This window comes from Rattus rattus, chromosome 15 (genome assembly GCF_011064425.1).
Source record: "Rattus rattus isolate New Zealand chromosome 15, Rrattus_CSIRO_v1, whole genome shotgun sequence".
In the NCBI taxonomy this organism is placed as follows: domain Eukaryota; kingdom Metazoa; phylum Chordata; class Mammalia; order Rodentia; family Muridae; genus Rattus; species Rattus rattus.
The window spans coordinates 52,266,940-52,339,028 of record NC_046168.1 but is presented as its reverse complement, the minus strand read 5'-3'; the positions used below and the strand labels follow the sequence as shown (position 1 = coordinate 52,339,028).

Here is a 72,089-nt window from a genome sequence, read left to right as displayed (position 1 = left end):
CCACTTGACCCCTGGTGCTAGTCATCCACGTGTGGTTCATCTTCCACAGGTCACAGACTCAGATGAGTAGACAGCGAGCTCGCCTTGACTCTAAGATTGCATCCACGATCAGTTGTATGAGTTCTGAAAGGTAAGTTTAGACTCTGCCTATATCTAGGGACCCACAGTCTAGTGTGTCAAACTTCCCAGGAGTGAGCTTATTTTGTATGCCTCTTATTTTCCTGATCGTGCCATTTTGTTCATCCGTTCGTTTGTTTGTTTGTTCTATCTTACGCATTTTATTATTACCCCATACAAGCATGTTAGCTTCCTAATGAGAGACAGAAAGGGGGTGGCACCAGATGGAGGGTAGGAGTGGAAAGGAATTGGGAGTACAAAAAGGGGAAACCATAATCAGATATATGATATATTATTGAGAAAATAATCTGTTTTCAGTAAAAGAGGAGGGGGAGAATATGAAGGCTGTATTCTTTTATGATAAACCGGCTCCCTGGAATTGTCATCCACATTCTTTCTTTGTAAAAATAAGTATCAAGCTACAGGATATGACAGAATTGACTTCTGGTGGTTAAAAGGAGGAAATTAATAGCTGAGACTAGCTTCAGGCAGTTGAATGATGGTGTTGGAATGGTGTATCAAAAGTAGTTCTATTTCATCTAATGTTAAGTGAGGTTTCTCAACCCAAGATCAGATTTCCTGTAAAGTTAGAAGACTCTCAGAGCCAATCTGGAGAGGTTTCTGGAGTTTTATCAAAAGCAGTGTGAGCTGGTGTGTTTGGTTATATGACTTTAAGACACCAACCTTGAAATAGAGGGGCTGGACTGGGAGGTCAGAAGAGAATGGGACACATGTCCTAAGGGAGGTTAGGAGTATGGAATTACTGGTGTGGTTCTTGTCCCTTTCCTTGGAGATGGCCGGTCTTTTTGTCCCCAGGGTAGATGGAGTTGGTAGGGGTGAGGGAGGTTGGTGGTGGAAATGGCATGAATTGGCGATTCCTACCTGAAGAGGAAATTTGGAAAAGGCCAGGGAGGCAAGCACAAGATCCATGATCCTCAAGTGAGTCTTAGGTGAGGGTCTACTGCCTGTGTTTGGAAAACAAGTCTTCTGGTCACAGGGATGGATGGACTCGTCAGTCAGAGTCTAGGCTCCCTGCCAGACAAGGGAGTTCACGGGGTAGATTGAATTAGTGCCATGAGTCTTTGGTCCCTACCTGAAGAGGGGGCGCAGAACAGGATTAGAAATGCAGGAATGGGGCATGTAGTTCTTAGGTAGGTCATAGTAGTAGGTCCTCAGGTAACACAGAAGAAAAACATTACTGTGATCCAGAACAATGGACAGAAGACAGAAAACAGGGAGAAAGCACTGCCACAAGAGACCTGGGGATGAAAGGAAGCAGAGCAGCTCTCAGAGGCAGGAGCAGGAGAGGAGAGTCAGGCAAGCACGGGGACAGCTGAATGGCACTAGGTCCCACTCAGTTCAAGCTACACGCAGCCCCTTCTAAATAGCAATCTGCCATTCTGTTCTAAAGGTCCCTTGGTCCCCTTCTGTATCAAACACATTCTGAAGTATATTAGAGAACCAGAGGCAATGGGTTGAACCAGCTAGGAAGATTTGGAGTGCGTATATGATAAAACAAACTGTTATCTGAGTGAACTTTAGGGTAAATCTATCTACTCTATCATGCCTAAACAAGTTTAGACATGCAAATAACTAAAATTGTATGCATCATTTGGAAGGACATATACAGTGAAGAAAGGCTTGCATAACCCAAGCTCAAGATTGAAACAAAAAGAGACCAACACCCACTAGTAGTACCCAGCCTCTGCTTTTTCATGATCCATAAAAAGACAGGCTCAGAAGTAACCCGGCACAGGCCCAGAGGTGACCTGGCACTGTAGGCAGAGCTTGCCCGGCACCTGTACTCTCTCATGGTTTACCCAATCCAAACCTGCCTTTCTACACCTTTCAAGAAAATCGTTTTCTACTTTGCTATTCTTCGGTTCTTTAACCAAGATTTAAAGAGCCTGGAATACATCATCTGGATAGAAACTACCAACAACATAGGGAACAAACCCCTTTGCCTTTCTTCTTCCTGTTCTGCAGTCTAACATTTGCTCTCTGAGGCCAAGACACTACTGAAGCAAGTGTTGGAAATAGACTTTGCAAACCATGCAGAGAAAGACAGAGGAGAACAAAGTAGGAAATCAAAGTTCCAAGTATGTCGATGCAAACTGCCTCTCTCTCTCTCTCTCTCTCTCTCTCTCTCTCTCTCTCTCTCTCTCTCTCTCTCTCTCTCTCTCTCTCTCTCTCTCTCCCCCTCTCTCTCCCCCCTCTCTCTCTCTCTCCTCTCCCTCCCTCTCCTCTCTCTCCCTCTGTCCTCTCCCTCTCTCTCTCTCTGTCTCTCTCTCTCCTCTCTCTCTGTCTTTCTCTCTCTTTCTGTGTGCGTGAGACAGAGAAAGACAGAGACAGAGGAGGGAGAGACACGCAATGTCTTGCAAAGTCATCGTCATAACAGTGGTTTGGCCTAAGCCTCTCTATGCCTTCATCTGACCAATGGAGGACACACAAGGCAGTACATTGGTCCTGTGTGTCTGGCAACTTTTCTAAAGTGGGAATTTAGCGTACAAAGAACATATTCATCAGGGGCACAGTGGTGGATGGAGAAGTCCTCCTGAAAATATGTCTAACTCCTTTCAGATGTCTCCCATCAACATGTTTTTGGCATATTTTCCTGTTTTCCACTTAGTGCCATTTATAGTCATATCTTCAAATACGAGGGTGAGTGGATATTCTAAAACTAAATATTTACTATACATATTCATGTGTGCCCATATTACTCAAATGTAAACACTTGTAAAAACGAAGAAGCCTATAAAATATAAACAAACCTATTTTAAAGGGAGACACTGTGATTACTCTTCATTTACCTTTTATTTCTGCCTCAACTATTACTGTCTACAGTGGAAAACAATAATAAATGATATATAAATATGCTCCATCCCTCTTTACAGTCAGACATTCTTCCTCATAAATTGTTAAAACTGTGCAAATCTCCAGTTGTTTGTTTGAAAGGAAAAGAAAAGAAAAATCAATCACAGTTCTCAGGGACAGCTATATTGGGTGTTGGGGGACAGGACTTTCAGAAGAAGACATAGATGTGTTCCAAAAAAAAAAAAATCTCGTATATTCTAACAAGTAATTCCTCACCATGTTTGCTCAGACCCTTCCTAAAGAACATAGGCCCTCTTGGTTTTAAAGAATGAAAACAAAACACCAAACCAGTGAGCAGAAACCATCAACAAATTACCAATGGCTGGAAGACAATGGACAAATAGACCAGTGAATAAATCAGTCCCCTTCATCTCCACTGAGGTTTCTAGAAGTTTCGTTCTTGTAGAGGATGCAGACTGTGTCAGGCTGAGTATCCTCGGTCACACCTCCAGAAATGCCCTCTGCTTAGCCACTGAGAAAGAAGTGGCTTCCCAAAGCTATTTCTTCTTTGAACTATTTGAACTTCTGAGGGACCTCCTCTCTGACAGGACATATTCCAAACTCATTATTTAAACATGACTCCCCTTTCTGAACAAATCAATTGTTCCAATTAAAAATTCAAAGAGACCATTTTACTTACCTAAGAGAGCCAGCTGTCCTAATGGATATAAAATATTCTCATTTAAAAAGCGCAAACAGATGACATGCCAGTTGCTGCTATTCATTTCAATTTAGAAGACCTTTCTCTTCTGTGCCCTGCTTCAACCATCAAACCAGGCAGTTTACAAGCAATTCATCACTACTATAAACTTCTTCCTTAGATGTTTCTGTTAATAATGAGGTTTGGTTCATTATATAATACCGTCCACAATTTTAAGACTCCTCCAAAAGCATTGTACGTCATTAGACATTTCACAAATGTCCATATTGAAAATAGAACACTATGTTACATTAGTATGTCCCGTTTTATTAAACTAAGGGGTTACACCCATAAAATTATCATGTTTCCCTTCATTATGTAAGACAGACAACTGTCTAAAATAGATATAGATATATATATATCCTAATAATGAATTTTCCATTCTTAATATTAGTTCTTTTGTAGCTATTCCTATAATCACCAACTCAAAAATTATAAGCATAAACTTTCCCATATGTTGATTCCTAGAAAAGTCACTCCAGACTTTATTCTCCTTCTGGGTAAGACAGTGTTCTTTCATTTACTGTGCATTTGCCAACCATGAGCATCGTCATCTTTAACCTTATTTTTAATGTTATCTTGACAATTAGTGAAGTATAAATTTTTCATTCCTTAAGTCACTATGCCTATGCTCTAGTTTATATTGTACTTACATGGGTTTACAAGTTCACATCCACATGTTTCAAACTGGCACCAGAACATTTTAACCTATGTCTACATAGATCTTGTGAGAAAGGTGTAGGCTGAAGTGGTGAGCAAGTCATGCAAAGACAGCAGGCCGTCTGCAGACATTGCCATTGTGATAGTAAAGTTGCTAATATACTAGAAGAAAATGCCATTCCCTGGACTGAAAAAGATGGAATGTATTACAGGATCTGCTCTCATCGAGAACAAGATGAAACATGATGAAAAGACTGGTCATTTTCTATTCTTTTTCAACATTCTTCATGGCTTTTGAGTGGTGCTCACCGGTTAAGAATATCATTGTTTCCTCAGAAATAGATGGAAGCAGTAATCTTAATTTAGTATTATTTGTCTTTTAATTTGGTTATTATTTTTTGGACAAATTTATCAATTAGCCCCCATACAGTTATACTCTTGTTCAGACTCAGAAAAATGTTCTCTACCACATGATGATAGACACCATTAACATTTTCACTAATGGAACATGTGATTCTATTCATACTTAGATCTTTATGTGGAATGTATTTTATTTTCTTTTTTACTGGATTTTTTTTTTACATTTCAAATGCTATTCCCTTCCCTAGTATCAAGTGATACACCCCTTGTCCCATCCCCCATCCCCCTTCGACTCCAAGTGTGTTCCCTCTCCCAACCCACCCACCCCTGCCTGCCTCCCTGCCCTGACATTGCCCTACACTGAGGGGGTCCAGGCTTGGCAGGACCAAGAAGGGCTTCATTGGTGCCCAACAAGGCCATTCTCTGCTACATATGCAGCTGGAGCCAGGGGTCCGTCCATGTGTACTCTTTAGGTGATGTTTATCCCTGGGAGCCCTGGTTGGTTGGTACTATTATTCTTATGGAGTTGCCAGTGCTTACAGCTCCTTCAATCCTTTAACTACTCCAGTTGGAACCCTATTCTCAGATCAATGGTTAGCTTCGAGCATCTGCCCCTCTGTTTGTCATGCTCTGGCTGAGCCTTTCAGGACACAGCTGTGTCACACTCCTGTCAGGATGCACTTCTTGGCTTCATCAATACTGTCTAGTTTTGGTACACCCATGTGGGGCAGGCTCTGAATGGACATTCCTTCTGTCTCTGCTCCAAATGTTGTCTCTGTATCTCCTCCTATGAATATTTCTGTTCCCCCTGATAAGAAGGACTGAAGTATCTGCACTTTGATCGTCCTTCTTCTTGAGCTTCATGTGGTCTACGGATCTTATCTTGGGAAATTCAAGCTTTTGAGCTAACATCCACTTATCAGTGAGTGCATACCATGTGTGGGGTTTTTTTGTTTTTTGTTTTTTGGGTTTTTTTTTGTGATTAGACTACCTCACTCCGTATGATATTTTCTAGGTCCATCCATTTGCCTATGAATTTCATAAAGTCATTGTTTTTGGTAGCTGAGTAATATTCCATTGTGTAGATGTATCACATTTTCTGTATCCATTTCTCTGTTGAGGGACATCTGGGTTCTTTCCAGCTTCTGGCTATTATAAATAATGCTGTTATGAACGTGGTGGAACATGAATCCTTGTTATAGGTTGGATATATGTCAAGGAGTGGTATAGCTGGGTCCTCAGGTAGTACTATGTGCAATTTTCTGAGGAACCTCCAGACTGATTTCCAGAGAGGTTGAACCAGTGTGCAATCCCACCAACAATGGAGCAGTGTTCCTCTTTCTCCACATCCAAGTCAGCATGTGTTGTCTCCTTTGTTTATGATCTTAGCCATTCTGATTGGTGTGAGGTGGAATCTCAGGGTCCTTTTGATTTGCATTTCCATGATGACTAAGGATGTTGAACATTTCTTTAGGTGCTTCTGAGCCATTTGAGATTCCTCATTGAGAATTCTTTGATTAGCTCTGTACCCCATTTTTAATAGGATTATTGGATTTTCTGGAGTCTAACTTCTTGAGTTCTTTATATATATTGAATATATATTCATCCAATATATATTGGATATCCCTCTATCAGTTGTAGGTTTGGTAAAGATTTGTTTTCCCAATCTTTTGCTTTCCATTTTGTCCTAATGACAGTGTCCTTTTCCTTACAGAAGCTTTGCAATTTTATGAGGTTCCATTTGTCAATTCTTGATCTTAGAGCATAAGCCATTGGTTTTCTGTTCAGGAAAATTTCCCCAGTGCCCGGCTCTTCCCCATCTTTTCTTCTATTAGTTTGAGTGTATCTGATTTGATGTGGAGGTCCTTGATACACTTGGACTTAAGCTTTACATGGAGTGATAAGAAAGGATCAATTTGCATTCTTCTACATGCTGACTTCCAGTTGAACCACCACCATTTGTTGAAAATGATATCAATTTTCCATTGCATGGTTTTAGCTCCTTTGTCAAAGACCAAGTGACAATAGGTGTGTGGGTTCATTTTTGGGTCTTCAATTCTATTCCACTGGTCTATCTGCCTGTCTCTGTACCAATACCATAGTTTATATCACTATTGCTCTGCAATAGAGCTTGAGGTCAAGGATGTTGATGCCTCCCAGAAGTTCTTTTATTTTTGAAGATAGTTGTCACTATCCTGGATTTGTTGTTATTCCAAATGAATTTGCAAACTGCTCTTTCTAACTCTATGGAAAATTGAATTGGATTTTTGATGGGGACTGCATTGAATCTGTAGATTTCTTTTGGCAAAATGGTCATTTAATCCTGCTAATCCATAAGCATGGAGGATCTTTCCATCTTCTGAGATCCTCAACTTCTTTCTTCAGAGACTTGAAGTTCTTGTCATACAGATCTTTCACTTGCTTGGTTAGGGTCATACTGAGGTATTTTATGTTGTTTGTGACTATTGTGAAGGGTGTTGTTTCCTTAATTTCTTTCTCAGCCTGTTTATCCTTTGAGTACAGAAAGGCTACTCATTTGTTTGAGTTAATTTTATACCCAGCAACTTGCTGAAGTTGTCAGGCTTAGTAGTTCTCTGGTGGAACTTTTGGAGTCACTTAAATATACTGATATCATCTGCAAATAGTGATATTTTGACTTCTTCCTTTCTGATTTGTATCCCTTGACCTCCTTTTGTTTTCTGATTGCTCTGGCCAGGACTTTGAGTATGCTGTTGAGTGACTAGGGAGAGAGTGGAATGCCTTGTCTAGTCCTTGATTTTAGTGGGATTGCTTCAAGTTTCATTCTATTTAATTTGATGTTGGCTACTGGTTTGCTGTATATTGCTTTTACTATGTTGAGGTATGGGCCTTGAATTTCTGATCTTTCCAAGGCTTTTAACATGAAGGGGTGTGAATTTTGTCACATGCTTTCTCAGCATCTAATGAGAGGATCATGTGGGGTTTTTTTTCTATGAGTTTTTTTTATATAGTGGATTACGTTGATGGATTTCCATATATGGAACCATCATTGCAACCCTGGGATGAAGCCTACTTGATCATGATGGATGATCATTTTGATGTGTTCTTGGATTCGGTTTGCGAGAATTTTATTGAGTATGTTTCGGTCAATATTCAAATTGGTTTGAAGTTCTCTTTCTTTGTTTGGTCTTTGTGTAGTTTAAGTATAAGTGTAATTGTGGCTTCATAGAAGGAATTGGATAGTGTTCCTTCTGTTTCTACTTTATGGAATAGTTTGGACAGTATGAGTATTAGGTGTTCTATGAAGGTCTGATAGAATTCTCCACTAAACCCATCTGGTCCTGGGCTTTTATTGGTTGGGAGACTTTTACTAACTGCTTCTATTTCTGTAGGAGTTTTGGGACTATTAAGATGGTTTATCTGATCCTGATTTAACTTTGGTACCTGGTATCTGTATAGAAAATTGTCCATTTCCTCCAGATTTTTTCAGTTTTATTGAATGTAGGTTTTTGTAATAGGTCTGATGATTTTTTTTAATTTCCTCAGATTCTGTTGTTATGTCTCCCTTTTCATTTCTGATTTTGTTAATTTGGATACATTCTCTGTGCCCTCTGGTTAGTCTAGCTAAGGGTTTATCTATCTTGTTGATTTTCTCCTGATTTTGCTGATTCTTTGTATAGTTCTTTTTGTTTCTACTTGGGTGATTTCAGTCCTGAATTTGATTATTTCCTGCCATCTACTCCTCTTGGGTGTATTTGCTTCTTTTTGTTCTAGAGTTTGTAGGCTTGCTATCAAGTTACTAGTATTTTCTCTCCAGTTTCCTTTTGGAGGCACTCAGAGCTATGAGTTTTTCTCTTAGTACTGCTTTCATTGTGTCCCATAAGTTTGGGTATGTTGTGCCTTCATTTTCATTAAATTCTAAAAAGTCCTTAATTTCTTTAATTATTTCTTCCTTGAATTATTTCTTCCAAATTATCATTGAGTAGAGCATTGTTCAGCTTCCAGGTGTATGTGGGCTTTCTGTCATTTTTGTTGTTATTGAAGACCAGTCTTAGTCCATGGTGATCTGATAGGATGCATGGAATTATTTCAATCTTCTCATATCTGTTGAGGCCTGTTTTGTGACTAATTATGTGGTCAATTCTGGAGAAGGTACCATGATGTGCTGAGAAGGTATATTCTTTTGTTTTAAGATGAAATGTTCTATAAATATATGTGAAATCCAATAGGTTCATAATTGTTGAGAGTGGGGTGTTAAAATCTCCCACTATTATTGTGTGAGGTGCAATGTGTGTTTTAGTTTTAGTAAGGTTTCTTTTATGAATGTAGGTACCCTTGCATTTGGAGCATAGATATTCAGGATTGAAAGTTCATCTTAGTGGGTATTTCCTTTGAAGAATATGAAGTTTCCTTCCTTATCTTTTTTGGTAACTTTTGGTTGAAAGTCGATTTTACTCAATATTACAATGGCTACTCCAGCTTGATTCTTGGGACCATGTGCTTGGAAAATTGTTTTCTAGCATTTTACTCTCTGGGGTAATGTCTGTCTTTGTCACTGAGGTGTTGTTTCCTGTATGCAGCAAAATGCTGGGTCTCTTTATGTATCCAGTCTGTGAGTCTATGTCTTTTTATTGAGGAACTGAGTCCACTGATGTTAAGAGATATTAAGGAATAGTGATTGTTGTTTCCTGTTATTTTTGTTGTTAGAGGTGGAATTATGTTTGTGTGGCTCCCTTCTTTTGGGTTTGTTGCAAGAAGATTACTTTCTTGCTTTTCCTAGGATGTAGTTTCCCTCCTTGTGTTGGAGTTTTCCATCTATTATCCTTTGTAGGGCTGGATTTGTGGAAAGATGTTGTGTAAATTTGGTTTTATCATGGAATTATCTTGGTTTCTCCATCTATGTTAATTGAGAATTTTGCTGAATACAGGAGCCTGGGCTTACATTTGTGTTGTCTTAGGGTATGTATGACATTTGCCCAGGATCTTCTGGTTTTCATAGTCTCTGGTGTGAAGTCTGGTTTAATTCTGATAGGTCTACCTTTATATGGTACTAACCTTTTTCCCTTACTACTTTCAGTATTCTTTCTTTGTTCTGTGCATTTGGTGTTTTGATTATTATGTGATGGAAGGAATTTCTTTTTTGGTCCAATCTATTTGGGGTTCTGTGGGCTTCTTGTATGCTTATAGGCATCTCTTTCTTTAGGTTAGGGAAGTTTTCTCCTATAATTTTGTTGAAGATATTTACTGGCCCTTTAAGTTGGGAATCTTCACTCTCATCTACACTTATTATCCTTAGCTTTGATCTTCTCATTGTGTCCTGGATTTCCTGAATGTTTTAGGTTAGGAGCTTTTTGTGTTTTACATTTTCTTTGATGGTTGTGTCAATGTTTTCTATGGTATCTTCTGCTCCTGTATTTTTCTCTTCCATCTCTTCTATTCTGTTGGTGATACTTGCGTGTATGACTCTGATCTATTTTCTAGGTTTTCTATCCCCAGGGTTGTCTCCCTTTGTGGTTTATTGTTTCTATTTCAATTTTTAAATCATGGATGGTTTTGTTCAATTCTTTTATCTGTTTTTGGGGGGTTGTGGTTTTTGTTTGTGTGTCCCTTTAAGGGTTTCTACTTGTTAACCTGTGTTGTCCTGTATTCTTTTAAAGGTGATATTTATGTCCTTCTTAAAGTCCTCTATCATCATGAGATGTGATTTTAAATCCATATCTTGCTTTTCCAGTGTGTTTGGATGTCCAGTGTTTACTTTGATGGGAGAACTGGGCTCTGACGATGCCAAGTAGTCTTGGTTTCTGTTGCTTAGATTCCTGCACTTGCCTCTTACCATCAGGTTGTCTCTGGTGTTAGCTGGTCTTGATGTCTCTGACAGTGGCTTGACCCTCCTATAACCCTGTGTGTCAACACTCCTGTAGACCTGTTTTCTCCCAGCAGGATCATAGTACAGAGAGCTGTAAAACTAATTCAGCCCCAGGTACAAGCAGAAACTGGAAGGGTTCTGTCACTGACTGCTCCTGGGTTTGTGAGTCCTGAGGCCTCCAGGCGGATCTTACAGAGCAGAAGAGTTGGTCTTACCTCTGCTCTCAGGTCTGTCAGTGCTTCTTGTGACTGGCAGTTGTGAGTGCAGGCAGAAACCAGAAGAGTCCTGCCCCTGACTGCTCCTAGGTTTCTGTGTCCAGAGGGCTGTAGGTGAGTTCCTCTTGGGCCAGGAATGTAAGTAGAAGTGGAGGTCTCCCCTGAGCTCCCAGGATTGTCCACATTTCTGAGAGTCCAGCTCCCTTACCCATGGGATTTGGGTAGATTGGTGTGGCTATATTTTATAATTTAAAATCATAATATGAAATTTTATGATCCCTTTGTTTTAGGGATTTTGACAGGGTTTAATTAACATATCATTCATAATTAGACAGGATATAGAATTCCTATCTTCACACTTTCTCACTTTTTTTTTTTTTTCAAAATCACAGGTTTTACAAACAGCTCGTGCTTGTTGTGCTTTTCCAGGTCATGACTGGGCAAATTTATTACCAGTGGCTTCAAACTCTTTCCTAGTTCTACTATCCTAGGTTATTTTCAGCAGTAGTGACAAAACACGGATCAAAACCAACATGGGTTGATTTACTTGGCTTACAGTGGCTAAGTCATTATCAAGAGAAGCAGGCAGGAACTCGAGGCAGGACCCTAGAGGCAGGAACCACAGAAGGAGGTTGCCTACTCAGCTTGTGTTTTTATGTAGGCTAGGACCGTGGTCCCAGGGTGATACCACCACAGTCATCAGGAAAATGCCCCTACAGACCAATCTGATGAAGGCAGCTCCTTGATTGAGATTCCCTCTTCCCAGGTTTGTGTCAAGTTGATGAAACTAAGTAGCACACCCACCTTTTGATCCTTTTAATGAAGCTGGTTGGTCTGTACCACCTGATTAAGGAATCTATTACTCTAGAATTTTCTCCTGCATATCCTAAGGCCTCCTGGGATGCCCGTTCTCAGTCAGCATAGCACACAAGAGCCACAGTATGAATCAGTGGAAATGGATCCAAGTTGCCAGACCAAGCTGGGAGTCTAAATACCCATTCTTAGTTGCAAATGCTTACAAGTGGCCCTATACTTTTATTATATTTGTATATATTTCTGAGCCAAGATCTTATGTAGCCAAACCTGGCCTTGAACTCAATCTGTGTCTAAAGTTGAACTTCAACTCTTAACCTCCCACCTCTGAGCAAGTAGGATCGACCAACAGACAGACAGGAGAAAGATGGTAAATTGATGTGATTTTTCACTTAAATATTTAAGATGGCCAACTTCTTAATTCCTCTCCACTGGTAGAGTCTCTCTCTCTCTCTCTCTCTCTCTCTCTCTCTCTCTCTCTCTCTCTCTCTGTGTGTGTGTGTGTGTGTAAATGTCTGTGTCTGTGTGTGTGTTTGTGTGTGAGTGTGTGTCTGTGTGTTTGTGTGTGTATGTGTGCTTTGTTTATGGATGTGTGTGTCTCTGTGAGTATATATGTGTATGTGTTGTACATGTATGTGTGCTTTATTGTGTGTGTATGTCTATATATGTCTGTGTATATGTGATACATGTGTGTGTGCTTTGTGTGTGGTTTGTTGTTTGTCTATGTGTGTATTTGTGTGTCTGTGTACATGTGTGTATATATGTGTCTATGTATTGGTATGTGTTTGTGTGTGTTTTGTGTGTCTGTATGTGGTGTATGTGTCTGTCTGTGTGTGTGTGTGTGTGTGTGTGGTATGTGTGGCATGTGTGCTTTGTGTGTGTCTGCACTTTTTGTGTATGTATGTGTGTGTACATGTTTATGTATTATATTTATAAACTAAATCTAGGCTACAAATTATCATTCTCTTTTAATAGTTCATAAATATCAACTTTCTTGATATGTATTCTATTTTAAGAAGGTATCTATTGCTATATTTATATCTAATGATTTGAGTACTATGCCTGAGTTATACAGATAGAAAATTACAAGCCCAAAGCAATAGGACCTACTGACCATGATCTTCAAATCTGTAACGCCCAAAAAACTTTTCTCTCTAAATAATAATATGTTTTAAAATGATAATAAAATAAAATGTATTTTCTAGTTTTCCCTGAAATGTATAGTTATCATGTGATGCTTATATATATACGTCCTGTAGCTATTTCCTCCAATTGATGGGACAATAAAACTTGAGAAGCTCAGAAAGTAAAAAATGCACGAGGTCCCTACCCACAATTATATCAGCAATGGTTGGTTGTTAGGGAAAGGGAGGCTCAGATGACACTGCCAGCAATGCAGGTTTTACAGGTCACCACACATGCTGGTGTGAGCTGTAAGTTCTGTCAACGCCTGTGAGATCCGTGCTTCTTTGAGTAGTCTCTCAACTATGAAATCATTTCTTCAGTCTATATGAGATGAATAGACATGTGTTTCACGTGCTTCTGTTTCCTCGGGGACAGTCCGATGATTTTAAACTGGTGTTGTTGCGGGTTGGGGATTTAGCTCAGTGGTAGAGCGCTTGCCTAGGAAGCGCAAGGCCCTGGGTTCGGTCCCCAGCTCCGGAAAAAAAAAAAAACCTGGTGTTGTTAGCTAACTGGGACCCGTAGAACAAAGCTGCTCTAATGTCTGAACTTCCCCCATTGACGGAGAAGAGCACAAACATCATCTAAATAGCAAGGTAGGTAGGTGCATAATGAGTTCACAATGTGAATAAACTATTAAACAGATTTTTTGAATCATTCTTTTCCACTTCTTCATATCTAGTTTCTCCTGGGTTTTAATGAGCAGTTCAGGGACCATCTCATTGAAGGGTCTATCCAAGAAAGTGCAGTGACAAGCAACGTGGTTTTCTAGATGACTCTAACTCTATATCTGTATCCCTTTTATTCTGCATCCATGTCCATGACCCTGGAGGACAGGATTATCTTCTCTTTTTTTGCATCACATATTCTTTTCACAGTAGGTGCATGGGGGAGGGGCTTATCATAACTTCTCCCTTAAATTATTAATCTTAAAAATGTAACTGAAAAACTAAAGTTCATTTTGCTACTGAACACCAGTTTGCTGCCAACTCCATGCCCAGCCACATGCATGGGTTCTATGAGTAATGTGGGGGTGGAGGGGGATGATCGTGCCTCTTACAGCTTTTTTTCCAAAGTAGTTGGAGAAATCCAGGTTATATAAGTAAACCTAGAGAGCTGTATGTAACCAGATGAGTGATTTTTTTAATTGTACCATCACCATTTATGTGACAGAAAGAGATTTCTTCTTTAGTTATTAATTGTATCCAATGATTCCAAAATTTAGCCGGTGGACATGAATAGTTGGAATGACAACAGTCAGTGGAAACTCGTGCCTGGGAAGAAGTTCAAAGCACTGTTATTATGAAGAGTGGAACTGTCAAAATCGAGCTCAGACCATGGAAGAAAACCTCTCATCATGGAGACTATCTAGAGAGAGGATGGAGATAAATCAACGTGATTGAAGTTTCAAATTCTGAAACTGGAAGCTATTTGAGTAAGGTTCAACCCTGAGGTTACTATTCAACTTAATGGATTTCTATTTTTTTAGGAGCAATTTGTCTCAACCAGGAAGAATGCCAATCTGAAGTGCCTTTATGACTTGTCTTTTTCTAATCCTCCTTTTTGAAATTGGTAACATTTAGCTCTTGACCTTGACTGTTTTCCAAAATGTTTTTCCTCAGAACCAAAAGTTCAGAAACCTTTATTAGCTTTTGAGATACTGGCAAGATTTTATCTATTTGTTTGTTTATTACTTACTTACATATATTGAAAATGAGTGTGTGAATGCACAATCTATTGTTGTGGCATCTGCCCTCTGATGATGCTTCCCGTGGTTTTAAAGGTCTGAAATCGTATAAAGCCTATAATGTCCTCATGTGTGGCAGAATTGCTAAGCACTGAGCACTTATTTCCAAAATCAGTCACAGCTTAACTTTCATTCTGAAGCCAGTGGATATTTCTGTTCATAACAGCCAATGTTTCTACTTGTTAAGACAAAATCTGCATTTGGATTGCTTCCTTTACCTGAGATAAACAGTCTGAATCATCCACAAAATAAAGGACTTCCCTAACTGTTTCCATAGAGGTAACACTATTAAAGGTCACTTTAAAAATATTTTTTCAGAATTCCACCAGACTTCTCCAGCTGATGAACAACTTCAGCAAAGTGGCTGATATAAAATTAACTCAAATAAATCAGTAGCCTTCCTTCATACAAATGATAAACAGGCTGAGAAAGAAATTAGGGAAACAACTCCCTTTGTGATAGCCACAAATAATATAAAATATCTTGGTGTGACTCTAACCAAACAAGTGAAAGATCTGTATGATAGAACTTCAAGTCTCTCAAGAAAGAAATCGAGGAAGATCTCAGAAAGTGGAGAGACCTCCCATGCTCATGGATTGGGAGAATTAACATAGTAAAAATGGTCATCCTACCAAAGGCAATCTACAGATTCAATGCAATCCCCATTAAAATCATTTTTAAAGATTTATTTATTTATTAAGTACACTGTAGCTGTCTTCAGACACACCAGAAAAGGGCATCAGATCTCATTACAGATGGTTGTGAGCCACCATGTGGTTGCTGGGATTTGAACTCAGGACTTCTGGAAGAGCATTCAGTGCTCTTAACCACTGAGCCATCTTTCCAGCTCCCCATTAAAATCTTAACACAATTCTTCAAAGACATGGAAAGAGCAATTCTCAAATTCATCTGGAAAGGAACAAAAACCAAAATAGCGAAGACAATTCTTAGCAATAAAAGTACGGCTGGGGGAATCACCATCCCTGATCTCAAGCTATACTACAGAGCAATCATTATTGAAAACTACATGGTATTGGTACAGAGACAGACAGATTGACCAATGGAATATAATTGAAGACCCAGAAATAAAACCATACACTTATGCACACTTGATCTTTGACAAAGAAGCCAAAAATATACAATGGAAAAAAGAAAGCATCTCCAATAAATGGTGCTGGTCTAAATGGCTGTCTATATGTAGGGAAAAATGAAAATAGACCCATATTTGTCACCATGCACAAAGCTCAAGTCCAAATGGATCAAGGACCTCAACATAAAACCAGATGCAGAATTTAATAGAAGAGAAAGTGGGAAAGAGTCTTAAATTCATTGGCACAGGGGGAAATTTTCTAAACAGAACTCCAATGGCTTACTCTCTAAGATCAAGAATTGATAAATGGGACCTCATGAAACTGGAAATCTATAAGGCAAAGGACGTAGTCAATAAAACATATCAGCAACCTACAGATTGGGGAAAAATATCTTCATTAACCCCACATCCAATAGAGAGCTAATATCCAAAATATATAAAGAACTGAAGAAGCTAACCACCAGAAAACCAAACAACCCAATCAAACAATGGGGTATAGAACTAAACCAAGAACTCGCAACAGAGGAATCTTGAATGGCTGAAAAATACCTAAAGAAATGTTCAAAATCCTTAGTGATCAGAGAAATGCAAATCAAAACGACCCTGAAATTCCACCTTACACCAATCAGAGTGGCTAAGATCAAAACCTCATGTTGGCAAGGATGTGGAGAAAGAGGAACACTCTTCCATTGCCAGTGGGATTGCAAACAGGTACAACCACTCTGGAAATCAATTTGGAGGATTCTCAGAAAATTGGAACTAGATCTACCTAAAGAACCAGAAATACCACTCTTGGAAATACCCAAAAGATGACCCATCATGCTATAGAGGCACATGTTCCACTATGTTCATAGCGGCCTTTTTGTGATAGCCAGAAGCTGGAAACAACCCAGATGGCCCATGACAGAAGAATGGATACAGAAAATGTGATTCGTTTACACAATGAAATACTACTCAGCTATTAAAAATGAGAACTTCCTGAATTTTATAGGCAAATGGGTGAAACTAGAAAATATCATCCTAAGAGAGGTAACTTGGACCCAAAAGGACATGCATGGTATGTTCTCACTAATAAGTGGATATTAGCAAAAAAAAAAAAAAGAAAAAAATATAGAATACCCAAGATACAGTCCACAAAACTCAAAAAGGTCAACAAGCTGAAGGGCTCAAGTGAGGACGCCTCAGTACCCCTTGGGATGGAGAAGAAAGCAACGATAAGGGGGAGGGGGAGAGGGAGAAACCTGGAAGGCAAAGGGGACAGAGGTCAGGAGAGGGGAGCACGATCTGGTATTGTGGGGGGGGGAAAGGACTGAAGCCCTGAGGGCCAGCAGAAAGAATGGAAATAGTGACATTGGGAGGAAGGAGGTTGGGGGGACTGTCCAGAATGTACCAGAGAAGTGAGAGACTCTCAGGACTCAAAGCGGGGGACTCTAGATGAAAGGCCCTACAGTGGGAAAGGTATCTTATAGAGCCCACCTACTACAGAAAGACAGGGCAGCAAGTGAGTGACGGGTTGCCATCCCACAGTCAAAACTCTGACCCACAGATCTTCCTGTCTGAAAGAAATGCAGAGATGGAAATGGAGAGGAGCCTGAGGAAAAGAAGGTCCAACTACAGGCCCGAAGTGGGATCTAGCTCAAGGGGAGGCCCCAAGGCCTGCCACCATTACTGAGGTTATGGGGCGCTCACAAAAAGGGACCTAGCATGACTGTCCTCCAAGAGACCCAACAAGCAGCTGAAAGAGTCACCCATTGATATGTGCACCCAACCAAGGAACAGAAGCTGCTGACCGGTCTGGTTGAATTAGGGAAAAACTGGAGGAGGAGGAGGAGGAGGAGGAGGAAGGCGACCCTGTAGGAGACCAGCATCTCAATTAACCTGGACCCCCGAGATCTCTCAGTCACTGAATCACCCACCAGGCAGCATACACAGGCTGAGATGAGGCCTCCAACACATATACAGCAGAGGATTCCCAAGTCTGGGTTCAGTCAGAGAAAATGCACCTAATCCTCAAGAGATATGGAGGCCCCAGGAAGTTTAGAGGTCTGGTGGGGTGGGTGGGGTGGGTGGGGTGGGATTATCCTTGTGGAGACACGGGAGGGGAGGATATGGATCTGCCAGGGGAGGGGGTGCACAGGGAGGGAAATAAAACCTAAAGTCTAAAAATAAGTAAATAATAAAAAAACATATTTGTACTATATTAAAATATGGTCGGTTTTTAGTCATCATAGTGACTCCGAATCATAGGGAATGTAAGAAAACTGTGCATGCAACTAGCCCAGAGATACATATGCTCACACTAAAGAGGGCTTCTTCTACTTAAGACGTCTTGTGGGCTGGAGAGATGGCTCAGTGGTTTAAGAGCACCGACTGCTTTCCCCAAGGTCCTGAGTTCAACTCCCAGCAACCACATGGTGGCTCACAGCCATCTGTAATGAATCCGATGCCCTCTTCTGGTGTGTCTGAAGACAGCGTAACTCATATACATAAAATAAATGAATAAATAAATCATTCACTGAATTTTGAAAAGAAAAACAAAAAGACGTCTTGTTACCATGTTCTGGAAATTCCCCATTATGGTACTATGGAGGGACATTTTGTTGTTGTTTCCCCTTTTCTTAATAATGAGCAGGACTCTGATGCCTCCGTTATGATAATGTGCAGAGCATTTGCAGAGCCCTTCCTGGCATCTACACCCAACATTGAAACAAGAAACATTTGCATAGAGCTCACTGCTTCCAAACACTGTGGGAGAGAGAGCTCACCGCCCGGGCAGGTGGGCACTCCTGAGACTGCAGAGCGAAAGAGACCAACAATACTGCCCACCCCTGCCCACATCCCTGGCCCAAGAGGAAACTATATATGGCCTCTGGGAACCGGAAGATAGGGGCACTGGAGCTGCAGGTCCCCTGCGCCCCAGACACCGCTGGAACCTGAAGGGACCGGATCAACAGTTCTCTGCACCCAAATCCCGTGGGAGGGAGAGTTAAACCTTCAGAGAGGCAGACACGCCTGGGAAGCCAGAAGAGACTACACTCTGCCCACATTTCTGACTCCAGAGGAAAACACCTAATGACCATCTGGGGCCCTGGTGCACAGGGACTCCTGGAAAAGGCGGCGCAGGTCCTCCTGGTTGCTGCCCTCACGGAGAGCTCATAAGCAACACCCCACAAGCAAACTTGAGCCTTGGGACCACAGGTAAGACCAACTTTTCTGCTCCAAGTGACCTGCCTGGTGAACTCAGGACACAGGCCCACAGGAATAGCTGAAGACCTGTAGACAGGAAAAACTACACGCCTGAAAGCAGAACACTCTGTTCCCATAACTGGCTGAAAGAAAACAGGAAAACAGGTCTAAGGCAATCCTGACACACAGGCCTAGAGGACAGTCTAGCCACTGTCAGAAATAGCAGAACAAAGTAACACCAGAGATAATCTGATGGCGAGAGGCAAGCGCAGGAACCCAAGCAACAGAAACCAAGACTACATGGCATCATCGGAGCCCAATTCTCCCACCAAAGCAAACACTGAATATCCAAACACACCAGAAAAGCAAGATCTAGATTTAAAATCATATTTGATCATGATGCTGGAGGACTTCAAGAAAGACATGAAGAACTCCCTTAGAGAAATGCAGGAAACATAAATAAACAAGTAGAAGCCTATAGAGAGGAACCACAAAAATCCCTGAAAGAATTCCAGGAAAACACAATCGAACAGTTGAAAGAATTAAAAATGGAAATAGAAGCAATAAAGAAAGCACAAAGGTAGACAACCCTGGGTATAGAAAACCGAAGGAAGAGACAAGGAGCCATAAAGACAAGCATCACCAACAGAATACAAGAGATGGAAGAGAGAATCTCAGGAGCGGAAGATTCCATAGAAATCATCGACACAACTGTCAAAGATAATGTAAAACGGAAAAAGCTACTGGTCCAAAACATACAGGAAATCCAGGACTCAATGAGAAGATCAAACCTAAGGATAATAGGTATAGAAAAGAATGAAGACTCCCAGCTCAAAGGACCAGTAAATATCTTCAACAAAATCATAGAAGAAAACTTCCCTAACCTAAAGAAAGAGATGCCCTTAAGCATACAAGAAGTCTGCAGAACTCCAAATAGATTGGACCAGAAAAGAAACTCCTCCCATCACATAATAGTCAAAACACCAAATGCACAAAATAAAGAAAGAATATTAAAAGCAGTAAGGGAAAAAGGTCAAGTAACATATAAAGGTAGACCTATCAGAATCACACCAGACTCCTTGACAGAGACTATGAAAGCCAGAAGATCCTGGACAGATGTCATACAGACCCTAAGAAACATTTGCATAACTGTAATTCACTGAAGGACAAAAGCATCCACAGATTCATTGTTTGAACTTGGAAGGCTTGCTATGACGTCACTACCACCATTTGTGGGTACCTTCCTCACTCCTCTATCAGATATGGGTTACTATGCCATCCACAGTGATACCCTAGAACATTACACTCTTAATGTCTTATATAGGAAATAGTTTCCCTATAAAACCCTATTTTTATAAATAAAGATTTTCAAATCGGACAATTTCATGTGTCCTAATATAGTGTTCATACATTTTAAGTTAATAGTCTTTAAAAACATTTCTTGTTTTCCCTCCCTCTACTGCTCCCTACATCCCCTCCCATTCAGATCCACTTCCTTTCTGTCTCTCATTAGAAAAGAAAAGGCTTCTAAGAGAGAACAACAAAACATAACAAAATAAAATTTAGTAAGATAAAATAAAAACTATCACATCAAAGTTGGAACAAGACAAATCAACAGAAGAAGAAGAAGAAAAAAAAACAGGAGAAGGCACAAGATTCAGAACCCACTGTCCCCCATAAAAATACCAAACTGACAGCTATAGTGTATGCACAGAGGACCTGGTGCAGATCCATGTGCTTACTGATTAGCCTTTGTGAGTTCATATGAGCTTTGATCAGCTGGTTCAGAAGGCCATGTTCTCCTGGTGTCCTCCACACCCTCTGGCTCTTAAAACCTTTCCACCTGCTCTTCCATAGGGTTCCCTGAGAGAGGGATTTGATGAAGGCATCCCATTTTTAGTTGAGTCTCTCTCTCTCTCTCTCTCTCTCTCTCTCTCTCTCTCTCTCTCTCTCTCTCTCTCTCACACACACACACACACACACACACACACACACACACACACACACACACACACATAATGCCTGTGTGTGGCCTCTGTATTTGTTCCCGTCTGCTGCAGAACAAATCTTCTCTGATAATAGCTGAATAAGTCACTGATCTATGAGTGTAACAGAATATTGTTAGGAGTTATTTTATGGCTCCATTTTAAGACCAGAAATGTTCGGTTCTACCCTAGGTCTCTAAGCTACCTAGTCTCAGGTTCTCGGCCACTCAAGAAATGCTGGGTATGGGTTACATCTCATGAAGTAGACCTTAAGTTAAATCAGTTACCGGTTGGTTACTCGCACAAGCTCTATCCCACCATTGTCCTAGCACATCTTGCAAGCAGGACACCATTGTAGATCACAGGTTTTGTAGCTGGGTGCCTGTGTAGCCTGTAGAGTACCTTCCCATAGCAAAGACACTAGAACATTGAAGTGAAGAGTGTGTGTAGGCACGAGTTCTTCCTCTCATGTTCAACACAACCATGAGTTATGTAGGTCCTGTCTTAAGCAGTGAGGACTTGCTGTCAGTTTGTGGAGAGCAACCTATTGTCTTGGCAACAGTCTGGATTGTTTGGGGATTTCTTTGGACAACAATTGACAATTATATATAATTCAATGCCAGTACTGGAAGCTTCATTTGGTGGCATAAAAGTTTGTGGGAGTAACCAACCATCAGCTTATTTAACTTATGCTCCACTCCATGAGATGGAACCCGTATCCAGCACTTCTTGAGTGGCCAAGGACCTGAGAGAGAAAGCTGAGAGGTGGCCTTTTGTAATTCAGTCTCCACCATTCCTGGGAGACTTCCTTTAATAAAAATTTTGTTTAGCTTACAGTCTTTTAGATGATGAAATGGCACGTTTTAAATTACATACACGTGTACGCCCTAATGGAAGATGGAGTACATGTGCTGTTCTGTATTTTTTTTTCCTACTAAGCACAACTAAAAGTCCTTGAACTTCGTTAGGAAACAAACTAAAGAAAAGTAGTGAATGTAAAGAAGAAATGTCAGTCAATAAAGTTGAAATTATGATTGTCTTGGTAGTGAGTAAGTTCATTTTTAAATCTTTTTCCTCACAAAATCTGAACAAGATCCAGACCAATGGCAGAAACAATAGGCCTAAAAACCAGGAAAGGGACAAACAGAATCTTAAGCTATGATCACTCTATTCTAGTCAAATGTCACAGAAACAATGGACAGCATCCACCCACCCATTTTAGCGAAGCCAATCAGGGAAGTTCTCCTCTGGGGTTCATGACCTCATCAGCCACAGGAAGTTGGCTATATTTACAGTATATGAATCCCTTGTACTAGGAGGGATCTTATGGTAGCACCTCAAGTCCAAGATGTAAGCACCACTAATTCACCTTTGGAGGTGGAACTTTCCAGACTGTTCATTGCTACTGTTTGTGAGCCTTACAGCACAGTAGGACTACTGGTTGTTTTTCTCCTTCGGCAATTTGCATAGTATCCTCAGACAGGGTGAGGTCTCGTCCTCAGAGAGGAGCCTTCCAGGTTGGTCCAGCTCAGTTCCTCTGAGTCCTAAGTGTGTAGCATCAGCAGCAACAGGGTCTTACCTTCACATTCTGGAAGGCAGCCCAGGGTGACAGCAAAAGCTTGTATTGCTTTGGGAATCTCTTGGGTTTCCCTAAGCAACAACTCAAAAGTTAGAAACACACGCCACAGCTTTCCAGAGAGGCCATCCACAGCCTTCTGAGTGGCACTGATGGCAGGGACTGTGGTCATGAGTCCTTCCACGGATGACCTTGTACAGGGAGGCTAAGCAGTTGATGATGCAGGAAGTGTTGCTGACAACCTTGAGTGAGTTGTCATAGGTCTTGTGCTTCACACCCATCACAAGCATGAAGGCATTGGCAGAAAGGGCAGAGATGATGAGCCTTTTGGTAATGGGCCCCAGCCTTTGCCATGGTGATGAAGGTGCCAATAGACTCCATGACATACTCAGCACCAGCCATTTGTTGTTAGAAGGATCTTGCTCCTGGAAGATGGTGATGGCCTTACCATTGATGACAAGCTTCCCATTCTCAGCTTTGACTGTGACATTAAACTTACCATGGGTTGAGTCATAGTGAACCATGTAGACCATGTAGTTGAGGTTGTTGAAGGGGCCATTGATGGCAACAGTCTCTACTTTGCCAAATGACCAGGCAGCCCTGGTAACTAGGCCCCCGGTACAGCCAAATCTATTCACTCTGACCATTGCCATGCTGTCTAAGGGACAAGGCTGGCACTGCATAAGACTTTTTACCATTTAACTGTCCCATGTGTTCTCTCTGTGATCATATAGACTTAATCCAACTATTTAGAAATGACATTTTGAAAGAGGAGGCAAAATTGCATAAAATATAGCTTCTTTAATGTGGCCTGGTATTAAATCAACATTCAAGTCTTTTAAATGTTCCTATACAAAATAAAAATATCTTACTGGAAGCTTTGGGCTTGTCTAAAAATGAAATAAAACTGAAAAATACACAGATAGAGGTATTAAGAGAATAATTAGAAAGATAGACAGGAGAAGCTGTTGGTCTCGTCTAAATGAAGTGCCATCAGCAAAGTTGTGAGAATCTATGGTTTGTCACTCTGTCTGATACAGTCACCTTGCATAGTAGCAAGTTGGAAGATAAAAGCATGTTTCCAGAGAGCGAACGTTTTCAATAATAATGTTACAAGAAAAATATCCATGAGATCTTTGCATACTGGGCTGTATAATATATCATTGATTAATGCTGCAAATGGAGGCATTTTAATGATAATCATAATTTATTTTGTAATTTAGATGGATATGGTATCATCTCATTATAACAAAACATTATCATTTTCCTCAGCAGTCTTATTTTACCACATACTAAAATCCCAGTTGTAGGGAAAAAAAACAGAGAATCATTTTATCCTCGGGTTTATTTGTCAAAAAAGAGGAAATAACCCATAAGGAAAAAACTCTATGTATAATTTTTACATCATATGATATTATACTAGAAATAATTTGCTCATGAATGAAAAATAAGACTTCTCATATACCCTTTCTACAGATGAATCTTGCTCAGTCTGGTTTACTGTATATTAAGTCATGACATTTTACCCGCCTAAACTATAGCTTCATGAGGTGGAAGAATATGGTATTATCTTACTCCTCTGACTTCATAATAAGGAAAACTTAATAATACAGCCATTGGCAAGTCCTATGTCATCAAACAGATTAAATTTTCCATTAGAGGAATAGCCATTTCCATTCTTCAGAAGAAGTCAAAAATCACAATATAAAAACATCAATGAATTGAGCATTCTCTCTTCTTGCTTTGTTATTTTAACTCATATAAGGAGTAAATATATGTAGCAAATGGAGTCACCGGTGACCCCAACACTCACTTCTTAAAGTCTTCAGAGATAACTGCCAAATATTTCTCTTCTTTAGTCCTAGGCAGCAGCCTAGAGAGATGTAATACTTCACTGTTTAATGGTGGGATAAATGAAAAGTGGCTCTTTAGATTGACATATTTAAATATACTATTTTTAATATAAATTTTGCTTCCTGTGTAATACAGACACAAAACCAGCTACTAAACATCGAGAAATGTCTTAAGAATTTTGAGGAATAACGCCAATGGAGATATAAGATACAACCTTCCGGACAGCCAAGTATATTGGCTCTCGCTGGGAATCTATTTCCTACAGCATGCACTGAGAATGACCCACAGCACAAAAACTAACACAAATTCAATAAAGAGAGTGAATAGATAAATGAATGAGAGAGTATGAATGTGTCAAATCACACCGCAAAGAAGAGAAAAAAAGAAGAGAAGGAGGAGGAACAAATAGGAGGGGGAGTAAGAAGAGGAGGAACAGGAGGAGGAGGAAGAGGAGGAGGAGGAGCTGCAAAGAGTAAAGTGACAGAGCTTGTTTAATCTTGTCAGAGGAGATTCACTGCATCAGTGACTTGATCTGGGCATTGAAAGTTGGGTGGTTCCAAGAGTACACATGGAGGGAGGGACCCATGGCTCCATGTGGATATGCAGCAGAGGATTGCCTTAGCGGGAATCACTGGGAGGGGAGTCCCTTGGTCCTGTGGAGGTTGGATAACCCAGGGTAGGAGAATGCTAGAGCACTTTTAGGCAGGAGTGGGTGGGCAAGTGGGGGAGCACCTTCACAGAATCAGGGGATATAGGGGGTTTGTGGAGGGGAAACTAGGAAGAGGGATAACATTTGAAATGTAAATAAATGAAATAACCAATAAAAGAAAGAAAGAAAGAAAGAAAGAAAGAAAGAAAGAAAGAAAGAAAGAAAGAAAGAAAGAAAGAAAGAAAGGAAGGAAGGAAGGAAGGAAGGAAGGAAGAGGGTAGGGTGGTTCCAAGGAAGGAAAAGGCAGAGTGATCCCACAGGATGAACAAAGAACAACCCATAGAAAGCAAAGCACAGGCTGGAGAGATGGCTCAGTGGTTAAGAGCACTGACTGCTCTTCCAGAGGTCCTGAGTTCAATTCCCAGCAACCACATGGTGGCTCACAACCATCTGTACTGGAGATCTAATGCCCTCTTCTTGTGTGTCCGAAGACAGCGACAGTGTACTCACATATATAAAATAAATCATTTTTTTAAAGAAAGGAAGGAAGGAAAGAAGGAAGAAGGAAGGAAAGAAGGAAAAAGAAAGAAAAGCACAAGGCCTGTGTGGAGACAAGTCACAGGTTTCGAATTATACCTGATTCACACACCTGTAAGGTGACATTGACCCACACCCAGTTGCATGAACTGCTACAGGTTTATTAAGAAAAGTGTGCCTTTCAAGAATTTGAAAGCCAATTTACATTTCCAATCAGCCTGCTGCATACAAGAATTGTGTATTTAGACAATGTCCATGATCCTCATATTCAGAATATATTTGAGAAGAAACATCTGGAAACAGAAAGTCATAGCAAACAGTAATATTTTCTGAACATGAAATAACAGCGATCACAGCAAAGGATGGCAATGGTCAGACGAAGGCAAGTGTGTAAACCATTGAGCTCACACTACAGTGGGCGTTACCCAGCATGCTAGACAAACTGCACGATACTGGCCCAAAGGAAGTAGGCCATGGGTTATAAAAGGGCTAGGGCTAGGGCTAGGGCTAGGGCTAGGGCTAGGGCTAGGGCTAGGGCTAGGGCTAGGGCTAGGGCTAGGGCTAGGGCTAGGGCTAGGGCTAGGGCTAGGGCTAGGGTTAGGGTTAGGGTTAGGGTTAGGGTTAGGGTTAGGGTTAGGGTTAGGGTTAGGGTTAGGGTTAGGTTAGGGTTAGGGTTAGGGTTAGGGTTAGGGGGTTAGGGTTAGGGTTAGGGTTAGGGTTAGGGTTAGGGTTAGGGTTAGGGTTAGGGTTAGGGTTAGGGTTAGGGTTAGGGTTAGGATTAGGGTTAGGGTTAGGGTTAGGGTTAGGGTTAGGGTTAGGGTTAGGGTTAGGGTTAGGGTAACAAGTTCTGAGCCCAGTGTTGGGAACCTGATTCTATGTGTTAGAGCTGGCTATATTTGTTCCAGCTATCCACTGGCAGGTGTTTTTAACTTTCTTGATATCCCTGTCCCTGAATCTATAATTAGAAACCAAAAATAGCTCCATAACTTAGGCCTCTTTTATTTCAGGTTTTTATGAATCAGTTGCTATGATTGATCGTGTATAAAATTTTTATTTGTATATTTTTATTTCGGATAAATACCTAGCAGTTAAAATTCTGGGTACACTGCAGATAAATATCTAAATGAAATTAACTTTTAATTGACTTTACTCATCCTGGATTGCCTTTTACTGTTTTTATTGATTTTCACTTCCATCTGAAATTCTGAGGGTTCTCTAACTCCTGCTCCTCACTGAAGCTGGGTGCTAGAAGACTGACCTTGGATATTCTAACTTATATCAAAGCAGTATCATACCGTGCTTCCAATTTACATCCCCATGACAAATCATGTTAAATACCTTTTAGTGTTACCCAGAAGTACATCTTTCCTCTGAAATATCAGTCACCAAGATTCTCTATGTTTTAAGAGTTATTTATAGATTATGGATTTCTCTGGCTAGGACCTGTCTTTTTATTTTCCAACTAGGGTCTTACAAAGAGTAGAGGGGAGCCAGGTGTAATGGCACTCACTTCTAACCTAAGCTGTCCTGAGGCTTAGGCAGGAGTCATCATTTCAGCTTCCTCTACATGGTGAGTTCTGGACCAGCCAGGGGTACTTAAAAAGACTTTATCAAAAAGAAAGGATACAGAAGCTTTTTAAAAGATTTATGAATCACTCCTTCTTTAAAAGGGGAACAAGAATACCCTTAGGAGGGGATAGAGAGGCAAAGTTTAGAACAGAGACTGAAGGAACGCCCATTCAGAGCCTGCCCCACATGTGGCCCATACATATACAGCCACCAAAGGAGATAAGATGTATGAAGCCAAGACGTGCAGGCTGACAGGAACTGGATGTAGATCTCTCCTGAGAGACATAGCCAGAATATGACAAATATATAGGCGAATGTCAGCAGCAAACCACTGAACTGAGAACAGGACCCCAGTTGAAGGAATCAGAGAAAGGACTGAAAGAGCTTGAAGGGGCCTGAGTCCCCATATGAACAACAATGCCAACCATCCAGAGCTTCCAGGGACTAAGCCACTACCCAAAGACTATACATGGACTGACCCTGGGCTCCAACCTCACAGGTAGCAATGAATAGCCTAGTAAGAACACCAGTGGAAGGGGAAGCCCTTGGTCCTGCCAAGGCTGGACCCCTAGTGAACGGGATTCTTGGAGGAAGGGCGGTAATGGGGGGGGGAAGGGGAGGGGAATACCCATATAGAAAGGGAGGGGGAGGGCCTAAGAGCATGTTGGCCTGGAAACCGGGAAAGGGAATAACATTTGAAATGTAAATAAGAATACCCAATTTAATAAAGATGGAAAAAAATTTTAAAAAAGAACTATAATAAACAGTTTAACATGTAAAAAATGTTTCATGAATATTTTTTCCTTTATGGTTCATATTTTTGTGAACTAAGGAATGTTGCCTTATTTCAAAATTATAGAATCTTTCCGGCTTCTCTTAAAATCATAATTGGCTGATCAAACATTTAGTGGGATAGGACTGTCATCGTCATTTGAGAATTATAGGAGCAATAGACTGAGGCAGGTGCTATGAGAGCTCATGGAAGCCAAACGTGTTTGTCTAACTTTCCGCCTTACGAGAGAGTGCAAAATACTGGCAACAGCGTAGGAAGGCAGGATTGGAATTGTGGGAATAAAACACAGAATCTTCAGTATCTGAATTATCCAATCCTACGGCAACAGCTACACCACCTAGGGGCTGATTTGTTATTTGGGTTTTTTTGTTTTGTTTGTTGTTTTTTGTTTCCTCAATGAGCATGAGAAGAGAGAGCATCCATCTTTATTCACTCCTAATTTCAAGTAAACAAATGCCCAGTGTCCATCAAAGTGGGCTCTTGGCCAATAGCAGTTGCCTTTGGAAATGTCTTGAATTAAATTATAGGTGATAAGTTGATCACTTTAGCTTTTGCAAACAGAAGGATGAAGCCATTACTCATCTATTTCACTGGGCATGCTGACCTGACCCCATTTGTTTAATTATATTGCAGAGCCACCATCCTTTCCTAGCTTTTTCAATCAAGATGAAGTACCCCAGAGTCCCTGCATCAATCCGCCATGCCATTCTCGGTTCTGAAGATCTAACCACCCTGATCCGTGAAATGACCAATCATATCGCCAGGCCCAGGCCTCTTCAGTGTGGATGCTCTAGCACACATATTGTTGAAAGAAGGCTTTGATGGGTTTGAAATCACATTTTCCTGTGGATGAAAATATCTCTGGTCATTCCCTCCAAACACAGAAAAGAAGCTAAGCTCTAGTGACACGAAGAACAATGGGGGTGGCGGTTAATATTGACTGTCAGCTTGACAGGATCAAGAACCATCTACTCATGGAGCTTCTGGACAAGCCCATGAAGGTTAGCTTTGAGCATGCCTACGAAGGATTTATAGATTATTTTAACTGGGGTGGAAAGATCCCTCTTGACTCTAGCTGGTGCCATTTCATGGACTGGAGTCCCATCCTGAATAAAAAAAATAAGAAAAGCAAGCTGAGAGCATATATTTCTGCTTCCGGAGGACAGACAGAACTGCAGGGCTCTACTGCTACAACTCCCTTCTCAGGTATTTTGTCCCAGCAGTGAGTTAAGTAACTAATAAAGTAATATATGCAATGACACAATTTAAAAGGTGACTTCATCTTTCAAAATTAAGAAGTGCTAAAAATACGATTCTTTCTTTTCTTTTCTTTTATTGGATATTTTCTTTATTTACATTTCAAATGTTATCCCCTTTCCCGGTTTCCCCTCTGGAAACCCCCTATCCCATCCCCCCTCTCCCTGCTTCTATGAGGAGGGTGCTCCCCCACCCACCTATAAGCTCCCTCCCGCCTCCCTGCCCTGGCATTCCCCAACACTGGGGCATTGAGCCTTCATAGAACCAAGGGTCTCTCCTCCCATTGATGCCAGACAAGGTCATCCTATGCTACATATGTAGCTGGAGCCATGGGTCTGTCCATGTGTACTCTTTGGTTGATGGTTTAGTCCCTGCGAGCTCTGGTTGGTTGATGTTGTTCTTATGGGGTTGCAAACCCCCTTCAGCTACTTTAGTCCTTTCTAAGTCCTCCATTGGTGACCCTGTTCTCGATCCTATGGTTGGCTGCTAGCATCCACCTCTGCATTTGTTAGGTTCTAGCACAGCCTCTCAGGAGACAGGTATATCAGGCTCCTGTCAGCATGCACTTCTTGGCATCAGCAATAGTGTCTGAGTTTAGTGTCTGTATACGGGATGGGTCCCCAGATGGGGCAGTCTCTGGATGGCCTTTCCTTCAGTCTCTGCTCCACACTTAGTCTCCATATTTCCTCCAGTGAGTATTGTGTTCCCCCTTTTAAGAAGGACTGAAGCATCCACACTTCAGTCTTCCTTCTTGAGCTTCATGTGGTCTGTGAATTGTACCTTGGGTATTCTGAGATTTGGGGCTAATATCCACTTATCAGTGAGTGCATACCATGTGGGTTCTTTTGTGATTGAGTTACCTCACTCAAGGATGATATTTTCTAGTTCCATCCATTTGCCTAAGAATTTCATGAAGTCATTGCTTTTGATAGCTGAGTAGTACTCCATTGTGTAAATGTACCACATTTTCTGTATCCATTCCTCTGTTGAAGGACATCTGGGTTATAGCGAAAACTATCCTCAACAATAAAAAAAACTTCTGGGGGGAATCACCATCCCTAACCTCAAGCTCTATTACAGAGCAATGGTGATAAAAACTGTATGGTATTGGTACAGAGACAGGCAGGTAAAACCAGATACACTCAAAGTAATAGAAGAAAAAGTGGGGAAGCATCTCGATCACATGGGCACAGGGGAAAATTTCCAATGGCTTATGCTCTAAGATCAAGAATCAACAAATGGGACCTCATAAAATTGCAAAGCTTGTGTAAGGCAAAGGACACTGTCAATAGGACAAAATGGCAACCAACAGATTGGGAAAAGATCTTTACCAATCCTACATTCAATACAGGGCTAATATCCAATATATACAAAGAACTCAAGAAGTTAGACTCCAGAAAATCAAATAACCCTATTAAAAAATGGGGTACAGAGCTAAACAGAGAATTCTCAACTAAGGAATATCAAATGGATGGGAAGCATCTAAAGAAATGTTTAACACCCTTAGTCATCAGGGAAATGCAAATCAAAACAACCCTGAGATTTCACCTCACACCAGTCAGAATGGCTAAGATAAAAAATTCAGGTGACAGCAGATGCTGGCGAGGATGTGGAGAAAGAGGAACACTCCTCCACTGTTGGTGGGATTGCAGACTGGTACAACCACTCTGGAAATCAGTCTGGAGGTTCCTCAGAAATAGTTGTACCTGAGGACCCAGCTATATCACTCCCTGGCATATACCCAAAAGATGCTCCAACACATAACAAGGACACGTGTTCCACTATGTTCACAGCAGCCTTATTTATAAAAATACAATTCTAAGAAGAAAACAACTACTTGTTTTCCATGTGGCTGCTTTCTCAGAGTTTACTTTGTTAACTGGATTTTTTTTTTCATAACTGTGTTATTACAGCTGCGTCAGTGGAACTGGTCCATTTCACCTTTCCTGCAATCTCCATTGGCTGTTCTGCAAGGCTGCAGATGTGGAAGAGGAAAGAGAGGCTTACAGGAGAGGCACACACAAACTCATTTTGCATATGACCATGTGTGCTTTTATATTGCACATTAAAAACACTATGAAGGCTTAATGAGGTAAATAATCTTGGCATGTTTGACTTCAAGAGGAAATCTGTGCTGCCTCCAGTCAGGCAGCAGCATAGATGAAGAGGGAGAATGGTTAGGTAGCAAACTATCACCAATGGGCAAATCTTGCCTTAGACCACTGGTTCTCAACCTTCCTAATACTGCAGCCTTTGAATACAGGTCCTCATGTTGACGTGACCCCCTCAAGCACAAAATTATTTTCATGGCTACTTCACAACTGTAATTTTGATGCTCTTATGCATCATGATGTAAAAGATTTTGGAGATAGAGCTCTGCCAAAGGGGTAACTGCCTCCTCAGACAATGGTTCTATAAAGAGTGGTTTACTGTTCTCTTCTTCTAACCCCTCCTTCATCCTGGGTTTGATCGTTTATTTATCTACTCACATATTATATCATTCCCGTGGCTTTCATTCACGAATCAGCTTAATTATTACCTAGAAAAACATATGTTGGGGGTTGGGGATTTAGCTCAGTGGTAGAGCGCTTGCCTAGCAGGCGCAAGGCCCTGGGTTCGGTCCCCAGCTCCAAAGAAAAAAAAGAAAAAAGAAAAAAAAAACATACGTCATATTCCCAAAGTTTAATTTTGAATCGCTCGTCTTCACTCCGTTGTCGCCATTCTTAATCTAAAAATGAGAGGTGGAGATCTAAAGCGCTCCACTGCCACGCCCACTTCATCATCTCAAACCGTCTCAGTGTAGCGCACACATCTGTGAGAGCAAGCCCTCAAGCGATGGAGATGAACAAACACACGGAAAAGTGCTTTACAGTTCTAACTTTTTAAAAATTAAACATTTAAATGTTTCAGGATGCAATACAAGCTTTAAAACAAAAAAAACCCTCACAAACCATATAATAAGCATAAATAATAAATATCACTGACAAGTAGAACAGAAATACTAACAAATTTCAACTGTACAGGGACATGTGTATCATGTAAAACATATCAACTAAAATTAACTTTTTATTTATTATGAATAACATTGAACATCACATAAAGTCAATATATAAGCATATAGGTGAGGCAACGTTTGGGATATAAATAAAAATGATTGATTGATTGAAATAAAAAGAAACTAAGTGTACAAAGTAACCCCAAAGAAAATATAATCAAAGCAAAAATAGAAAAGAATATCTGTAAGTATAAAATATAGTTAATTACGTGTATCTTATTTGTCACAAAGAAAATTCTAATCAAAACTTAGAATATGCTAACATGTTTTTAAAAATTCTTTTATTTATTTTTTTACTTATTTAATGTATATGAATACACTGCCACTGTCTTCAGTCACACCAGAGGAAGGCATCTGATCTCATTACAGATGGTTGTAAGCCACCATGTGGTTGCTGGGAATTGAACTCAGGACCTCTGGAAGAGCAGTCAGTGCTCTTAACCACTGAGCCATCTCTCCAGCCCTAACATTTTTAAAATTAAGAATGATATCTCCATATAGGAAGATTTTATTTTATATAGGTTTGGATAATATTCTTTCTCATTTAGGTTCAATACAAATTAAGATACTGTACTGGCTGGTTTTGTGTCAACTTGACACAAGCTGGAGTTATCACAGAGAAAGGAGCCTCCGTTGAGGAAATGCCTCCATGAGACCCAGCTGTAAGGCATTTTCTCAATTAGTGATCAAGGGGGAGGGCCCAGCCCATTGTGGGTGGTGCCGTCCCTGGGTTGGTGGTCCTGGGTTCTATAAGAAAGCAAGCTGAGCAAGCCAGGGGAAGCAAGACAGTAAGTAACATCCCTCCATGGCCTCTGCATCAGCTCCTGCTTCCTGACCTGCTTGAGTTCCAGTCCTGACTTCCTTTGGTGATGAACAGCAATGTGGAAGTGTAAGCTGAATAAACCCTTTCCTCCCCAACTTGCTTCTTGGTCATGATGTTTGTGCAGGAATAGAAACTTGACTAAGACAATAGTTTCTACTATAATTTTACATACCCATCACAGCATCCAATATATATCTTGAATCCAAGCAATTTAATAACGTCACTTCAAAAAAAAGAAAGAAAGAAAGAAAGAAAGAAAGAAAGAAAGAAAGAAAGAAAGAAAGAAAGAAAGAAAGAAAGAAAACACCGAAGACCCTATAACAAGTAGGACAATGCCTCTCCAAGATTACATAGGCTATCAAACAAAAAATCTAGTGCCACGTGTGGGTCACCCTTTTCCAATGGTGGTCAGTGGGGGTTCTCTAGATGCACCATCATTGCCTCCCATTACATTACAGGCACTTTCTGTTGCTCTGGCTTACCCTACAGAGTTTGGTTGTAAAAACTTACTGTTGAAGATACTACAGAACTGAATCATAGATCACAGAGAAATCAAACTGACCTGGAAGCCCCAGCCAACTGACTGGCTTTCCCAGTGCTGAAGGTGTTATGCACACTCCTGGAGAAAGAAAAATCGACAGTCTTACCCAGATGTGAATACAAAGAGTGACAATCGCAAGTAGCCAGGCGAAATATGTCCACTGGTATAATACAGTTTGAATATTATAGGAGAAACCAAACTCTTTATGATTTGATTTAATAACCATTGCACAAACCAGAACCCATTCCTGGTAACGGTTAATTTGGCCAAGGAACTGTAGCTGAGAGGCTGAGAGCCCCTAAAGAAATTAAGTATTAATTGAATAAAGAGATTAGTGAAATTATGTTTATGGGCACCTAGGATATTATCCAAATTTAATTATCACAAGGAATTCTATAATAAATATCCTTGAAAATAAATCCTTCCGCTTTTTCGTTAAATACATTCTTTTAATTATTTGAGAATTCCCTACGTGCATATGATGTGTTTTGATCAAACCTACCCTGACTCCTTCCCCTCCTCTTGTTGAACGAAGGCTGAAATTCATTGTATCATGACATATTTACAAAAATGTAAGTATTCGTTATAATTCTAATTCATTAGTGCAACATGTTTTCACTTATACAAAAAGCTCTGGGAACACACACATGGTTTTGTACCTGTATACATTTGTCTACTGGGAAAGCGAAAACATATATGTGAACAATTACTTCTAATATAGATCAAGCAGGGGTCTAGCGGCTTGGAATATTGCATGTTATTCCTTTATTTCATAGTTTCAACTTGGTACTTATTCTTTTGCCAACCCTCTACTGAGTAACAGTAATTGTAGAGCCTCCTCATTCTGTCAGGGTCCTCTACGTTGCTGTTGCTATTCATTGTGAAGAGATTTGCTAATTGAGTTGTCCAACAAACCAGAAAGGTTAATTGGTGTTTACCTATTGGCAAACACGGAGAAACTGAGGAGAGTATTTTGAATAACTCACTTGACACTCTCCTACCGCAGTACAACATCTAGTCAAGCTTGAACTGATTTGCAAGGTATTAAGAATCCTATAATCACATAAATGTAGTTCCGTGGGAATTTTACTGCCATTTTGAGAGGGTGGGACCATCTCATCAAACATTGCTTAACTCAGAGAAAACAAACTTATAGTAATACAGAAATTTTGAGTTACTTGATGTGCATAAAATAGCATGTTCTTTGCTGGTTATGGTCGGCTGATGGCTGTTGGTGGCTGTTAGCATTGTGGTTCGTTCCCAAAGTCTGGTAGACATGTGTGTTGTGAGGACTACATATGGCTCCATTCTTGTAGCATGAGCCCGACTTGGGCTGTTTTGGTTAGGGATGAGTAACTTCAGGCACTTATCAGATTCAGAGTAAGTAGCTTCAAGCACATTAGACGTTTTTCAACTCATGAAAATTCAAAACATTCCCTGTCAAGCTTTTCTTCTTAATTATTAAAGCCATGTGGACGTTAGTGGAAACTTGGTCCATGTGTTTTTCATTGGCCTGCATTCAATTCATCAAATGCTAATTTATAATAGGCTTTGACATTAAAGAAGCATTCAGGGGCTTTTTTTCATAGAAACAATAAGTACTTTTCTGCCAAAAAATAAACTCTAAATACAAAAGATTATAATTCCATTCGAAACACTGAGGCTAAAATAGAAGACCAAGACTTTAAACACACACAGGGGCAGGGGGTGGGGAGGGAAGGAGGGAGGGAGGGACAGATCCCAACATTTCATATATTTAATTTTAGTTCAGTTCCTTTGTTAGCACTGAACTGCATTTATTTTTATCCTCTTGATTCCTCGACGACTGTCACGTCACGTAGAGGGAGAACTTCTGTTTTGACTAAAGCGGATGTTTCTACCTCCATCAATGTTCCAGAGGCGATCAGTGAAATCTGCATTACTCCCAAGAAGAAATTATACTTGTAGAAAGGAATAACTTTGCTTTCTAATAGAACATGTTAGACTTTGGTTCTTACATGGCCTCCTAAGATAAAGATATTACAGACCTTGTTTCCAGTCTGTGTGCTATTTTGATAGAGGCAAATTATGAAATTTGGGTTCTTGGAGGCGTAGCTTCCAATATACTTCCAAATGATAAATTTGAGCTTTAGCACAATTGAACAGGTACATTGTATTTGCCTTGTTTGACATCCTGATATACAGTTCCACACATTTTCCTATGAATGCCATAATTTCATTCTACCTTTATTTGAAAAAAAAATCATACTATAGATATGTACCAAATATTTTATTCATTCATTTGGTAATGAACACCTAAACTATTACCATTTCTTAGCCACTATGAATAGAGCAAATAGATTATTCTATTCCAAATGGTTGCCCCTGGACATGGGCACAGGAGCAATGCTCAATGGTTCAACCTATGCACACATATTGTCACAATACTGAAGAACAAGCAGTGGGTTTGGGAGAGAGTGTGAGAGGCTCTGAGAAGGTGGGGAAGTGGGAGTTGGGGACAGGAGTGGTACAGAGTCAGAGACCATGACTGAAGTTCTCCAACAAGTTTTTAGAAACGTGAAACTTTTTAAAAAGCAAAAGTATGAACGTGCAGGTGTCTCTGTCCAACGCTGACTTGGAGTCCTTCGAGTCAGTGTCCAGAGCTGATAGATCGGGTCACATAGAGGCTCTGTTTTGATTTCTTGAGGGAATCCCACACTCAATTCCATAGTCCACACGGGTTTAAATGCCCAGATCAAAGTAAGAGTGCCTCTCTCTGCACATTTTCGCCAGGTTTTGTTGTCATCTGTTCTTTCTGGTTATTTTTTAAGATTTATTTATTTTTATTTTATATGTATGAGCATTTGGCGTGCGTGTATGTGTGTGCACTGCCTGTGTGCCTGATATCAGCTGTGGTCATCCTGTACTAACCCTTGGGCATGGTGTCTCTTCACAGCAAGTTCAAAGGCAAGGAGGAAGTTCTTAGCTGCTTCCCCATCTCTCCGGTCCCCCAACCATTTGTTCTCTTACCGATAGCCATTCTAACTAGGATGAGATGGATTCTCAAAGCAATTCTAATATGCATTTTCCTAATAACTAAGGACTTTGGACATTTTATAATATTTATTAAACATCTGTACATTTTTCTAATCCTTTGGTTCACTAGCTAAGTTATTAATTGGATGGTTTGTTTAATTTTTGCAGTTCTTCATACATTCTAGATATTAACCTGATGTACAACTAGCAAAAATTCATTGCAGGTCTGAAGGCTCCTTTCACTTGGATTCTGTTTTATGCTATGTAAAACCTTTCCAATTCCATACAATCCCATTTGTAAATACTTGGGGTTTTTTCCCTGTGTCGTGAGAGTCCTTTTGAGAAAATCCTTGCTTGTACTTATACCTCAAAGTGGTATTCATATATTTTTTTCTCTAGTAATTCCAAAGCTTCAGGTCTCACTTACATTAAAGTCTTCGACCATTTTGAATTGATTTTTTTGTGAAGGGCAAGAGCTTCTTCCACATGTGGATATTCAGTTTTCCCCGGTGCAATTTCTTGAAGAGGACGTCTTCCTTCCAGTGTATGTTTTGACAGCTTTGAAAAATATAGTGATTGTTCCTATGTAGTATTTTTTTCTGGGACATCTATTGACTACACTGGACTACATGTCTGTTTTATTGCCTTACCACACCCTATATATATACTATCTATACCCTATACACCTGTGTAGTATAATTTGGGATCAGGTACTAAGGATAATTCCAGCATTGTTTCTCTGCTTAGGATCGCCAGCTGTTTCCATGTTTCCTATGCTTGTGTAGAAATTTTAAGATTTATTCTGTGAAGAAAGCCATTGAGCTATTGATGGAGATTTGTTAAATTTGCAGATTTCCTCACCAATATAATAAAACACACAAACAGGATCACATAAGAAAAACCACATGATCACCTCAATAGGTGCAAAGAATGGTTTCCGACAAAGTTCAGCATCCCTTTATAGTAAAAGCAACACATCGCAATATAAGACTATATACAACAATCCATATAGTCATTCAGTGTTAATTTTTCAATAAATGAACATAGAATATTTTCCATCATCTAATCTGCTCTTCTGTTTCATTCTTTGGTATCCTAAAGTCCCTGGTGTAGACTAGGTTTATTCCTGTGCATTTTTTAAGCTATTATGAATAAGATTTTGGGGTATTTTTTACATAATTCTTTTTGGCAACGTCACTATTGGTTTGTAAACTAGATATTCATCTTTGCCATATTTACTTTTAACATGCTACTTTGCCAAAAATATTTACAAGTGATTCAACTTTCCTGATGGAATTCTAAGGACTTTTTTAAGTACAGAATTATATCATAGGACCATGAGAGAGAGAGAGTATGATGTCTTTCTTTCTTATTGTGTCCATTTTTCTTTCTTTCTTCTTTTTTCATTTACTTATTTATTTATTTATTTATTCGCAGGACCAAGGGCTTCTCCTATTGATACCAAACAATGCCATCCTCTGCTACATATGCAGCTGGAGCCATGGATCCCTCCATGCGTTTCTGATTTGCCCATTTAGTGTAATGTTGCCTATAGCTTTATCACAGGCAGCCTTTGGTGTTTCCTCCATTTCTAGTTCCCATGAGGATTTTGTCATGCAGGAATATTGAATTTTACCAGAGGTTTCTTTAGCCTCCATTGAGATCATCATGCGATTTTGCTCCTTCATGTATTTGATTACACATAAATATTTATGTAAATGTATGTGTTCTATGACATTGTTTTATTTGTATATATTCAACCAAGCTAACATTCTTTTGATGGTGACAACTTGGGTATGGTGCATACATACTCTTGATGCATTCTTGAATTCAATTTTCAAGCATTTTATTGAGAATGTTTGCATCTATGTTCAACGGGAAAATTACACTAATTTTCTCTAGTATTGGTATCAGGTTAATGGTGGTGTTACAGGATGGTTTTAACAATGTCCCTTTACTTTCTATATTGTGAATCAGTTTTAAAAGTATTAATCTAGTTCTTCCTTGAAACTCAGTAGAATTCAGCAGTAAAAGTGTTGGGTCCTAGGCTTTTCTTTGTAGGAAAACTTTCTTGTTACTGATTCCAACTCATTGATTATTGTATGTAATGGAAAACTTTGGTCAACTTGATTGGATCTTGATCAGCATACTTCTGGGGGGTCTCTGAGGGAATTTCTTGGAAGGTTTACCTGTGAGAAGAGGCCTTCTGTAGGGTAGACAATCACCCTCCAGTGGCAGTCCAGATGTAAAGAGTTGAGGAAGAACTGCTTTTGTGGTACTGCTTTTGCCTGCCTTCCTTGTTGGTAAGTGCATCACCTCTGTTGCTGTTGCTGTCTCTGTACCTGACATCCTGAACTCAGCTTCATCAGTTTTTGACACAAACTAAAACATGGCAGCTCTCCAGTAACCTTTACTGATGAGTTAAGATTACTAAGGTGTCCATCCTGGTGGAATGAACAGGTGTTAAGTTTACAGATTATTCTGCGACTATATAACATTGTTAAATTACCCAACCCATACCCCATAAGCCAATATAATAAATCCCCTTTGTACTATAAATGTATTCTATCGGCTCTGTTTCTCTAAAGAATCCAAACTAATACATATTTGGGCACCAGGGGTGGTTTTCAAGCAACAGAATTGTGAGGATGAAGTTCTCTAGTGGCAGCGGTGATATCTAGAGCTGACTGTCCAAATAGATAAAAAAAAACCTGTAGTTGCTCAGGACTCAGCAGGCATCACAGACAACACTGAAAATCTTTGATGTGAACTATTTAAAGGACTTATTGTAATAAATGCATTTGATACTTTTTGTGAGGAGTAAGGAATCTAGTAACTCCATGCATAAAACTCTTGAATGTTTATGGAAAAGCAAGGAATGCATTGATGCTAGCTAGTTACTTCTAGTCACATAAAACAACAAAAGAACAGTAAGCTCAAGATGAAATGGCCCAGCTTCCACGTGTGACCTAGAGGAGAATCTTCTTTGCAGCGCCCTAGCACTGAAGTCATCCTAAACTAAACCCAAAACTTCATTATACAGCTGGATGACTTAGAAGCCAAGTTTGCGTCCCAGCTGATTCAAAGAGTTAGGTCCTGTACTGTGAAGTCCAGAGGTTTGTGAATCGATCCTAAGGAAGATGAAGCCTTTGAACTCTTGGATTCCAATAGATTCATTTCACCTGATCATTTAGTACTAAATCGCTCAACAGATGCACCCCAACTCCTACCCACTTTGCTATTTTCCACTCTACCCTTGACTTAAAGAATTAGTCCTGCATTGTCTGTAGAACCCACAATTATCTTCCCTGAAGGAGATATCAAACAAAATAATGATGTCTCTCAATGTCCACCCATCCCCACGCATATTTTTAATACTTTTGCTTTTATGAATTATAAAGATTAAAGGTCCTTATATCTATACCTATAAGCAGTCTTAAGGCTAATCAGGACTCTTAAAGTTATGTAAAAAAAAAAGTGTAACTCATGAGGCTGGAGAGATAACTTGGAAGTTAAGAACATATACTGCCCTTATAGAAGGTCTGAGTTCAGTTTCAGTACCTATGTCAGGTGGATCACAACTGACTGTAACTCCAGTTCCAGAAGAGATCCAATGAGTCCAGCGTCTGGCCTACAAGACACTTGGACTCATATGCACATTCTCAAACACACAGACACAAACACATACATATAGTTTTTTTTTTAAGCACGACCCATAAGAAGATTGCTACACTTATAAATAATAGGTTTTCTAATTCACAAAAACAAGTGTTTAAAGGTTTGGGTGGGAATAGATTTTAATTTGGTAAAGCAATAGTAGAAGGAATGTGAGAAAAACAGATCAGGCGGTGGGGTGGAGAGATGGCTCAGCAGTTAAGAACACTGACTGCCCTTCCAGAGGTCCTGGGTTCAATTCCCAGCAAGGTACACTGACCGTGATGAACAGCAGAGACTGAACGAAGGTCATAGTAGTCTAATTTATACAAACCTTCAGCACTGCTTAATTAATCATGGTTTTCCCGGAAGTAAAATAGATTTTAAAAAAGGCATCAATTCTTGCTCAATCTGTGTAGGCCAAACAGTTCCACAAAATAATTAAAATCTACCTTAAGTCATAGCATCATATGATCATAACCCCACAACTAATTTCCAAATTTGAGCCACTTTACAGAACCAAAGTCCTTCAAAGTCATATATCCTTGAGGAAGGAATTTGCTACACGAACAAAAAGTTTACTGAATAATTTTCCCCTATCCTCTCCTGCAAAGGGAACTGTAACTTCTGAGCATGGTAACAGTACACTGGGAGAAAGGAAATAATCTGAACTTCCTGGGCCAACTAGACACTGAGGTACCAAACTGCATTGTGGTCCTTCAGTTAGGGGCTTAAGGAGACAAGATGACAAGTGGACATTTATTCAAATTCCAATTCACGGTGAGTCCAGTGGATTTTACTAACCCATTCTGTGATCATTTCTCCCGGCTCTAAATGCATGATTGCAAGAGATATACTTAGAATTGGCAGAGTGGATTCCCTGATCTTCAAAATAAGGGCAATTGTGGATCCCTATTCTGTCCACTGCAGGGCACTGCCTCTGGGGAGACAAAAATGAAGAGAGTTGCTTGACTGTGTCTCCAAGCACTGCCACCGGGTGCTGGGCTTTAGGGACGCACCAAGTTGTCCCTGGGGTGCCACACAGAGGAGTTGGGAATGAAGGATCGGGAGTCCACAGGCCCACAAGGAGGCTGGGACCAGAGGCTCCCAAACCCCTGGACATCTAGTTGTGAGGAGTTGGGAGCAAAGTCAGGGGCCCACAGGCTGAGGATGGCATCTAATAGGGAGGGGGAGCTCTCTCTTAGATCAGCAGTCATTGTTCTTAGCTTGGTGGAAATGCAGAGGGGCCTTCTATGGGAGATTAAGTTACAGCTCTGTAGGCGAAGGCCTTTTCGATGTTCCTCAGGGCAGTACATGAAAGAGATAGTCCTTGACTCCAAACCATTGGTTGTTCATCGTGGAAAAATGGATTCATACCAACTTCTATGGTGGACTAGGGATTACATACTTTGCAGGGAGGAACATCCAGAAAGGGGAGCTTATTGGCTAAACCCCCAGAGGCTCTAGGTACCTCATAAGCATAGAGGACTCTGTTCTGGGTCACATTTCCTTATGTGGGAAGTGCGACACGTGTTCCAGGCCAGGAATTTGGCAGGGAGGCACCTACCATCTCAGGTGTGAGTTTCCGGGGTCTCGACCTGCTCTATCCACCAAGCTTCCTGGCATGGTTTACGTCCCACAGGTAGTTACACTCTAAAAGGCCAAATGGAAGCCATTAAAATTGCCTTACCAGGGAATAGATTGAGCCAATGTCAATATTGCATCATTAGGGAAATTAAGGACATTAGTGCTACCATCAAAGACTTAAAAGATACAGGGACTGCGATTCCCACCACATTCCCTTTTAAGTCTATTTGTGGCCTATGCCATAGACAGATGTATTGTGGATAATAACAGTTAGTTTTCACAAACTTAATCAAGTAGTGGCTCCAATTACAGCTGTATACCAGATGTGGCTGCCTTACTTGATCAGATTAGCACATTTCCTGGAATTTAGGATAAAGATGTTGATCTTACAAATGTCGTGTGAGTTGAGTGTTTGTTTTTCCCCTTAATATTTATCCGTAGGGACAACCAGAAGCAATTTGCTTTTAGCTAGCAAGACTAGTGCACCTTTACCGTTCTACTTCAGGGGGTGTATTAATTCTCGTCCCTGTGGTGTCATAACTCAGTGGTTCGGGGATTGTGATCACCGGTCTCTCCAATAAGGTATCAAACTGACTCATTCTACTGATAACGTTGTGCTGAGGGAGCCTAATGAGCAGGGAGCTGTAGGCACCGTGAACCTGGAGATAGAGCACACGTGCGTCAGAGAAGGGGAAAGTCTCATAAGCCCAATTCGTGGGCCTTCTACCTTGGGGAAAAGTCAGAGTCCAGGAGGGTGGAGGGGGTACACAGACTCCCTCTGAAGCGAGGAAAGGGTTGTTGCACTGTCTTCTCTCACCACAGAAAAGGAACCATAACGCTTAGTAGGGCTAGTTGGATTTCTATGTAGCACATTCCTCGCTTGGGTGTCTTACTCAAGCCCATTCACCCAGTAATTCAGAAAGCTCTTGGGTTTGGGTGAAGCTTGGAAAGGGAGAGAAAGCTTTTCAAAGGGTCCAGGCTGCTCCGTCACTTAAACCATACAATCTAGCAGAGCCAATGACACTCGAGGTGTCTAAGGCAGATGGGGATGCTGTTTGCAACCTATCACAGGCCCCCTCATGTGACTCACGGTGGAGACCCTTGAGATATGGGAACAAGGTCCTTCCATCACCCACAAACTACTTCCCTTTTAAGAAATAGCTGTTGACTAATGGTGGAAACTTCTCGATGGTAAGCCACATTACCATGGAATCTGAACTTGCCATCACAATATGGATGCCATTTGTGTACCAAGGCCATAATTTAGACACGTGTGTCAATAGCTAATTAACAAATGGAAGAGATACCTTAATTGAAAAGGTCCTGAGGATACAAGCACGTTATATAAAAAGTTGTTCAATGCCTGATTCCTTGTCCTGCTACAAAATCTTTCTGTCCCCAATCATGGAAATATGGTCTCATGGAGAGTGTCATATAAGCAGTTATCTGAGGACGAGAAGACTAGGTCCTAGTTTACCAATGGTTCTGCATGATATGCAGATATGACTGTGAAATGGGCAGTTGAAACATCACAACCCATTTCTAGGAAAATTTCAAACAGTGAAGAAGTTAAAACTTCAAATACAGTGGCCTTCTCTATCACTTCTAACTCATTTTGATTTAAAGTCTAGAACTGTACTTTGGCTGTGGCTTCCAATGACTCAATAGGCTAACTCCCATCTGTCAGATCAATCTCTGAAATAGAATGAGAGCCTTGGTTTTAATTTCTGTTGCTATTATAACTCCCTATCAAGTACAAAATAGGGGTGAAAGAATTTGTTTTCATCTCACAATTCTGGGTTACAGTCCCTCATAGCAGGGAATTTATATCACTAAGAGCTTGCAATAACTGATCAAACTATCCTCAGTCAGAAAGAGCGATGGACATCAGTACTCAGATCACTGTTGCGTTCCCATCCAGTCCAAGCCCTGAGTCGTGAAATAGCACCACCCACATTCAGACGAGGTCATCCCATCTCGATTAATCCCATTTAGAAAATCCCTGACAGGCGAGTCCACAGGACGACATGCTCTGGAAATTCCTCCCCGAGCGTAGGTGATTTTAGACTCTGTCAAGATGACAAAGCAAAGCGCCACAAGAGAGCAAATTTTTAAAAAGAACAAAAGAAAAGAAGGAAGGAAGGAAGAGGTGAAGGGGGGGAGGAAAGAAAGGAGAGGGAGGGAGGGAAGAAGAAAGGGAGGGAGGGAAGTAGGGAGGTAGGGAGGGAAGTAGGGAGGAAGGAAGGAAAAGGAAAGAAGGGAGGAGGAAGGAAGGAAGGACAAGATGAAGTTTTCCAGCAGCTTCTTTCTGGTCTTTTGGGCCTTGGAGACTACCAGTTACGTGAAGTTTGTTGAGGGCAGTTGAACTCACGTTTGTGTGCTTCTTGCAAGTATTAAGCTTGTGTTGGACAAGTGTCTGTCACCTGACTTTTTGTGCACTGCATTAATGTTGTCTTTGTGTGAAGCATCGCCTGTCTTAGTGTTTTGTAAACATCTTCATCACCTTCTGATAGAACTACACGGCCTATAGCAAAGCAAAAAAAAAAGGATATGTGGGACTTCTGGACAGAGTCAGGAGCTCTGGGGAAGGGTCTGAAGTGGGAGGTTCGGCAGCCAGACATAGAGGAAGAAGTGCTGGTACTCAGACGATATCGAGCCACATGGCAGAACGCCCGCTAGTAGGATTGAGCCAGTTTAAGTATAAGAGCTAATAGCCAACAAGCCTAAGCTGAGGCCTAAAGCTTTCTTAATAAAATGTTTCTGTGTCATTATTTTGGGAGCGGGTGCCTCAGAGACAGTCTTGTTATAGGCAAGTCCTGCAGATCCAAACTTATCGGATCTCCATGACACAGAGCAACAACGGGACATCCGGATGAGTCCTTGAGGATCCAGGATAAACAGTGTAGCAGAAGCCAGAGGCCTCAAAGCAAACCAATGACTCATTGTGATGAACTTTTGCAAGTAAAGACAAGTGGACAAAAGGGTGTTCTGTGGGACACACTGTGATACACTACAGCTTCCAAGACAAAATTTTTATTCTATTTTAATCTTCTTTTGAGGGGGGGTTGCAAGGGAGGAAGATGGATCTGAAGGGATGGGAAGATGACTGGGACTTGGGCGTATGATGTAAAATTCACAGTGTCAGTAAAAAGTTTTAAAAAGAGCGAGGGGGGAGGAAAGAGAAGGAGAGGGATGGAGGGGTGAGGGAGAGGGAGAGGAAGAGAGAGACCAGAGCTCCTTGCTGGAATTCTTGCCAATACTACAGGATGTTCCTGAGACTGCTCAGAGACCTCTACCCTAAAGATAGATAGATAGATAGATAGATAGATAGATAGATAGATAGATAGATAGATAGATAGATAGATAGATAGATAGATAGATAGATAGATGGATAGGTAGGTAGATAGGTAGGTAGATAGGTGGATAGATGATAGATAGATCTGATAGATATATCAGATATATAGATATAGATATAGATATAGATATAGATCTTGTTCTCAATATATCATCCCTTCTTATACTTACCCTTTTCTTAAACTACCTCGAAAGGAGTAGGCATTTTATCTGACATATCACCCAGAAGTGAACAGCAGGTTTTAAAAAACTCTAAAGCAAGAGTCCCAACCTATACATTCTCACTTCACTAAATTCCAACACCCTGGTAATATTTCTTTTTTATCCTTTTATTTTCATTTAAAAAAATCACTCCTGGGGATTTTAATGTTGAGAAAAGTTCCGTAAATGGATCTGCTTGGCCACTTTGTGGAAGACCAGCTTCATTGCATTTAAGACATTTACTGTCAGAACTGGTGATAACCTATTTATGACCCATCGAGACAGAAAATGATGGCCCATCATTCCATCTCATCTTAGGGCACCATTGCCTATTTCCAGGTTGAGTGGCTCACCGTCCGTGTTAAATGACCACGGTGCGGAGTGTTCCCAATCTATCACCTCCAAAACTTTGTTCCATCAATGTCTCTCCTCCGGCTTTCTTTTCCAAAATGCAAACATTCTTACAAAAGTTCATATCCTCATCATTGTGGTATTAGTAAAGATGTTCCAGCATGTTCCTCAAATTCACTGAGCAATTCTTTCCCCCTGGCATTCATGAGAGAGGAAGAAATGGCAACCACTCAGGTCCAATGAAAGGGAGCTGGGACATCTGAGGGGTGGGGTCCTCTGGGGACCCTTTCCTTTTTATTAGTTCTTTGTGAATTTCACATCATGCACCCCAATCCCCCGCATCTTCCCCTTCCCTCATACCCACTCTCTACCCTTGAAACCTCCTCCAACAACAGAGAAAAAAAATCTCATTGTAGAAGCTGTAGTATGTCAAAGTGTGTCCCACAGTATAGCCTTTTGTCCACACTTCTTCGCTTGCAAATGTTCATTGCAATAATTTGTTGGCCTGGTACAAGGCCTCTGGCTTCTGATACTGTCAATACTGTAACTTCCCTGGGACACCTCTCAGATATCCTGTTGTTGTCCTGTGTCTTGGAGATCCTGCAGTTTTGGATCTGTAGGACCAGCCCCTTCATGCCCTCCAGCAGTTCATCAATGGGGTAGTTACTAAGGTGGGCCAGTTTTGAGCCCTGGATCAGGGCCTGCGAGGTATCTAAGCTGGTCATCCCACAGGCTCTCCTGCTCCCACACCCTCAGAGCACACTCACCCCTGTAACCAGGTCCAGTTTGAACCTGCCTAAGCAAGGTGCAGGGCTTGTTCTCCTGAATGCTGCAGCTGGTGAGGGACATGGCCAGTTCTCCCAGTCTCATGACCCCAGAGGCTGGGTTTCCTGCTGGCCATAAACAGTAAGGAAAGAGGGAGGGAAGGAGGGTGTCTCTTCCTGATCCAGGCCACAGCCCAGCAGACTGGAGGCAGGGTTGCCTCTCTTGTGCTCACACCCTCAGGCTGGCTCACCTCATCCAGTAACTCCCTTATCCAGGGTCAGCTCTACTGTGCTGTCCAGGTGAGGTGCACAGCCTGCTCTCCCGAGTGCTGCAGCAGGTGAGGGGCAGGACCAGCTTTCCTGGTTTTATGATCCCAGAACCAGCTCCTGCACTATCACAGATGGCAAGAGACGAATGTGGAGAAAGATTCTCTCCTTCACCCAGGCTGACTCACCACAAGTTGAGCAGCCAGCTCTCCCACACTCACACCCTCAGGGATGGCTCACCCATACTCCCACTGCTGTGCTGCCCAGGTGAGGTGCAGGGCCTGCTCTCCTGAGTATTGCACCAGGCAAGGGGCAGGGGCAGGGGCAGGGCCAGCTCTCTGATCCTCATGACCCCATAGTCAGAGCCAGCTCTCCTGCCCACTGCTTGTGGCAAGGGTAAGTGGGAGTGGAGGAGGATCTGTCCCTTATTGCCACTATGTAGCAGACAAGAGCTAGGGCCAGCTTTCTCATGCTCATGCCCTCGATGGCTCACCAGCAGCCCCCACATCCAGAGTCACCTCCATTCTGCCCAGGTGAGGTGCAGCTCATTGAAAACTTATTTGGCCGGGGCTTCAAGGTCTTGGAAAGAATTGCAGTTGAATTGAAAGAGATGGCTGTAATGGGCAGTAGCGAAAAGTTGAGTTAGAAAGAAATGCGGGCTGGAGATGAAGGAAATAAGAGAAATCAATGAGAAGCTTGACAGGGTTTTTTTTTTTTTTTTTTTTTGAAATGGAGTCTGAGTTACAGATGTAACTTTTTTTTAAAGAAATAAATAAGAGTGATAATCCAAACTGAAGACTAGAAAGAATTAGTGTATAGTAATAAGCAAATACAAAAACAATGAAATTGGCAGCTCATGAACAGATGATCAAAAGAAAGAAAAGTAAATTAACTGTCGGTCAAAAAAAAATAATAAGTATGTGTAGAAAACCAAGTGTTGCACACCTACCCACACAAAGAAAACCAGTTCTCTTACTAGTCCTCATGCCACATTCCACATGGACCCTATGACTGTGTCTTATTGAGCTTTCTCACTATGCGAGTTCAAATCTCCACTCACAGTTTCCCCGTGGTTTTCCCTTTCAGTGTATTCCTATCCCATTCCTATCCCATAACAGCGAGAATGTTATATTTGAAATATATCATTACTTAAAAGTCAGCAGTAAAACACAGAACCTTCTAAACCTTCCTATTTATTTTACATACTCTATCTCTTCAGACTTTCTGTAGTAACTAGCACCCCCACTCCGGTATTCATGCTTCAGCGGAGCCGAATCTCTGTCCCTTTCCTTAAATATTTCATCCTCATTTCTACCACCACATAGTTTTATTTCTGTCTACTTTATATGTATAGTTTCCGTTCCCTGCCATATATCCTATTGCCTATGTGATTCTTCCTTCTTCAATACCACTGATAGTCTAAGATACTTACGGACTTAAGTTTGAAAATGAAACTGCATGGGGTTAATTAAGCGTGCTAATATATGTAGTCTGTCTGTGAAAACTTGGTATGTTTCTTTTCTGGCTCTATGATAAAATATGTTGGTAAAAGCAACTTCAGGAGCTTCTTCAACTGTTTGCTCATCCACAGTTAATAAACAGGTAACAACGAGTATATGTCAGCACTCAACTCCCTCTCTCCATTTTATGTCGTCAAGATCCCCTGCCTAGGGAATAGTGCCACCCACAGTCTACATAGGTCTTCTCTCATCAAGTAACAAATTAAGAAAACCCCTACAGGAATGCCCAGAGGCTAATCCTTAATTGAACAGCAACACTAACCATCACACCTGGGCAGGTTTGACCATAGTCACATTGATGGAAACAAATGTCAGGACCAAAGTAACTGGTTTATGGCATAGGTACACTGAGCCATGAGTATTAACTGAGCTTTCCTAGGAAGCATGGCTGTATGGATAACTCAGTTTTGAATCTTAGTCTCAAGGCCTAGGAGAATATAAATTTCTGTTGTATGAAACACAGAATTATGAGGCAATGTGTTACCTCCAAGAGAGCTAAATATCAGGCTAAGGCACAAATAGACTAAACCTGGATTAATGCTACAATCTGAGACATTATGGGACATTCTTGATGAAAGAGGAATCAAGGTGTCAGTCAGCAAAAGGAGAGGTGAGGCTATTTTATTCTTTTCACTCCATTTTTCTGTCATATTCTGAGTCTGTAGGTATTGCTATTTTTCTAGACTAAGCTAAAAATAGCTTATTCCAAGGAGTGTCAAAATCACCTCACAAACCATGGCACTCGGTTTTGGTATTTTCTCTAAGTTTCTTCTACCTGGATTACTTATATTTAAAAAAAAAAATAGTTTTGTGAATGGAAAACCTGTTTAACTTATTTTATCATCTTGGGGGATTAGTATAAAACCTTGCTCGTTGTACTCGTTGTCAATGTCCAATTAAATCTAAAGAATAAATCAACCTCTTTACATTTGCACACTCTTCACCTCCCTCCCTGAAATAGTTCTGTCCACCCGCAGTTGGAATATGTGACTACAGAGTGTGGGTGATTGATAAATGCTAACTGAAGCTTATCAAGCGTAAATTTAGTTCACCGAAACATGCTTGTCTAAAGTAAACATGGAATGTTGGTATTCTGTTTATGCTCCACCCCCACAGCTCCCTGGCTTCAGCCAGGTATGCTCCGCCCCACAGTTGCCTGGCAACCGCCAGCTGTGCCTGACACTATGAAAGGGGCTGCTTGCCCCTCCTCCTCCCTCCTCCTCCTATTCCCTCTTAGCCCCTCTTACCCCTATTGCTCTTTGTTCTTCTCTGTTCTTGCCCCTATTCCCCCACTCCACGTGCCCATGGCCGGCCGCCTTTCCTCTCTTTTTCCACTCTTCTCTCATTAAACCTCTCCACGCAGAACCATGGTGTCGTAGTATTTTCTGACTGGGCACGGGCCGAGATTTAAATCCTAACATGAAATTATATGCATTTAATTTAAATTTCCATTCTTACTTTTTAAGATCCCTGTTTTAATATTTGTAATTAACTTTAAAAAAAAAAAACTTTTTTCACAGGGTCTTAAAGTTTATTCGCACTCATTTAGGAGCTGTCTTCCCCTCCCCACCCCCTGCTGAGCAGTGGTTCTCAACCTGTGGGTCATGATCCCTTTGAAGGAGATCGAACACCCTTCTCGCAGGGGTGGGGGGGTCAAATGTCAGATATCCTGCATATCGGGCATGAAATAATTTTATGGTTGAGGGTCACCGCAACGTGAGAAAACTGTATTAAAGGGCCACAGCATTGGAAAGGTTGAGAACCACTGCCACGGAGGCAAATAAACGTACTGTAGGTTTACTGACTTAAGTAAGACATCTCCAGCTGTTCACTGCACTAAAGTGCAGATAAACACAGAAATGGGCTTCTAATGCCTGTCGGGTTCTAGTTTCCATTCTATCCCAAACATGGAGCTACAGTCGGAAACGGGGCTCTGAGCTGGCAATGGCGCCTGCATAATGCTCATTGCTTTTTTTTTGTAATTACTCGTCTTTGCCTCTTGGGTGTTCTGTTGATAGATGCAATCTCGGCCTCGTTGCTACGATAGCAGTAACAGTGGCTAACATGCGCTATTGTTGTTTGTGGTAAACAAATTTAAGCATATGCTTAAAGCCTGATAGGGCAATTTCCCAGCCTGCTTAATACTGTTTATCCCTGCATAAAATCGATAGGTCCCAATAGAAAAGGCAATATCTCAGATTAGAAAATTAGAAAATCTCAGATTGGGGAAAAATGGGAAATACTCCTAGCATTATTGATCCCTCTTTGTGCAGAGATGACCAATGGTGTCTGACCATGTCCATGAGGTAAGCTTTTCACCTCAGGAGGTTCCCTGTGTGATGTCCTCTGAGGAGCAGACTTGAGAGAGGATTCGTAAAGAGAAAACTCTTAGCGTCTGCGGCAAAGCTGGACTGGCATATGAACACGATGACAAAGTTTTATTTGCTTTTTCTGACCAAATCTTCTCTGCAGGGTCAGAAGGAAATCGTATGCAATCAAAAGGATGCTTTTTAAACTGTCAGCAGTGGGGGTTGGGGATTTAGCTCAGTGGTAGAGCGCTTGCTTAGGAAGCACAAGGCCCTGGGTTCGGTCCCCAGCTCCAAAAAAAAGAACAAAAAAAAAAAAAAACTGTCAGCAGTGAAATAATTTTAAAGCCCCACGTAGCAAATGTCTACGGATATTGTGACAGTTGTTGAGAACCTTAGAGGTATTCTGGTGTTTCTCTGGTGCTGTTATCCAAAGCAATGGTCCATTACTAGATGTCATATTCTCCAGGGTAGTACCAGGAAAAGTTCATAGTCGTCATCGTCGTCGTCGTCGTCGTCGTCGTCGTCGTCATTGTTTTTGTTATTGTTGTTGCTGTTGTCGTTTTGTTCTGTTGTTTTGCTGTTATTTTCGGACAAGGTCTTTCCATATAGTCCTGTATTCAGCTACAGATATGCACCATGATGCCAGCTCAGGTGTGAATGTTAACACAGCAATGCTTCAACCTCAGTTTAGCTCCCTAATTAATATTTTCTGTTATTTTAACCTTTGATTCAGGTCTCTGTCTTATAAAGCCCAAACTGAGAATACAATGCTTTAGGGTTTAATAGGGCTCATTAATCCATGTCTTCCAGTGAGTGGGCTTTATAAAGAAGCTGAAGAAGGGAGTTAAGGCCAGTGTTAGGATTCTAAATGTCTGGCTGTTAAATTTAGCACAGGATAATGGAGAGACAGGAGGGGAAGTATGTGGAGCTATGGAGGCAAAACAGACATTCAATTATTCCACTGAATAATGTTCCACGTTCAATCTTTTCCTTACAAACCTGACTTGGCAGGATCAAGCAGAGGTGATAAACTGTCTTATTTTATAGGCCTCCAGAATTTCATATTTGCAAAGAGAAGCGTGAGAGAACTAAGAATAAATAGGCGGTATACAAAGGACATTTAGGCACTGAAAATTTTCTGTATGACACAATATGGTATCTGATGATGTACATTGTCAATCCCAGTAAACTGTGTGGTGCAAAGTGTTAACTCTAATGTGAGTTATAAACTTTATTTAATAATAACTTATTACTATTTGTTCAAATTGTCTAATGAATATGATATACTGACAAAAGATGTTAATAAAATCTGTGATAAGGGAAGGAATATGAGCATTCTGCTTTCCTTTTCTATAAAGAGAAAATGGTCTAAACAAATTGTGTGAACTCATTTTAAAGGGGAAGTGAAAGATAGGGTCTCTGTTTAAATATCTGGCAACAGAAACTGGAAGGTCTCAATGGTGAATGAGGAGGAAGGGCTTCTGCATGACTCCCTAGTTAGACCTCTGCTTCTCTGGACTTGAATTTTCTCCATCACTACAAACCATTCAGTGGGACTAAAATGCAATTACATTCAAGGAGTCTGATGGAGTTACATTTTTCTTTCAAGTCTTTCACCAATCGCACTATTAAAATTCATGCTAGAGAACTCTCAAACATGGAAGTCAGTTGCTATTGCACTTGACCTCTGACAGCTCTCCAACAATTCTTTTACTGTTTCCAATTCTCCTATCCTTTTACGGGTGTATATTAGATCACTCAAAGGTGCCATTATGACATTTCTATCTATGGATATAATGTACTTTGATCATATTCAACCTTTTCCTTGCTCCTCTCTTATGTTTTAGCTGTGACTGCTTCAATTTACCAAGTTCTCATCTCTAGCGCCTTCTAAATGTGTTCAATCTCATTCATTTAGCCTGATTGTATGTATGTGTCCTTTTGCAAAAAGGGTGTTTTTAATTTAGGGGTGTGTGTGTGTGTGTGTGTGTGTGTGTGTGTGTGTGTGTGCATGCGCATGTGCACCTGTAAGAGTTTGTGTGCACCATCTGCATTCGGGTACCCTTGGAAGCCAGACAGTAGAGGGCATCAATTCAGATGCCTGATATGGGGTCTTGAAACAGAAACCTGGTCCACTGCAAGAGCAGTACGGACTCTTAACTATTGAGCCATCTCTCCAGCCCCTTGACCTTTTATAACTTAGACGTTAGTAGCAAATTGCTAATTTCACAGAAACACTAGCACCCCAAACAAGCAGAAACCAATAGTGCCATTTTCCTCCAACTTTGAAAATCTATATTATTAAAAAAAAAAAAAGGTTTCTGAGATAACCAAACCACAATTTGACACTTCCTTTATTTTCCTTTAAATAAAATTGAACATATCTCCATGACCAAAATCACAGAATGGCTAAGGTTGTGTGAAGCAGTCTTCTAAATAACAAAAGAGGTCTTCACGCAACATCGCACTAAGTGGAGACAAGCTCAGAGCATTCCCACTCAAGTCATAAATTACTCAACTGTGTTCTTTTCTCCACCCCCATTCAATAAAGCGCTAGAAGTCTTTCCTAGAGCCATAAGACAAGTGAAGGAAATAAAAGGGTGCAAATAGGAAAAGAAAAAGTCAAAATATTCCTATTTACAGATGATGTGATTATATACATGAGACCCTAAAGACCATCCTACACACACACACACACACACACACACACACACACACACACACACACACACACACACACACCTCTTATATTTGATACACATTCACCAAAGTGACAGGACACAAAATTAACACAGTAAAAGAGTAGCTGACTTATGTAATAATGACAAACATATTAATGGGGAGAAATAATCAATCCCACTCACAATAGCCACACAAAAGATTAAAATAGCTAGGAATAACCCTAACCAAGGAAACAAAAGACCTATATAATTAAAAATTAAAGCACTGAAGAAAGAAATTGAGGAAGACATCAAATGACAGAAACACTTTCCATTCTCAAGGTTTAGAAGACATAATAGTATGAAAATGGCCATCCTACCAAAAACAATCTAGCCTGCCCCACATGTGGCCCATACATATACTACCACCCAATTAGATAAGATGGATGAAGCAAAGAAGTGCAGGCTGACAGGAACCGGATGTAGATCTCTCCTGAGAGACACGGCCAGAATACAGCAAATACATAGGTGAATGCCAGCAGCAAACCACTGAACTGAGAATGGGACCCCAGTTGAAGGAATAAGAGAAAGGACTGGAAGAGCTTGAAGGGGCTCGAGACCCCATATGAACAACAATGCCAAACAACCAGAGCTTCCAGGGACTAAGCCACTACCCAAAGACTATACATGGACTGACCCTGGACTCTGACCTCATAGGTAGCAATGAATATCCTAGTAAGAGCACCAGTGGAAGGGGAAGCCCTTGGTCCTGCTAAGACTGAACCCCCAGTGAACGTGATTGTTGGGGAGAGGGCGGTAATGGGGGGAGGATGGGGAGGGGAACACCCATAAAGAAGGGGAGGGGGAGGGGTTAGGGGGATGTTGGCCATGAAACCAGGAAGGGGAATAACAATTGAAATGTAAATAAGAAATACTCAAGTTAATAAAGATGGGGAAAAAAAACAATCTACAGACACAATGGAATCTCAATCAAAATCCCAAGAAATCAAAATTTACAAATATGGAAACATTACAGAGAGGCAGAGAAGACCAAGAAAAGGTAAAGCAATCCTGAACAGATACAATGTGTGTTGTTGCCATACTTTACTTAAATTACACTAGAGCCACAGTAACAAGACCAACATGGCACTTGTACAAAACTAGACGAAGATCAATGCAATAGAGGTGAGGGCCTAGAGAGAGGTCTGTGAAACTACAGGTGCCCGTTTATGTACAAAGCTGTCAAAGCATAACATAAAAAAAAGGAGAGCAGGTTCAACAAATATTACTGGGAAGAATGAAACCAGATCATGGTCTCTCACTTTGTCCTCAAATCAACTCCAGATGGATCAAAGAACTAAACATAAGATCTGACACTCTAAAACTACTATTTGAAAACAATTAGAATATGCTTCAAATTTCAAGAGTAAGATACCCATGGGACAGAAAGTAAGACAGGCAATCAATAAACCATGTTTCTTGAAGTTAAAAATACTTCTGTCTAGAAAAAAATATTGTCAAGTGGAGAAGCAGTCCAAAACATGTAAAAAAAAAAATAAAAAATCTTTGCTACCTGTCCAACAAGGAATTAGTAATAAGAATATACAAAGAACTAAAAAAATAAACACTGAGTAAAACAAACAACCAAATTTAAAATTGGAATACATAACAAAACAGAAAGTCCTCAAAAGTAGAAATCTAAATTACTAGTGTGATGATTTGAATGAGAATGAGCCCCAGACAGTTATGTGAATGTTTGGTTCCCAGGTGGTGGACTGTTTAGGAAGGATTAGGGGGTGTGGCCTTACTGAAGTATGCTGGCAACCAGTCCAGTACCAGGTACAGAGGAAAGTAGCATTGGGTAATATTGGTGGTTTTCAGGGAAAATAAATTTAAATTTTTGCAGGCAAGACGTTGCTTACTTTCTGTAATATTTACCTTCCCTAACTCTTCACTATTCTAAGGCCTGAAACCAGAGGCTTCTGGTGATTGACACCTGCTGTTTAGCAGCAGGGGACAAAGAAGTTGATGACTCTGGCTATTTGTTTTTTTCTGGAAGGTCCCTCACTGATCCAGTCAGAGGCTCGGAGTTCCTTAGCCAGAGAAAAAAGGAAAAGAAAGTCACAAACACAGAAAGAAAATCTTTTACACATAGACACTCATACAGTCATTCATTTCTCTCTCTCTCTCTCTCTCTCTCTCTCTCTCTCTCTCTCTCTTTCATTCTCTCTCTGGTTGGGTCTGACTATCTGTTTCATCAATTCCACACGTGTTCATGCATACTTACGTACACACCTATACTTACATATATATGTTCATTTGGTGGATGGAGCAAAAGCTCCCATAAGCAAGTTTCAACAAGCCAATGCCAACACACACACACACACACACACACACACACACACACACACACACACACACAAACTTATTTGTTCTGGATAAAAAAGAAGCTCCACGGGGATGGGGGTGAAGAAGTTCCAACCTTTATTGCTCAGAGAAAGAAAACCTTCTACCTTTATATTGATGAAAGTAAGAAAGAACCTTATTGTGGTTCTTAGTTCTTATAACTTCTCAGGATAATAGATAATATGAATTTCTAAGCATCTATATGTTTCATGAGTTTATAGCAAGCTTAAGACACTAATTCAAGTCATAAATGATAAGGAGTTACAGCAGAAATGTTTACATGTGTTTCCATTAGGACTCGTACCTAGCCTCTGGTTCCCATCTGCGCCCATAGCTTACCTTATGTCACAGCCCTCTGTGCCCAGATCCCACTGGGAGAGAGCTGATCTCCCAGGAGTGCTGACACATCTGGGAGCACAGGCAAAACCTCCACTTCTGCTCCTAGGGACTGCCTGAAGCCCTCAGAACACAGGAGCCCAGGAGCAGTCTAGGACAGGATCCTTCCAGTTTCTGTCTGCACCCTGAGCTGACCCTGAGCCACAGCCCTCTGTGCCCAGATCCCACTGGGAGAGAGCTGGTCTCCCAGAAGTGCTGACACACCTGAGAGTGCAGGAGGGTCAAGCCATTGTCAAAGACAGCAAGACCAGCTAACACCAGAGATAACCAAATGGTGAGAGGCAAGTGCAAGAAAATAAGCAACAGAAACCAAGGCCATTTGGCATCATCGGAACCCAGTTCTCTCACCACAGCTACTCTAGGGTACACTAGCACACTGAAAAAGCAAGATTCTGATCTAAACTCACATCTCATGATGATGTTGAAGGACTTTAAGAAGGATATAAATAACTCCCTTAAAGAAATACAGGACAAGACAGGTAAACAGGTAGAAGCCCTTAAAGAGGAAACACAGAAATCTCTTAAATAATTACAGGAAAACACAACCAAACAGGTGAGGGAATTTAACAAAACCATCCAGGATTTAAACATGGGAATAGAAACAATAAAGAAATCACAAAAGGAGACAATCCTGGAGATAGAAAACCTAAGGAAGAGATCAGGAGCCATAGATGTGAGCATCACCAACAGAATAAAAGAGATTGAAGAGAGAATCTCAGGAGCAGAAGATACCATAGAAAATATTGGTACAAGAGTCCAAGAAAATGCAAAACGCAAAAAGCTCCTAACCCAAAACATCCAGGAAATCCAGGACACAATGAGAAGATCAAACCTAAGGATAATAAGTATAGAAGAAAGCGAAGATTCCCAATTTAAAGGGCCAGTAAATGTCTTCAACAAAATTATAGAAGAAAACTTCCCTAACCTAAAGAAAGAGATGCCCATAAGCATACAAGAAGCCTACAGAACCCCAAATAGATTGGACCAAAAAAGAAATTCCTCCCATCACATAATAGTCAAAACACCAAATGCACTAAAGAAAGAAAGAATATTAAAAGCAATGAGGGAAAGGGGTCAAGTAATATATAATGGCAGACACATTGTCACCCCTATAGATTCCACATGAAGATGAGTTTTTGTTTGATTGATTGATCATTTTTTTTAATTTTATTTTGTAGGGAGAGATTGCAAAGGCAATGGGTGGATACTAAGGAAAAGGAAGATGAGTAAGATTGGGGTGCACGATGCGAAACTCAGAATCAATAAAAAGTTAAAAGAAAAAGAAATGCCAGAGGAGATACGTCCATGAATTCTCAATAACACAGCTACCTAAACAAGATCTAAACAGTGCTGACACCAATAGACAAGATAACACAGAAGAGGGAAAGCTCATAGAGGAAATAAGAATCAAGTAAGGAATGCTGATATTAGAAAAAAAGAACTGCCTATTGGTTATAGAATACCAAAGGATCAGCATTCAAATCAAACATACACAAAAAATAGTGTATGGCCTGAGCATGTTAAATGCATATATTTAAGAAATAGAAAGAAACAAGGAAAGGAAACAAAGAAACAAACAAGAAAAAGAGGGGCACCTCTCTGAGTTGTTGGTTAGGAAGTCTCCTAACGCCTCTGCAACAATGAGAAAATATGTTTGGCTCATGGTTTGAGAGACTAAAGGCCTAATGATGGGAAAAGAGAAGTAGAAGGTACCAATGTCTACCGTCCTGCAGCTTCTCTCAGGAAATAGAGGCCTTAGACCGTCCAATAACTCTCGGCCCCACTTCCATGGATAAGATTCCACAAGATTCACAAAATTTGCTGAACACTAATTAGTCTGAATTTGTGTGATATAGTAATTGATCCAGTCAGCCTTTTTAACTGGTTTTGTGATATGTTTATTTTTATAATTATCTCTGATAACAAGTTTTTTAATTCAAATTAGACCTAGCACAGAAACAGATTTAAAATGTTTATGATCAGATTGCTGTCATTGATAATGTTTTATTAAAACATAGCCATACCAGCAGTTCACCTATCGTCTGCTACTATCGATGTGCTAAAATAGCAGGGCACTCAGTGCCACAGAAACAGTTTAGCCCTCAAAGCCCAATGTGTTTAATCATCAAATTGGCATTGATCTAGTGCCAATAGTTAATGGTGTCCACAAACCCTGTTAGGACAAAAGATTCTCCCAAACATTTTGTTGGTCTTCAGTAGCAGAAATCATATTCTTATTCAATTCCCTTCTGATGATAGTTATGAATTATAAAGTCAGGTATAAAAATACATGGCAACTTCACAAGGAACCTATAATAAAGTCAAGGGCGCAAAATACTTAGGCAAATAAAATTATATGCAAATCAATCGTTGAGCATATAATGGGAGCTGTGCATATTTTTAAAGTCTCGCCATTTATATATGACGCTCTGTCATTCCCACAATTCCCTGCAAACACACCTCATCAAACTGTTATGTGACTTTCAAAAGCTATGCGAAAGCATGTGACGTGAACCCTTCAGTTCTTTTTTTTTTAAAGATGAGATATTTTCTCATCAAAACTTACGAGTCCTTGATAACATTGCACGAACTTTAAATCGTGTCAACACCTAGGATGTTCTTAGAGTAAAACGAGTTTTTGCTAACTCAGAGCAATGGATAACTGATTCACAGGTTCTGTTCAATGGCCTATTTGCTGTTATCTGCACACAGTAATTGACTGAAGGAAATAGGGTTTTGCTGGCCTATAATTTCAGCTTCATTCACCTCGTAATACCTCTCTCCCAAGTGAGTCAATCTTACTTTAACAGAATGCTTTTCAAAGAACAATGCTTTGTGAGAGATTTCTCTTTTTAAAAAAATGCAAGTAATGAAATGAAAACAAAGAACATAATGTTGACCATATTCTAATGGTTCCATGGAAGGGAAAAATGGAGGGCATGTAAGAAAGTAACTATAGAAATAACCTGCAATTTTGAATTGCAATAAATCTAATTGATTTCATGACAACTTAAAACACTCCATCAAGTGGAGTGTATTGGTGTGAACACTGAAAGTATTTATGTTCCAAAGGAATGAAACTTTCCAGTAATAAAATGTTTAGATGGGTGTTATGTTAACTTGTTTCCCCTTTTTTATAACAATTTGAACAAATACAGTCCCTTCAATCGAACTCTGAAACAGAATTTAATTCTGAAATCATCCAGCCAACTAAAGGGCAAAGAAGCATCTGCAGAGCATTGGGCATACAAAAATTTGGGACCATAATAAATTTAACTTCTACAAAAATTATAATAATTCTGGAAAACAACGGAAATAAAAATGGACATTGGTGAAACACGTATTTTATTTTATCTGATGTTCTTCAGCGTTTCATAATGACCATTAGATACTTTTTTTAAGAGTCTCAAGTCTAATTCAATAACCAATACATGTGAAATTTTAAATCAATTATTTGCAGATAAAGTGTTTGATAAGGAAATGTGATCTATAACCTCTGCCTGGATTAGTTACTTTTCTCATTGTTGTGACGAAAAAATGCCTGACTGACGTCACCTAGGGAAAGATTTTGTGTTGGCTTACAGTTGCAGGAAACACAGTCCACTGTGATATGGAATTCGGAACATCAGGAAGCTGAGAATATTGGTCGCATTGACGCTCAGTTAGGAAGTAGAGAATGAATAGGAAATTTAGGATAGAAAACTTCAAGGCCTGCCCCCCCCAACCCATTTTCTTCAGCCAGGTTCCATCTCCCAAATGTTCTACAATCTTCGCAATTAACGCCACCACCTAGGGACAAAGTATTCAACAAATGAGCCTTGAGGGACATTTCAGATTTAAACCACAACACTGCTTATGTTCAGGACATTGTAGATTATTCAGGACATTGCATCATTAAAGAATCCTGACTCTCCCTCTCCCAACACTAACAAATGCCAAGACAGCAATAGGATCGTGTGCCCACCTTCCCCGCTCTATGCTGGGATTTGGCTGGCCGGAAGTTCTATAGGTGTGCATTCTGTCACAATCGCAGTGAGTTCATGCGTACAACTGCCCTGTTGTATCTAGAAAACTGTTCCTTTGGAGCCGTCCGTCACCTCTGATTCTTACAGTTTTCAAAACTCCCCTTCCATGAAGATCCTTGAGTCCTGGGGAGAGGTATGAGATACACGTAGCTCATTTATGTCTGAGAACTCCACAATCTTTTTTTTTTTCTTCTCTGCTTCCTGACCAACTGAGAAGTATAATTTTCTGTTGCCGTGATTAAAAATAATAATAATATAAAACCGCCATGAGCAAGGCAATTAATATTATATAAAGGGTTTATTTGTACTTACAGATCCAGATGGGGGAAGAGCCTATCATGGCAGAGAAGTGTGGCAACGAGCAGCACGTGTGTCAACTGAAGCAGGAAGCTGAGAGCTCACAACTTGAACTAAGAGCGAGCGAGCGCCAAGAGAGCGAACTGAAGTAGCGGGACTGTTCTAAGCTCCACCCCCGACTCCCATGATGCACTTCCTTTGTCAAGTCTACTCCACCTAAACCTCCCCAGACAGTACAACCAAGGGCCAAGTGTTCAGCTGCCTGAGACTGTGTCGGACCTTTCTCATTCAAACCACCAAAAGAGTCTCTGTGATAATCGCAATATAATGCAAGAAGCCTCTTCTCTGATGAAACTTGAGGGATATGCTGATCTATGGACATAGCAATAAGTCCTTATGAGTCATTTTAATACCATGGCTATTTGGTAGAATAATAGTATTGAGTTCCCCTTTCGGGTCTGTAACCTATGTGGCCACAAACTCTTGGTCTCTTTAACAGTGCCAAGTATGCGTCACAATCCCGTGATTCCGGCCTTAGATCTGAGAAGAAAGTGGTTGGTTACAGCCACGACGTCCATGCCACTAGTGCACTAATGGGCATCATCTATCAGACCGGTCATTATAGTAGCGTTCAGGGTCACAGCTGGGTGAAATGAAGGATTTTTTTCCCCTCTAAAAGCATGCATAGCACCTTCAAGCCCCATGAAAACAAACCAGTAGGGATGGAATTTTTAAGGGGATACCGGCTTGAGTCTTCCATGTTCTATGACTCAAGCATGTGGTATCTTAAGAAATCAGGTTTTACCTCCAAGTTCTGGAGTGTCACCAAGAGTATTGGGAACAACCTATAATGCACATGGGTTTGTGCGACTCTAGTGGACGACTCAAAAGGAGGAAGCCCCATTCCTAGTACTGGAGTTTCACTTGTTGGCTTGGGGCGATTAATTTTTGAAATAGTTATCATGAGTAAAGTCAAGTCAGGGCTTTCGAGTTTCAGATAAGTGTAGTAATGATGGGACCATTCTAAAGTATTCAAAATACATAACTGAGACAATAGGACTAGTAGTGGGTGTTACATGTGACAGAAAATTGACCTGATTTGGGTGGTCATCAATGACATAGTTGAAAGTTTTCATACACACTGAAAACAAAACAGAAGAAAATTATGTTACAAAGTGGGTACTAATTAATGTTCCGAAGCATAAGAGGTTTGCTAGATTTGAAATGGGTTGTTTTGCTTACAATGAGAATTATCACGACTAGGCACAACTTTTCAGTAAGTTATTAAATGTGGGCCTGGATTTATATAGATTAATAATTGGCGAACATGGGCTTGGGTTTCTCTGTGTGAATTATATTATGGTAACAGCTGTTAATTTTGTTAAAAAGCTCTGAATATCCTCGGATTACCTGTTAACATTATATTCATTAAATGTGTCTAAAATAAACTTCTGCGACCCCTCTTCCTTCCCATTTTTTTAAAGTTAAAACTCAAAGCATCTTTTCTGCTTGCAAAAATAGATCATTAGTTTAATTTCGGAATGTTTGCAGTTCCATCGTTCTGCACAGAAGCCCAAAGAACGATTCATACAGATGATTACTCTGTATGCACACAATGGCTCACTCTGTGTCTTGGCTCAAAAGAAATGTTTGCGGCTTTCATACTATGAAGATGTGATCTTCCTCATAAATTCTCTTTAATATTTTTAAAAGGAAAGTGTTACATTAGACCGCTTCTAGATGGTACATTCTGCTTCTTGTATCAGCAAAGGAGGCCATTAACTGTCTAATCTACAGGTGCAGAAATGTGGAAAGTAACCCGAGGTTCATCTGGCTGAGGCTTGCAGCACAGGTAAAGAGCAGACAGTCAGAGGCAACTGAATAGAGGTCTGGGCAGAGATGCTTAGGTGATCCCTGAGGCTTTGAAGGACCCAGCATCAAAGATTCCTCATTTCGATGCTGCTCAAAGACAAGTATTTGTGGGAAGGTCCAGTTGGAATAGAGAGTAGGTACAATCTGGTTGATACTGGGCTGCTCTAAACAATAGGTTATAAGTAAATTCTACTCCATTCACATCACCTAGAATCCTTGATGACTCCATAAACCTCAAGTCATGTATTGATTCCAGAAAGCTGGAGTTACCATCTGTCCTTTATCTCACTTTCTTACTAACTCCTGCCATTAAGTACACAGTCTCTGTACTCTTTCTCACTCTATCCTCCCCTTCCTTCTCCACTCCCTTTCTCTTCCTCCCCCCACTAGTGTCTCTCTCACATACACAAGAATAATTCCCCACTCTGTGACATATGTGGCAGGCAGCTTCTCTTCAAGGTGAACACTTCCACCTCTGTCCTTAAATCAGCCCCTCAACCACTTTCTGGTATCTCATTCTAACACTGATTCTTGCTTCCCTGTAGTTGTTGCTCATATGTTTAGATGACTTCATGATGGAAAATTATTTCTACAGATCAGACTGTCCCTCTAGACACCTTCCTCTATAGATGCTTTTTCTGAGAGATAAGCTAACATTTTCCACCACAGACTCCCCTGCTGTTGTTCCCTTTCTATCCCAGCAACCACGAAGTCTTACTTCAATGTCCAATGCAGTGAAGAAACTGCCCATTTCCACTTAATGATGTCATCCAGGGGCTCCGTTGATTTATTTAGAACTCTGATGCTCCCAGCTTTCACGGCTATCCCATAGCTAAGTTTCCCTCCTCTTATATTCCACATATTATTTCCCACAAACTATATTATCTTCAGAGTTCAATGCTGGTATCATTTGTTGCAGCTCATAATGAACCATACCCTCTTCCCTGTCCTCTTCGTTATAAATCCTTTGTTTTTAGAAACTACTTTTCTGATATCTACCTATGTTAATTTGTGTACCTAGGAAATGGGAGGGGGCATGGGAGCCTTTAAGGAAAGTTCTGTTGAAGAAGGGACAGTAATAGAACCAACCTCTTCAAAATGACCTAAGAATACAGAACCTTGGTAACCAGGCAACCCACTGGTTAGAGCAAGGCCTGCAGGCTCACTTGCCTGAGACAGTAGAGAAGGAAGGATGTTCTCTTGCTGTCTTCGGACTACTCGAGGTTCAGGCCTCAAGAAAGACAACAGGGAAGGCCATGGGTGTCTGGAGGAACAGGGTTCACTCTTGTCTTCAACGCCTGTGGCCATTTTCCCGAAAGGGAAGATGGTTGACCAGGAGCAGCCAAGGACAAGGTGAGAATGATTCTCACACAGACAAGGGTGAGAATGATTCTGCAGCACAGGACCTGAGCGAGCCCTACAGAGACTCCAGCATTAGTACAGAGGCTGTGGTTAAGCTAAGGAACAACCTGGGGCCTTCTCTGCAGGAAGGGGACACCTTCTATGTCCCTGCCTTTGCGATCACATAGATTTGACACCCCCCTGCTGGTACTGGACCAGCTGTTCCTGAGGTATGCCAACTTCAGCCCTCATTGTGAAGAGGATGAACAAATAAATGACACCCTCTGTAGCTTCCTGGAAACATGGATGGACAAGAACACCGAGGACTATGGTGAACCCTCGGAACTGTTCATACTGAAATATATAAAGGCCTATTTTGATGTGTGTATGGCACACTTAGATCTTACTGTCCATGTCAATAGGTTCCTGACTCTCTTGCAGGACAATCAAGCCAAGGATTCCCATCCAAGGATGAGCACGGCTCAGATCTGGGGAGACACACATCCTCAGATCCACAGATTGCATGGGCGTAAACCAGCAGGAAAAGAGCCACTCTGGAGCCAGAACCAACTTGTGCATCAGAGTTGGAGGGCACAAAACCTCCAGAACTTTCTGTGAAGCATGAGTAGTTGCAACCAGATGTGGCAGCAGCAGCACAGACAGCACACGTGATAGCAGCTGCTGAACTTGTGTCTCAGTTTGTCTGTAGATACAATGTATCTTTCACTAACTTCCTACTTGCTACAGTGGGCCTACCTATTCAGAGAATGGCCCTGTCACCCCTTGTGTGTGCCTGCCCTGTATCTGTGCTACTGCTCCTGCCCCGGGTGCTCAGCCCCTCACTTCAATCGAGCAGCAGTTCCAGGCCCACAGCCAGCCTTTCTCCCTCCCCTGAGATATCACCTTTTCAGTCTTTCTGATCTTTTCAATTTTGTGTTTAAGTATTGGTTTTAATAAATTGTTATTGTTTGTTTTCAAAAAAGAAAGAAAAAAGAAACTACTTGTCTATTCTTTTCTCATAACCAACATCAACATACATGAAGAAAAAACTCAAAGCAGTTGCACTAAAATCAGGAACAAGACGAGGTTGCCCACTCTCTCCATAGCTATTCAATATAGTACTTGAAATCTTAGCTGGAGAAATAAGACAACTGAAGGAGATCAAGGGGATACAAACCAGAAAGGAAGAAGTAAGGCTATCTGTATTTGCAGAAGATATGACAGTATATTTAAGTGACCCTAAAAATTCTACCAGAAAACTCTCATGGCTGATAAACACTTTCTGCAAAGAAGCAATAAACAAAATTAACTGACAAAAATCAGTAGCCCTCCAATATACAAATGACAAACATACTGAGAAGGTGAGAAGGAAATCAGGGAAACAACACCTTTCACAATAACAAAATATTTGGGCGTTATCTCTAACCAAGCAAGTGAAAGACTTGTATGATTAAAGAAAAAAAAAACCTTGAAGAAAGAAAGAAATTGAAGACAACATCAGCAGATTGGAAAGATCTCCCATGCTCATAGATTTGTAGGATTAGCACAGTAACTATGACCATCCTACCAAAAGCAATCCCCATTAAGATTCCAACACAATTCTTTATAGATCTTGAAAGGACAATTTTCAGCTCCATAAGGACATACACACACACACACACACACACACACACACACACACACACACACACACACACACACACACACAAAGGGCATATAAAACACTCCTGAATAATAAAAGAACTATAAGAGGTATCACTATTCCCAATTTCAAGTTATACTACAGAGCTATACAAATACCAACAGCATGGTATTGGCACAAAAAAAAAAAACATGTTAATTAATGGAAGTAAATTGAACACCAGGCATAAATCCACACACCTATGGATACCTGATCTTTTATAAAGAAGCCAGAAATACACCATGGGAAAAAAGGACAGTGTCTTCAATAAATGGTGCTAGTCACACTTCATGGGTGAATGTGGAAGTATCAAAATAGAACCATACTTATCATCCTGCACAAAACTCCAAGTAGAGTGATGATCTCAACATAAAATGCATACATATAACAGGTCAGAAGAGGAAATGGGGAGTAGCTTTGAGCTCATTGTCACAGGAAAAGACTTTCTGAACAGAACACAGTAAAGGCACTAAGAAGAACAATTAATAAATGGAACCTCGGGAAACTGAGAAGCTTCCACATGGCAAAGCTCACCGTCATTCAAACAAAGCAGAGCAGGAAAAGATTTTTACCAATTCCGTATCCGATAGAGGGATAATATCAAATATACAAAAAGAACTTGAAAAATAGATCTCAAGAAAGCAAATAGCCTAATTAAAAATGGGGTACAGATCCAATCAGAGAATTATCAATAAAAGAAACTCAAGTGGCTGAGAAACGCTTGAAGAAATGTTCAACATCCTCAGCCATAAGGAAAACGCAAATCAAAAGTACTTTGCGATTTCATCTTGTAACAGTCGGACTAGATACAATCAATAAAACAAGTGACAGCTCATGAGGATGAGGATGTGAAGTGAGGGGTAGGGCTGCAAATTTGTACAGCTACTGAAATCCTGTGGCGGTTTCTCAGGAAGACAGGAATTGATCTGCCTCAGGATCCGGATCTTCTCCTGTTGGGCACACATCGAAAGGATGCTTCATCCCGTCACAGAGACACTCGCTCAACCGTTTTCATTGCTGTTCCATTCATAATAGCCAGAAATTGGAAACAATCTTGATGTCCCTCAAAGAATGGATAAAGAAAAATGTGGTGCATTTATACAATGGAGTATTACCCAGGAGTTTAAGAAATGGCATCATGAAATTTGTAGGTAGATGGATATAACTAGAAAAGAATTATCCTGAGTGAGGCATCCCAAACTCAGAAAGACAAATATGGTATGTACTGCTTATATATAGACATTAGCTGTCAAGTCGATAACTAAGCTACCACCATGAAACCATGGAGGACAGTTACAGAATAAAGGGCTAGAGAGCACAGATCCCCTTAGAAACAGGAAATAGAAGAGTCACAGTTGAATGGGAGTTCTGGAATGGAATGATCAAGGGAGAAGGTGAAGAAAGAAGGGGATGAGGGGGACATACAGGGAAAGACAGCTAAAATTAAGAGCCACTTGAGGGATAGTACGGAAACCTAATTCAGTAGAAGCTTCCTAACATATATACATATATGAAGTGATGTAAATGAACTCACCAAACAATGGGGGAGAGCCCCCATCTAGCCATCCCTTGTCACCAAATAAAGCTTGTAGGACTGGGATTGGGTTACATCTGACTGAGTCGTTGGCCAAGGATGTCAAACAACCTGGGCTCACTCCACAAGATGAAACCTATACCTGATACTACTCGGGTGATCAAGAACCAGAGACTAGATAGCCCAAGAACCTAAGAGAAAACCAAATACTACTGGTCTAGATAAGCAAATGAATAACAGGGAAAAACTGGCTCCTAATGATATTCTGCCTTACTCATAGGTCAGTGTCTTGTTCAGCTATCGTAAGAGAAGCTTCCTGGTGCAGCAAATGGGGACAAACCCAGAGACCCGCAGCCAGACATTATGTAGAGAGAGACCTTGAAACGTTCAGCCCTAAATGGAATGTCTCCATCAAACTCTCCCCGTCATGGCTCAGGAAACCCTACAGAAGAGAAAGGAGAAGGGTTATAAGAGCTATACGGGATGGAGGACAACAAGAAAACAAAGCCATCTAAATCGATATGATTAAAACGCATTATGAACTCAGAGACTGAGACAGCATGAACAGGATCTGCATGGGCCTGCACCAGGTCCTGTACGTATCTATTATGACTTCCGGTTTGGTGGTTTTATGGGACTCCTGGGTGTGAAAATGAGTCAGTCCCTGATTCTTATGACTTCTCTTGAACTCTTTTTCTTCTGTGTGTCTTGTCCAACTCCTGTGTGATTTTTTTTCTTATTATACTTTAATTTGTTGTATTCTAATATTATCCCTTAGAAGCCTGTTCTTTCCTAATGACAAAAGGGAGGTAGACCCAGGTGTAAGGAGAGAAATTGAGAAACTGGAGAAAGTAGAAAGAGGAGAAACTGTAATCAGTTTGATTGAAAAGAATCTATTTTCAATAAAGGAAATTTTTTTCTTTATTCTTCAACTTCATTCATATGTTTAATGAAATATCGTATCAATCCCTATTTTCCCTTCCAACTCCCATCATGTCCTACCCAAAATGCCCCTCCCAAGTTCATGGCTTTTTTAATTTTTTGTTTGTTTTATAACCCACTATGGCTAGTGGGGCATATATGTACATGGGTATAGAACCATCGACTGCAGCAGGGAAAAAACTATCAGTGGTCAACTCAAACAAGAATGTTTCTTTCTTCCCCCAGGAGACTTCTACTCTCCTCAGTAAGGCAGGAGAACCAGAGATTATTTACCCCACCAATGCTGGGATTTTTGCTGGCTTGACGTTGTTCAGGTAACCATGGCAGTTGTGTCCCATGACTTTGACAGCCATGTCATGTCCAGAAGATAATGTTTCACAGCGTTCCTCTCCGTCCTCTAGTCTTAAGTTCTTTAAACCTCCTCTTCTGCCATATTCTCTGTACTTTATGGAGTGTAGATGTTCCATTTAGGACTGAACACTTTGACCGGCTTATGCCTCTCTTCACCAATTACTGTTCAGTGAAAAAAGAAACCTCTCTGACTGTTATTGGGGTCTAAAAATGGCACTTGGAGAGGATGATCATTTAGAAAATAAGCACAGAGTCTACCACAGGCGTATGACCAAGATCGCTGCACCAGGTGCAATCCAATCAGAAAGCCAAAAGTGGTTCATTATCCTGTAAGAGTCACCCCGCTCTTGGCCACTCCTGTACCAGCAGGCAAGTCTTACTTGGCAGGTCAGTATTGCAGTGCATACTGGGTAAAACCAGTGATATGTTTCCTCCCTAAAAACTGTGGTGCTGTAAAAACTAGCCAGCAGGGGAGAAGTTCCCTGGCTGTTATGAGATTAACTTTTCTACATCCTGCAGCCAAAGGATCTGATGTCTTCCACCATAAGGTCTTGTCGTGTAGTTGCAGAGGGAAGGAAAGGCAATAAGCCCTGTTGTTTTGGAGACCCCTGGGGCCTCTCTAGCCAATGGCATCTCACGGAAGGTGTCCCATACCTTACATTATGGTTTTCATTTCATGAAACCCCCACTTAATCCATTAACCCTGTCTTCTTTCAATTCACAGATAATCCGCTACCCCTCTAACTACTTTTGTTCAGTGGGTTGTGAGGGAGTAGCTTCCATACGGCCTTTCACAACCGTTCCTCAGGTCAGTCAGCTTTCCCCTGGTTTCTTTTATGCTTCTATACTCCTTGCCCTGTTGGAGCCTCCCCACCCTCAGTTTTCCACGTCCCTTGCTTTGCTTTACCTATAATCTATCCATCCTGTCTTCATATTCCTTTCCCCACCCTGCTGATGGTTCCTTTCTAGTTCCCTGGCTTTTGTCTGATGTGGATGGAGTGAAAGGGGAACTCCCATCCACTGTTGGTGGGTACGATCGCTCTGCAAGTCGGTCTGGAGATGCCTCAAAACACCAGAAACAGAACTGTCAAACGATCCAGCTGTACTGCCCTCGAACATACACCCAAGACGACCTCATACTCTACACAGAAACACTTGCACATTCGTGCTACTTGATGACCTAGTCACAGTAGCTAGGAAGTGGGATCATATGTGCATCAACAGAGTCATGGATTCAAAATAAATTTACATATATATATATACATAAACACACACATATATATGAATGTTAGTCTGTAGGTTGAGATCATTATGCAGGTAAAGGCAGGTATAGGATAGAATGAGGCCTGTCATTGGATGAGAAGGAAGGGTGGGTGGGAGAAAAGTTTTAAAGAGGAGAAGAGGCAGGAGCGAGGGGGAGGCAGTGGAAAGAACATGGCGGCTGATGTTAAGATTCCTCTCTGCACATTTACAGGTTGTTATGACTATTCTTAAGGGATGGATGTGTACAGGATTCTGTTTTGTCTAGATGGGCAATTATATCTTATCTCGGTGGGCGGTTTATATCCTTATCAATTGGTTGTAAGTTTATTGTGCGGATGTATTGTGGATTGAGAATTGAACATGTAAATCTGGTTGTTGGGTTACACTTTGCTGAGTCTTGATTTTACCACGTGGCTGGAACCAGAGAGTTCTTGGCTAGCAGAGAGCCACGGGGAGAGATACTAATCTGAGATGAATTAGCACTAGTACCAATGGCCCGTTGGAGCCAGAACTAGCGACCAACAGGGTGTGCACAAAAACCAGTTCTGCCGCTTCTAAATTTTTACCACATTAGTCAACTGCAAAAGAAAGAAAGAAATCATCAACTGTACTGTACGGATAATGGATGGAAGTGGAAAAGATTATGCTGAGTGAAATAACAGAAGCCCAGAAAGCCAGAGCTACATGATGTCTCTCGTGAATCCAGTTATTTCTTTGTATAGACGGAAGGGCAGGTGTTTGTATGGTGTGGACACACTTGAGGATAGATGTGTATATGCCTGAGACATATGCATGGAGGCCAGAGAAGGCATTAGATGTCCTCCTCCTTCACTCTCTCCCACACCCTGAGCTCTTGGTTTTGGTTAAACCTGCAGCCAGGAAGCCCCAGAAATTTCCCTGCGTCAAACCCACATAACATTTGGGTTACAGGCTCACATAATCCCAACTTGCTACATTCAAAACACTGCTTACTTCTATATTTATTTTGCAATATTAGGGATTAAATATGTTATTTTATACATGCTTGGCCTTGAGACACTCTCTTTTCTGAAATTCTCTGAAATGTGAAACTCTGTTCACGTTGTTGCTGCCCTGCCCATTACTTAAAAGTTTCTAAAAATGTTGCACATATTCTAATTATCAATTTTATCAGGTATAAAGGTATGTAATTATATCAATGAATATAATTATTATCATTTAGTTACATTGGTTATATTCCTATATAATTATTTATCGCTATATTATATGATTACATATTAATAATATACTATAATTAATATGTAATTATATACATGTTATATGATATGTAGCCATACATCATTATTATTTTAAATATATATCGACATTTCATTTCATTCAATGACAATACAGACTCTCTTAACAATATTGTTTAGTAAGTAAAAGCTTACAAATTGAATATTGTCCAGTTTGCCAGACTTTGATTTTATGGGCCCTCATGTTACTGGTTTTGGCCAGTTTTCTTCTTTGTCTTGCTCTGATTCTTTGTTTCAATAAGTTTATTTTATTTATTTACATTCCAGTCTTTGCCCCCCTCAGTCTCCCTGACCCACAGTTCCTCATCCATTCCTCCTCCCACTTGCCTATGAGACGGTGCTTCCCCCGCCCCCCGCCATGCTGCCCCCTTCCATGGGGCCTCAAGTCTCTCGAGAACTAAGTGCATCTCAGCCAGGCCAGGCAGACCAGACTATGCATGCTCCTCGTTGGTGGCTCAGGCTCTGTGAGCTCCCTAGGGTCTGGGTAAGTTGAGACTGCTGGTCTTCCTATGGGGTCGCTCTCCCTTTCAGCTTCTTCAATCCTGCCCCTAATTCAACCTTAGGGGTCCCCAACTTCAGTCCAATGGTCGGGTGTCAGTATCTTCCTCTGTCTTAGTCAGCTGCTGGTAGGACCTCTCAGAGGACAGCCATGCCAGGCCACCATCTGTAAGCACACCATAGCATTAGCAATAGTGTCAGGCCTTGGTCCCCACCCCGACCCCCACCCTCCCAGTCCATGAGATGGATCCCGAGTTGGGCTGGTCATTGGACCTCCTTTCCTTCAGTCTCTGATCCATTTTTGCCTCTGCAGTTCTTTTAGACAGGAACAATTCTGGGTCAGGAATTTTGACTGTGGGTTAGTAATCCTGTCCCTTCACGTAAAACCCTGTCTATCTACTGGAGGTGGTCTCTTTAAGTTCCCTCTCCCCAACATTGGGTATTTTGGCTAAGATCACCCCCAATGAATCCTGAGAGTTTCTCACCTCTGAGTCTCTGGTACTTTCGAGAGGGTCTCCCCACCTCCCACACCCACCCCACCCCACCCCCAGGATGCTAATTTCCATTCACTCTCTTGGCCCTCTGGGCTTCTTTCCTGCCCCACCCCCATATCTGATCCTGTTCCCTTTCCCCCTGATTCTTAAAACTAAAATGTTTCTAAAATTTCTGCCACTGTACTGTCCCCACCCACCAGCCATCCAAGTAAAGACACAGAAACCTTTTATCAATTATGATAGCTTGGCCTCAACTAGCTTGTCCCCGACTAACTCATATAACTTAAATTAACCCGCTTATACAGATCTACATCCTACCACAGGCTCATTAGCTCTCCTCAGTACCCACACCTGTTTCTTCCCCCATTCCTGGCTGAAGAGTCGCCATCGTCTGATTCTTTTCCCAGAGTTCCCACCTCGGCCGGATGTACCGCCCATTCTCTCCTGCCTAGCTATTGGCTGTTCAGCTCTCCACTAATCCAATCAGAAGGTAATGGAGAAGATTTTGCAAAACAGTGAGACAAGTGGTGCTTAGTGAAAACAACGATACCAAAGTCTGCCCTGTACTCAAATCACTGCCCTCACAAAAATCAGCATTTGCATTA

The 72,089-nt window shown here is 40.9% G+C and overlaps 1 pseudogene; it reads left to right on the top strand.

The window, feature by feature from the left end:
* Positions 1 to 63,298: 63,298 nt before the first annotated feature.
* On the top strand, positions 63,299 to 63,980 carry LOC116884380 (annotated as a pseudogene).
* The last annotated feature ends 8,109 nt before the right edge of the window (positions 63,981 to 72,089 follow it).